A 72089-nucleotide genomic window follows, 5' to 3' on the forward strand; every position below is an offset into this window, starting at 1 on the left:
TATTAAGAAAATTGTAGCGTATTCTCAAAAAACACCTTTAAAAAATAAATGATACCTTGATTTTCCAAGTCAAAATTAATGTCGTTTCCTGATTTCAATAGCAAGAGAACCGTAACTCAAAATCCTGCAACGAGTTCAGATTATGTATTGACGAAAATTTGGACCAAAATTTTATTGAAGAAGACACAAATATTAAAACGATATTCAGCGGTGCATGGGGATTGGAACTCACGTCCTTCGCATTATTAGCACGACGCTCTAACAATCTGGTTCGATGAGTCTCCATTTTGGGAAAATATGCATTGAAGTAATGCTTAATAAAAACAAAATAAATCGGTTTTTCTGGAAAAATAACTAAAATGTGAATAGGATTGTTTCCTTCAGTCAAAAGTAACTACTTTTAGTCACTGAAATTGATAGAATAAGCAAAATAAAAATAACATGGAGCGAGAAAAACTCATTTTCCCAACGCTTAATTTTTAATTATTTTTTTAAAAATCTCATATTTTGAAAATAAGGCGTGGTCTTTATGATTTCACAAATGATGTACTTTGGCGCATCTGTCTACCGCGTTTGAACGTTGTGATAATCAAGAAGCGATTTAAATATTGCACTCGACACTTACTATCAACCATATCGTTGCCCGTACACGTTAGTAAAGATGCAAATGAAAGATTGCGCACTGCGAATGGCAACAGTGAATGACATTTCATCATTTGTGATGTCATGCGCAGAAACGTAACCAATGAAATTGCACCATTTAAAGTAATTGTTAAAAATATTAAACTTAGTCAATTTATTAAAAAAAATGATTAAATCATTTGTTTTTAAGCATGCTCTTGCAGAAAAAAATACTTTTTAAATTTCGGAATGGACCCCATTGAAGCTATCACTACTCCGGGAAAAATTACGACGATTCATCATTTGTGATGTCATTGGCAGAAGCATAAACATTGAAAGCGCGCCGATCAAGATATTTTTTTTAAAAATATTGAACTTAGTCAAATTATTTAAAAAATGGTCAGATGGTCCTATGTTTTTAAACATGCTCTTTCAAAAAAAAAAAAAAAACTTTTAAAATTTTGGAACCGCCTCCATTCTATTTTTATTTTTTGCCGAAAGCGGTGAAAAAAAAAATCTTCAAAATTAGCCTCTTTCAGAAGTTTGATAATGTACTAAGGGAGTTATGGCGTTGTCACAAAATACAACTTTAATAAAAAATATATATGGTAGGATCAACTGCAGCAATAAACAATCTTATTTTGTACCATTTTTTCCCTTACAGTTTCATAAAAAAGGCTATCAACATTCTCCAGTTGAAAAAAAAAATATCTAAATATATTTATTTATGATCAATGTAGCAAAATACCGAATACCGAAAAACATTCAAAATTGCTTTCGCATGTGTTTCAATTTACATAACAGTGCAAGCTCCTAAGATCAATATCGAATTTTGATATTATCTAAGCTAAGGAATATCCCCAATCCGTGTTATGAAAAAAATTCAATTCTATTCGATTAATTTCATTTTATGGTCCGGCTCGAACGTATTATTATTTACGAACTTATTTCTTTTCTCCTTACATGTTTAGAAACTTTGTAAAACGCAATATTTATTCAAAGGGCAAGGCTAAACTAATAACGAAAAGTGTATTGTTGTAACACGAAGCATACCTCATTTCTAGAAACTAGGCAGGATTAGTTCTATTTAAAAAAAATGTAACTGATGCCAAATTAATGGAACTCATCGAGAGAGTTGGTATTCCGTTATTGCTGGCGGTTCGAATTTTAGTTTTTAGAATTAAACAAGGTTTGAACTGCTGCCATATTTATGCACAAGTTTGGGTAATTATATTTGCCTTCGATCTAAATTAAATGAAAAAAAAATGATTACTTTTAGCAAAGAAAAAGGAATTGAGTCCTCGAAAAAGTTGGAACTTAATCACGACATTTTGCAATTTTAATGGGAATATTTATATTTTAACTCGAAAATATAATCCAGTGTTTTTTACAATATTATCAATAATAGTAACATTAATTTTTAATAGTTGGTTATGATACCCACCTGAGATGGAGTGGTTCGTAGTTTTTGCCAATTGATTGTTTGTTTTTTTCGCTTTGAACTCGCAAACGACCTATATTTGTTCCCATCACCAGAAGAATTTTTAGAAACTTAAAATTAAAAAAAATAAGAATAATTTAAAAATAAAAAAAAGCCGCGACTTCAAAATGGCCTTGAAATGCTTTTTCGTTTTCTTCTACATTTTTTACCTTCGTTATAACTAAACAAGGGAGCCGATATTGAAAACATGAAGGACCATCTAGCTGTAATAAAAATTGCTAAAAACGAGACAGCCTAAATTCCCTTTTAATGCACTTTCTTAAAAATATGAATCAAATTATATTTATAAGGTATTTTTATGTCTCTCTGCTCAATTACCCTTGATAACCAAGTATTCGGTCAAAATGAACTTCACATGTGAAAAAAAGATAACCTCAGAAATTTTTCGCAGATATTTTTCTTTTTTGATATAAGTTTTTTTAATGAAGCTAAAACATTTAATGAACTTAATAAAATAATTTGGATTTACCTGTTAATTATTTCGAAGCAATTATTTTTATCGATGGAAAACTTACAAGAAGTGCTAGTCGAAGCCTGAGCCAAACATATTGTCGGTATTGTAGCAGGAAATCGTAAATTTAGAAAAAATAGAATGTTTAAATTTCGTGGAAAATTTTTGTTCGGGAGAAGACAAACACTTCTAATGAAACAACATTCAGAAATGACAGTTTAGTAACATTTTCATTAAGTCTTTTGAGTTTTCTTCGAAGCTGTGTGAAAAAAAAAAATTGCAGTTACTTATTTGGAACATTCACCCTGCGATATGATGCAAACAAAGTTTTGGCGAATAGTGAAGTAGGATTGAGGAATTCCTAATATACTTTTTTTCCACTTTGCGGTTCACCTATTATGTAACCCCAAACAAAGATATTCCTAGAGTTTTGTTCAGAGTGCAAAAATACTCCTTCACATGTTTAGAGAAGTAAAATATGAAAAAAGTATGAATTTCACTATTTTTTTTTCGTACAATGAGCCGGAAGATGGGAAGGACGGAGAAGGTGTGCCCCAAGTGTATTTTGAGTTTTAAAATTTTGCATTTAAAAAAGATAACATTTCACACAAATACAGTATTATTTTGAAAAGTTCAAACTCCACGATGCTGCATTTAATTTTTGTTCAAGATACAAAGCACGAAAATACGATTGACTTAACTTTCGAGACTTATTTTCAATTTTCATTGCGTAAAATATGCTTGTTGCGGGGTTAAAATATCTCTGCATCTAAACACGGAGTTTTAAAATAAAATCTTTTCAAACCTTGAATAGATACTGAAATTTTAAATATTCAAGTATCCAGTTCCACTAAATTTTTTTTTTTAAAAACATCAAACAAACTACTAAGATGGTCTGTAAAAATACACTTTTAGAAACTATTCATTGAGTAGGAAGGAGAGCAGCTAAATATATTTACTGAAATATAAATGCTCAGTAATGTATTACGAAATAATCATATTTCAACGCTGCGTGTAGAAAGCTTTAGTATAGTAGTATATGTATTCATCTGTGTTATAATTTTAAAGTTATGGTAATATTATTCGTTTGCTTAGATGTCTAGTTCACGCTTTATGAATGACTCTGTCTGGAATGATATTAAGGACTATTTTATGGGCGAAAAGCATAGAAGAGTGAGAAAATCTTATTTGCACATCATGTACAGAATAAAAAATGTTAGTTTAAAAATATTTATCAAAATAGGAAAACTTAAAGAAATTTATTCTTTCTTGTAAAACTTCAGACTTATGCATTAGGGCCATTCCACGGAAAACGACTTTCTTTGTCTCGCATGTGACGCTTCACGTATTTCATTAAAAACAATACTTTAAAATATTAATGAACAAATGTTTTCTGCTTAACAAATTACAAACTTACAGTGGGTTAAGTTATTAGAGACACTTCTCAAACTCTCGTATTTTCTAGTTTAGGCCCACTTTTTGAAGAAATAAAACATGAACCACATTTTGTAAAAATTCCAAATTGCTGCTGATATCATTATTATTGTTTTTTAGAAGCGGCAACACCAGTTTGCGTCATTTTACATATATGTGAGGTTATTCCTATCTTAGTCTCTAATGTGTAAAAAAAAGCCGTTATCGTCAGCCTATATTAAGTATTCTAGTTTTGGTGACTGCTTTAATTAATACTTAAGTAACACTTATTTATAAAGCAACGTTGCTACAGTATGCGATTGAATTTCAATATTTGGTTTACATTATTGCTTGATACTGTCCCAACTGTTTTTTTTAAAGAGTGAGCAAGGCTTTTAGACGCGTCCCGTAGAAACTATAGGGACACAAAAGCATTGCTACTCCCCTCCTTACATTTCTATCTATTGAAAGTTTAACAGGTGTTTCTAAGCCAGTAGTTGCACGTTCGATGGTTCGATCGAAAGATTCAATTGACCAATACAATAAATAAAAAGGTAGACCGGGGCACGTTTACGCGGATTTTTTTCAATGAATTTTTTAATTTTTATGTTTTAACTAAAGAAATTTTATAAACTGCGGTTTTATGAAGCAGTTAATGGAGTCGAAATCTGTATATTTATTAGTTGCTCAGTTTGTGTTTTTAACCGTTAAAAAAATATTTTTAAGTCCAAGACGGTTGCGTAAACTTGCCCCGGATACGGGGAACGTTTACGTATTTTTATTTTGACACCTAACGTGGTTCTGTTAGTGTTTTGAACATAAATGTTTTACCATCTCTAAAATAAAGCAAATTTATTACAGACTGAATAGAGTATAAAATTGAAGCTGAAGGGTATGAAGGCAGCACTATATGATTGTAAGCTATACGATACAAATGTGTAACTTAATTGAGAATAAATGATAATTTTTAAAACTAAATAGCCAGAAAATACCAATAATGTTTGATACTGTTTAGGGCGAAAAAAGTGTCAGGGGCACGTTTAAGTATCACACAGTAAGAACGTGCGTATAAAGGTGCTCAGACGTCAACGCGTAAACTTGCCCCATCGCCAAGTTTGGATTTATTTTTAACGTGCAAAAAAATTTAATAACATTTCAGTTTACACAAATACAAATCTCAAAAATGAATAAATTCTGCTAATTTTATATATATATATATATATATATATATATATATATATATATATATATATATATATATATATATATATATATATACAGTAAAACCTGTAAAGTTGACCACCTTTGTAAGTTGACCACCTGTCTATGTTGACCGCTTTTGTCAGGAACGGAATTTATCCTATCTTATATAATGAAGGAAAACCTCTGTAACTTGACCACCTCTCTATCTTGACCACCTGTCTATCTTGACCACTAATGTACACCAAATTTGGTTTGGAGTAGTGTAAAAAACCCTTTGTAAGTTGACCACTTGGTTTATTTTTTAAAACTTAATGTAGCAAATTATTTTATTTTATGTTACTTCTTTTATAGCTAGCTTTCCAAGAATATTTTTGATGCCAGACCAGCATTTTACCAACTTAATAAAACAGCAGCATGACTAAACCTCCTTATGAGTTTAACCACATGGGAAAACTACTAAAAGAACCCTTTTATTCTCTGAACTTGTTTTTCTTTTCTTCTATTTGAGATTGCCTTTTCTGTGCCTATTTGAGATTGTACTCTCTGTTCAATGAAAACATGTGTCAGTAGAAAAGTACAAAGTATTTTTTTTCCAGTTGCAATATTTTGTGGCAACACTGGAATTGTGCTAAAGAGTAAAGTTACTTTCATTCTTGCATTGCAGTATTTCTGGTGCAAGGGATTAAGAGATAGGACATTTTCATTTTCAACTGCCTTTTTGAACTATGAGACTTCATCATGTTTTTCTTTGTATTATAGTTTTGGCTTCAAAAAGAAAGTTAGTTAAACTTGAAATTGATAAAAAGTATGAAATATTAAAATTAATTGAAATGGGAAAAATCCAGAGAAAATTAGCTGACACATATAGAAATTCTAAAACTAGTGTCTAATAAGTGCGCAAAACTTCAATAAGGAGTTATTTTGTTGAACAATAGATCATCATGGTTATAAATGTATATGAGAAAAAAATAAAGCAAAAAATTTGTTTTTTTATTATTATTAGCTATGAATTTTTAGGAACTATTAATATCAAATACGTAACTTTTCATAAACAATATATATTTTTTTGATCAATTTACTGAAATTTTAAATTTGCATGACACATTATACGTCATTTGGGGAAAATAATCTCTAAAAATATTTGAATAACATTTTAAATTTTGTTTTAAAGTAATGTTAAACAATGAAAGTGAGTTGAACAGAAAGAGTAAATGTCTATTAGTCAAAAAATGAATACATGGTGCAAGAAATGCCAAAAAATGTGCCCCCTTTATAAGTTGACCACCTCTCTAAGTTGACCACCAAAGTACTGCACCGCAAGTGGTCAACTTACACTGGTTTCACTGTATATATATATATATATATATATATATATATATATATATATATAGTTTTTTTCTTAATTAAGTATTATTTATTCAGAATAAGTTTCAAAACGTTCAACACAAAATGTACTCAACTTGGTAGAAAACACACTATTCTTTCTGCATGCTGAACCGAAGCTCGACTAATGTTTAAGAAACTTGTGAAAATATTTGCTAGGAAGCAGCATCAAAATCTGGTATGACTGTTGGCTCTCCAGTCATAACTCATTTTGAAACAAGGACACTGCGTAAACGTGCCCCATGTGTAAACGTGCCCCGGTCTACTCTACAATAATTTGATGACTCTTGGGGTGGTGAGTATTTGGAATGGAATTCCCTTGGGTGGCATTAGGAAAAAAACTTTCTATCAGTAGAACAGAGTTATTAAGAAAACATCTTCCCTTGATAACGCCTCGTTTAGCTATAGAAACAAGGAGGGGGAAAAACAGAGCGAAATGCTTTTATGAATTCGTGAAGAGTAATGCAATGGCATAATGTTTTCATCACATCGTACCTTTTTCTTAAACAACTTTTGCTTTACATCGCTTCAAAACCCTTTTTAACCAACCCTGGACACTAATGAACCGTCTCGCCGATTAAGGCAAAGAGTCTGTGGATTTGTATGAAAAAGCTACAAATAATAATAATAATAATAATAATAATAAAAGGTGCACATCGTCTGATTAATAGGTAAATGAAACCATAGTGCAAGCAATAAATGATGGTCATTTGAGTGAATGCGATTTTTCTTATAATTAAATCGAAATGATGACAATGTGAAGCTATTAGAAAAAAAAAAAAAAAAAAAAAAAACATGCTGTTTTGCTAAAGATATGCAGTCTTACGGACTTGTTAAGAGTTATTAAATCCTTGTCGCCATTGGCGTTAAATTATCATTACCAAAATTACAATTTTTAGTTTATATTCGAGGAGTTGTCAAAATAAGAACACTCCAACTGAGCACACGCTAATTACCCTTCCCTCTTACCCCAAAAAGAGGTAAGCATTATCAAAGTCACAGATTATTTTATCGCAGTCATACTTTACACATTCACACTCACACATCATGTAACCAGGTACAGAGGGTGGCCAAATTATTATACTCGAGCAAACTTTGCTGTATTTTTTTATGTTTTTTTTTTTATCGTTGTTTCATAGTTTTATTGTTTGAACACATGAAATGAACATTTAAAATATGAATTAAATACAGTAGCTCCCAAAAGTGTTCGTACACCTATGACTTTCAATGAAATAGGACTATCTATTGGTTAGAATTAATATTTTGGAACAGGAATTTAATTATAAGATCTATGATCAATTTTCAACAAAACTACATGATTAAAAAAAAAAAAAAAAAACTAAAACTTATTTTTTTTTAAATTAAAAATCAAAAAGTGCAGGAAATTTTATCTCACAAAAGTCTTCGTACACTTTAAAAAATGTCTGTATATTATTGAATAATTTAACTTATTATTAAGTTATTATTTAGTAGAATATCATGCAGTATCAACAACACCTTTTAAACGTCTGGGAATAGATTTCATTCTTTTTTCTTCCTTATTTTGGCGTAATTTCCGAGTAAGTGTTCAACCACACTCCGAGTCTTACTGTTTCTAGCTCTATTTTCGTTTCAAAGCCGTATTTTCGTGATCTAGCCTCCAGATATCTCTAAATATGTTACATTAAGTTCAAATCGAGATTGAAGGGGTATTTTCTAAACTTTAGGACAATTTTTGAGACACTAGACGCAAACGTTGAAAAGCGTGTGCTTTTTATCGTTATTTTGATTTTAAAAATATTGTTTCCGATAACCAAATTTTCGGCTAAGAGTTTGAAATTCGCTTTTAAAATATTAAAATGAACAACATGATTCATTATTTCAACAAAAAATTCCAAACTACCAAGTCCTGGTGCTGATATGCACCCTCACACAAGAACACCTTCACCGTCCTGATTAACTGCTCCAACTAAGTTCTTAAGATTAAATTCCTAATTTTTTCTTCCATTTACATTTATACAACAATTTAACCAAAAATGTTGAATTCATTTCTATCTGTAAGTAAGACGTAATTCCAAAATATTTTGAGCTTATTTATCATTGATTTTGCGACGAAAAGCGAAAGCTTTCTGTTTTTCTCACGGCCAAGAAAATTTCTGCGGGAAGAAGTCCCATTTAACTTAGCTAATCTTGGCGAACAATTTTAGGTGAAAATTGAGTGTAAAAATTTTTATTTAACTCTGTAAAAACTTTTACAGCAATCAAATATGTATTTTTTATAAATTTTTTAACTGTAAATCTTCGATCAAGCTTTGTCAACATCGCCGGTTGACCTTTTCTTACTTTGTTTTCGGTTCGATTATTTTCTTTAAAGCATTTTATCAAGCACTTTACTGTAGAATGGAATGAATTAACTAAGACATTTCAAACCAATTTACCGCTAATGTGAGGAGCAAATTCAAATTTCGAATGGTGTTTCTGGTTTTTTACGAATACCAGCCATTTTAAAGTAATAAGCACAATATTAAGGAATAAATAAACAAAAAATTAAAGCCAATTGACTTTTAAGGGTCAACACAATGCAAAAATAATAAAAAAACGACATATGATAAATTTTAAACGTGAATTTATTCGAAAATATTTGAGTGTACAATGATTTTTGTGGCGTATTATTTCTATGTCTCTTCATTTTTTGACCCATTTCGAAAAGAAGATTCGTCAATATTTTGAAAAAACTACAGGGTTTTATTTAGAATGACATAGGAATGATGTGAAAAAATATTGGACTTCATATTCGAATTCAGTTTTGCGTTATTTCGATTATACTAAAAAATTTTAAAGTGTACGAACACTTTTGGGAGCCATTGTATATGAAACGTAAAGCACCCTCTGATCGATACTATTTATAGCTAAACATATAACTCTTAAAAAAATAGTAATTCCGCCTTTTGCTGCTATCACGGCTTGGATTCGCTGTGGCATGCTTTCACTGTATGATATGGCTACTTGACTTACCTAGTATTATATAAAAGCATTAATTTTTCTCTGAAAATCACACTCACAATATGAAGCTTGTAACTTGAAATTTTAACATTGACGTCTATCACATTCAAAAAAAAAATAAATAAAAAAAGAAAAAAAAAGGTAAAGTCTTGCCAGAATAAAATTTTAACTTAAAAACAATAAATAAAATGTGTTCAAATAATAAAACTATGTAACATCAATAAAAAAACAAAGATACAGAAAAGTTTGAGCATAATAATTTATGCCTCTCTCTGTAATTAGTTCATGTATTTCTATAATTACCTTGTCAACACAAATCATATTCTAAATATTTGTTCTTGATCTATGCAATAATTTGATGACTCTTGGGTGGGTATTTGCAATGGAATTACGTGCCTCGTCAGCACAAAGCACATTCTATTTCTTCTTCAATTGATAGTCATTTGCGAGAATGCGATTTTTGATGATTAAATTAAAATGTCAATGTGAAGCTAATTTGGAAAATACATGCCATTTTGCTTAATTTATTCAGTACCACTGACTCGCCTAGTGATATTTAATTGCTATTGCCGTAAGCGTTAAATGACCATTAACAAACAAGCAATTTCAGTTCATATTCGAAGCAAATATTCCAACGTACATAATGGGGTCGTTTTCGAAATGTTAAAAGTATTTTTTTCCGAAAGAGCATGCTTAAAAGCATAGGGTTTGATAGTTTTTAAAATAATTTGACAAAATTTAACATGTTTTAGCAATTATTTAAATAGGTGCGCAGATTCAATTTCATTTTTTACGCTTCTGCGCTGACATCACAAGTGGTGAATCATCGCAAGTGGGGGCCATTTATTGATGCCATTAGCGTAGAGCGCAATACTTAATTCACTTCTGTACTCGCATGTACCGGTAACAATATGGTTGATAACTAGTGTAGAGGACAATATTTAATTCGCTTCTGAATTATCGTATCGAGGAAACGCGGTAAACAGCAAGTGTGCCAGTGGAGTGCACGCCAAAGTTCATTACTTGTGACGTCATAAAGACCACGCCTTATTTGAAAAACAAGACATTTAAATAAATTGTTAAAAACTAAAGATTTTCCTCGCTGTATTTTTTTTTTTTTTTTTTGCTCATTCTCTCAAGTTTAATGACTAAAACTAATATTTTTTACTGATGGAAACAATCACATTATTCCAAAAATAACGCTAACTTATATCGACTCCCATTTTTTAGGCAGATTGATAAAGGTGGTAAGGTTCGATACAGCTAAGCGTCATCTCACGGACGCATGATCACCGCGTTATTTTTCCAAGTTCAAGAAATCAATCAAGTAATTTTTAATTTATTCTTTGAGCACAAATTGCATTGATATATTCTACAGTTAGTTCGTTTTAGTTTACGTAAAAAATAACTTGATAGACGGATTTTTACCGAGGAAAAAAAAAAGAAGCATGTGTTAAAAGACAAAATGGCATTTCTTGTTGTTATTCTTCAAGCCTTTTATCATCCATTAGAAGTATAGAAAACCTGTGACAACAGTCTCCAAAGAATTTGGTCTTAACAAGTTCTCCTTTGTTCCATCCCTTTTCAAAGAACATAAGAGATATTGATTACGGGAAAGATGAAAAGATCTAGACATTCGGAATATGTGTTTCCGCAAAACAAGAAATATGTCAAAAAGGTTTTACTTTTAATGTGAACTTTGTTTGAAATACAGAACAACTCTGGTATAGAAATTTTAAACTTTTATTGAGAAAGATTTTATTTTCTAATCTCAAACTTTCAGAGAAGATGTTCAACTTTTTTCTTTTCAATTCCTCGCTCTTCAAATTCGTTGATAATGAAGAAATATATCTTGTTTTATGCTGCAGTAGGTACAAATGTACAAAGTTATTGTTTGGTAGACAAGAAAATAAGATTATTTTATGATTTGAACTGGAACAAATACAAAATATTACGTTATTTTTTACACTTTTTTTTTGACAGCAAAGCAGAAGTGAAATAAGAATTGAAAAAAACAAGGGCGCTTACATAGAGGGGCAAGAGGGGGCGCAAGCCCCTTCTTAAAAATTGGAACTTCCTTGCCTTAAGTATTTTTTTCTTTGCAAAAATGTAAAAACATTTTTTCTCCAGCCATTAATTAATAAATTATTTAAAATGTCAAATTTTTAAATAACTCTAATCAGTACTGAAATCGGTTTCCATGGGGAAAATATCCTGCTAAACCATGTTGAAAATATCTGAGCCCCCCCCCCCCTTAAAGTTTCGCATATGGGTGCCCTTGGAAAAAAAATATATTTGTACTTAAAAAGTAAAATGAGATTCATCTCAATGTTTTATAGCACCAAATTTACAGGTTAGTAGAGATACGTGTTTCGGTGTTTCAAAGAACACCCTTTTTAATGCAATGAAACGTGAAATTTTGGATGAAACGTCATCCGATTGGAAAGGTGGTGGCACAGGAGAAAGTCAAAATGGTGAAAATTGAAGAGTAACAAAACAAACGAAACAAAATAAAATCTAGAGCCGAAATTTATTACTTAATTCCACGAAAAACGAGCTGATGTGTGCATCACATGACTTCCTTTTACTCCAATTTCATGTCATTTTTTCATTATTGGTAGTTTTAATGTGATTCAATAGTTTACTATCTAAATATCAACAACAGTGACCAAATTGAAACCAGATTAATTTTTTTTAACTGCCAAATTTGTCGCCAAGTTGGCGACAAAACTTGGCGACCAAAAGACTGGCGATACATTGTCAAGTGTTCGCCAAATTATAACACTACTTGAGTTTACATCGAAATTAACAATGATTTCCCTCCAAAAAGGGGCAAAGACCGCCTTTGGAGCATCCGAATGCAACCAAAAAAGGAGGTGCACAACAAGACCCCACTAGGAATCTATGTACCAAATTTCAACTTTCTAGGACATTCCGTTCTTGAGTTATGCGACATACATACACACATACATACGTACATACAGACGTCACGAGAAAACTCGTTGTAATTAACTCAGGGATTGTCAAAATGGATATTTCGGGTGTATGTACGTTCCTAGGCATATATCCACGTGTGGTCGGGTTGAAAAAAAAAACAACATTCAATCGGGAGTGAGTAAAATGGAAATTAAGACCGAAAATTGAGTGAAAGTTTTTTCGCGAATACAATACTTCCTCTTTTGTAAAAGGAAGTAAAAGCAGTTAGGTAATAAATTTTCCAAAAAATCCGAGATAAACAATAAATATTGTGATATAAATGAAAATACTTCTGGAGATATTAGCTAAAAATTTAGTGTCGTAGTAAAAATTATAAACAAAAATCGGACAAACCTAACCTGGCAGCATTGTAAAGGTTACGCAGATCCTAATCACAGCATTGCGCTGCTTCCGGGTTAGGCTTGCCCCAACTATAGAAACTTAATTTTCTTTTTCAAATCACCTCGTCAAATTGCTAAATGCATCAATTAATATAACATTTTTACATTTATCAAGAGTTTCGTTTTCGTTAACAGTAAAGAAGAAGTGTTTATATTTTCTCAAAAATCAAATATCAATATATATCGTTCAATAACATTTCAGACGGGAGTATTCGCGTTCTCGATTTAAGAGGACTCGTGGTAAGTGCCGTGCCCAGGGGTGCCCCGAACTTAAATTTTTGGGAGGTTTGAAATTTTCAATTTGCCGAACGGAACTCTAAATTTCGCAGAATGATCATAATTTTGCCGAATCGTCAAACAAAATTTACCGGATAAGGATATTTTTGGAAGGTCGCAGTGACCTCCTATCGGTGAGCCTCTGGCCACGCCTCCGTTTTTTACGCATGATAGCAACAATACTTTCCACATTTTTATTTATTAGCAGAAAAGACAGCATATGAAAGATTTCCAGTTCTAAGAATGGAAATAATACCTACACGTTGGAATCAAACCCACGATTTACTCCACGGCACACAGTCAAGCCCGAACACGTGGCCACAAAGACCCCTGTGTAATAAAAATAAATCTTGTTCCTGGATGCACAGTGAAACAGCTAATTTTCTGTTAAAATTTTTTCGGGAAATTGCAACGAATATATGCATGCTACACCATGCAATAAGCGGTCCAGACTACAGCACGATCAGGGCTCAGGAATGTTAACAGACAAAAAAAGGAATTCTGCGCATGCGCTGAGCAAGTTAGCAACTATTCGGGTGAGGCTGTTTCCGCGGCTAAGTTTGAACAGCGCTCAAGCGCGGACACCGCTTAAAACAAGAAAAGAGCGTAGGACGATCCCAAAATTTAAAATTATTATTTTAATTTAAATAAAATATTTTCCTGTTACATGGTGTTGTAACTTTTTTTTAAGTTAGAAAATAGTATGGTTTGAAACACATTTGTTACATTTCAGGAAAAAGCAAATATATTTTATTTAGTTTATAAAAAATCAAAATGCAGCATGCATACCTTTATAAAATTCATCCAAAAAAGGAATTTAGTTTCATGAATGGTAATTTAAAAATGAAAAGTATTTTTGTCACATTTCAAATTTACAATTCCATTTCGTTCTCTTCAAATCTCAGCGTGTTGTAATAAATATATATCCTTATAAATATAACAGCATATGATCGAGTAACGCGCATGTTTCAACAATGAAACTCGTGCCACGGCATGATAATTTGATAATGTGTGTTGGTAATGGTTGACATGGAGGGAAAGGCTTTATTGTGACAAGGCTGAACTCGATCCGGTAACTTAACTGTTATACTGTTAAAACTGTCATTTCAAGGGGGTAAATAAACGAAAAAATGATCAGCAATGAACGCTATCTACTGGAGTTGAGGGTTAAACAACTGGAATTGGGGTTAAAATTTCAATTGCCAAAATATCAGCAAACAGGCAATTGCTTCGTTAAAATGTAGATGAAGAGAAGCAATTTTCAACCGTCATACCTTGACGTGCGACTTTCTAGTATATGTATATATTTTTTTTACAAAACATTGTTAGCTCTACTAACCTTCAACCTCTCACGTTTCACATTTGTCAAGCTACAGCAGCTGTAAATGCTATTGAAGTATTTATTTAATTGATATATTTAAGTAAATATGACTGTAAGGACCTAGGGCCGTATGAAACTTGATTAACTTTTTTCTTAAATGTTTTTCTTCTAGTCAACCTTTATTGTCTAAAATCAGCACCTCAGTTCGACCATCTTGTGTAACTGGCAGTTAGAAACCAACGGTCATAAAAAAATAAGTAGTTCAGGACAGACGTGGATACGATGTATATTTTGGATGTTTTGAGGAAAAATTAAAAAAAAAAAAATCAAACAAAATTTTCTTCTTTCGAAACTTCACATACACAACAGTAACGCAAAAATACTGCTGTGTCAAAATCAACTATTCTACAACGATATTCCGCTCAAATTTTCGTCACGTTAATTAACACCCTAAATCCACCTGAAGACGGTGACGTCATTTCACCAACGTGACAAGACGTGATTTAACATCCCCTAAATATGGCACTGCTTTCCTAAGAACCCAATAACTTTGCAGCTTATAAATTAGTGGAAAAGATAGGAAGGACATGGCTTAATACATATTTAATGCAATGTCAACAACTCCTTATTTGCGTCTTTTATCACCTAAGACAAGCATCGAACCATGTTACATTGACCAAAGGAAACACACACGCAACTGAGTTGTCATTTCACTCTAATATTTCGTTTTCAGATTAAGCTAAATTTTCGATATCTTGAACCAGTTCCGTTCCAAACTAATCCAGTTCAACGAGATTTTATGACACTCTTATCAGCAAATTTTAAGATAATGCAGTTTCTGCTGCTCAAATGCCAGCCTCATCTATACATAAATTATATCTGCTGTCATCCTTTCATAAACTACTTGTTAATATAACACGCGTACATACGTTTCTGATTTTATTTACAGGCTGTTGCTAAAGCTGCATAGATTTCTGTTTTCGTAGGCGAAATGCTTATTCACGCAGGTTTTTTAAACAAATTACTTCTTTTTTTTTTTTGCTCTTTTAAGCCTTTTTAAGCATTTTTTTAAAAATTCATCAAATTTAGTACAGCATACGAGCTTTAAAGTGCAAAAATATAAACACGACACTTGGAAACTTGAGTATAAAATGCATTTTTAAAAATCTACATGAGTAACGTTTCTAACTCTCGTTTAAAAAAAAAAAGAAAAGGGAAAAAAAAAGAAGAAATAGAGAAAAAGAAAAAAAAAGATCATCGCAAAAACTATTGCTTGCAACAAAAGAAAAATCTTTTTTTTCTTTAAAAAAAGAGTTTTTTCAAATATATAAAATCATAAATATCATACTTACAGCATCAAGTAGGACTCATATTTATGTTCGTTTTGGACAATTCGAACAAATGTTGTAAACATTTAATGTAATTGCTTTTTCTTTATGAAATGAAGTAAAGCGCATTTTTCTTTTTGTGTAAGAATACTTGTACGTACAATAGACTATTAGAAGTACTGTGAAAACTACAGGTAGTTATCAAAATAATGGAAACGCTTTGTGGCATGTGTGTTGGGAATCGCTACTCTGCCATAAATGTTCGGTTGATAAAAGTGCCTTTTGACTCTAATCACTCACACTGGTGAATCCAGATGGTTATTGAGTTCTCTGGTCATTTTTGCTGACTTTGTTCGCTTTTTAGACATCACAATCCTCTTCAAAACCGTCGGTTTCTTTTACTAAGCTTCTCTTTCCGTCCATTGTTTTGCTTTGCCGAGCTTTTCTTACCGCGCTGCGTGTATGCTGTCATGACTTTAGATACTGTACCTCTAGAAACACCAAAAAGTTGAGATGTTTCAGTTACACTTGCTTCAGTTAGACGCGCTCCAACAATTTGGCCTCTTAAAATTTGAGAGGTCCGATATTTCACGCGCTTGAAAAAAAAATTCAAGACGTCCAGAACTTCAGTTCATCCGCCATATACTACCAGAATATGTACATTGCTATATATATATATATATATATATATATATATATATATATATATATATATATATATATATATATATATATATAGATATATATATATATATATATATATATAATCATAAAATATACATTCTGATCCTCAATAGTAACTTAGAAGATAAGTTCAATCTATTTTACCCACAAAACTTACAATTAGACAAAGCCAATGATGACATACATTCCGCTAATTTTTTGGACATTTCTTTCAAAATTGATAAATCTGGGCTTATCACCGATGTCTACGATAAAAGAGATTACTTCAAATTTTTTCATTAATAGTATATACCACATTGGTATAGCAATCTACATAAAAAAGTTTTTATAAATATAATAATTGGACAATTAAGCAGATTTTCTAGGATTTGTAATAACAACGTTCATTTCAGCAAACAATGTTTTAAATTTGATGCAAATTTATACTACTACAATTTTTATCCTGCCAATTTTACCTTCTTTTACTTTAATTTATTCAAGAAATCTTTTATAAAAAATCGAAAACTATAGTCTCTGCCCAAATAACTGCGAATGGCAACAGGTCCACTGTAGGCATGAATGATGGGATACGCTTAAAACCTTATGCAAGGGAGGCGTTTCTTGGATGCTGAGCCTTCGGTCAACTGTCGGAAATGGAATGAAACTGGATTTGGTTTAAATGGATGACTGATTTCTTGGAGTTTTAGTTCTTCTATCGGATTGGGTAAGTTGACTGCTTTCTTTTTTTGCAGGTCAGAGCTTGGGGGTAGGACTTGCACATGTCAGCATTTAAAATAACTCGTCAATTTTTATAAAAAGTTAATACTTAATAAATTTATCACGTTCAATCTGGCAAGTTAATACTTAATATGATAAGAATGCAAATGCACTATGACATATACGTTGCCGACCTCTATAGAAACCTGTGCAAATTAATATATTATGCCAACTGCTCCAGCTCTTTGATAACGTAGCAGTTACTGCCCATTCTAAAATTCTAAAGTTCATATTGTTCAACTTCGCATAGTTTTTCAATTTATACTGTTATTATTCTTATATGTTTCTTGTTGTTTTTGTTTCATACACTTGCTAGTGTGCCACTTACGAGTGAGACTTTAAATGATTTTATATATATATATATATATATATATATATATATATATATATAAACATATATCTAGTTTTATTCTTTATTACGAACGAAGCACATTCAAAAATGTCACTTTTATTCACAGGTGTTTCCATTATTTTGATAACTACCTGTAAGTGATAATTACGTAGAATACCCAAAATGAGTTTTACCTATCGAATGCAACACCTATTCCAAATTGCACTTATTAACTGCATTGCCTAAAACATTTGCATTAAAGCGCCTGTTCATTTCAAATGAGTTATTGCAACAGTTATCTATTTAACCAAAGGAAAATATTCTTACAGCTTAAATTTGGTAAAATTAATTGAATACGCAGTTGAAAAGAAACTTAGATTAAAAAAAAATCATTAAATGATATCAATTTTGATTCGACTCAAACTAGGCTAACCTATTTGCTTAACTAATTCAGTTTTCTTTTATGAAAAAAAAAATAGAAGTACTAATAAATTAATAACCGAAATGACCTTTTTAAAACAACTTTTATATACGAGGTAGTGAGAAGCACAGGGATGTAAGTGCCAAAACTAAAAACTTCTAGATAAGTAGCACAAATGTTATCAGAACCCTTCTTTGTTATGGAGAAAGATATGGTAGTACTAGTAGCTCTGGCAAGTGCTGCTATACAGCAAGATTTATGGAAAAAAACCAATGAAAGCCCACCAAGGATCTGAACTTTAAACGCGTTATATATATACACAGGGTGGTTATCATTAAAGTTACCCTGTTTAGACCCCTCTAGTGACCGTTCTACACATCGGATTTCGATGAAACTTGGAATATAGATTATATAGACAATGGGGAGCAGGATTATGCAATAAAAAAATAGTTCAAAATCGACGATAGGGGACGCTCTACACACGTAAAACATTCAGCAACAACAGCCGATGCATTATTTCATCACGATGACTTTGGAAAAGAAAGAGCGAGCCTTACTGATCATGGTCTTCTATCAGAAGGATAGTAATCACACTGCCGCACTGCGTGAATATCAAGGTTGAAAAGCATACGGAAAGGGCCCATGTCAAGGCAATCCTTGAAAAAGATCGGGTCTATGGTGAAAGCAAACGGACGGTGAATGAAGTAAAGGATAGCATTAAGGTGCCATGTTCATGCCATTGATAGGGAAACCCTTCGTGCAACTGTGACTTACGAAAGATGGAATGCACATTGACCCAATCCTGCAAATAAAATTGATTTTGTGACACAGTCCCCGTTTTATTTGAAACATGCAACCTTTTCTTCCCTGGTGGTAGTTTTTTGAACTAATTTTTTTATTGCATAATCCTGCTCCCCAGAGTCTATATAATGTATATTCCAAGTTTCATCGAAATCCGATGAGTAGAACGGTCACTAGAGGGGTCTAAACAGGGTAACTTTAATTATATATATATATATATATATATATATATATATATATATATATATATATATATATATATATATATATATAAACAATCTAAATAAAATTGAATATGCAAAAGCAAGAACATAAAAATGAAAAAAGGTGAACCAGGGACCGACATTTTCTCATGGGGATGACCTTCCCCTTTGCTAAACAGAAAGGGTCATGTGAACTTAGGGACCGGTCCTCCCCTTGAGAAAGTGGCGGTCCCTGGTTCACCTTTTTTCATTTTTATGTTCTTGCTTTTTGCATCTTCAATTTTATTTAGATTGTTTATTCATGAATATGTTTGTACTGTTTTTTTCTAGCAGATTTGCGCTGGCATTATAGTCCAGTCAATAGGTAGAAAAAAACGGGCTTGCCTTACAAAAAATGGGGTCAAAGATTTTATTTTTTAAATTTGTATATACTAGTGCCAATATGAAAAAACCAAGTTATCCAACACGAAAGACCTCGGGAGAACTTTTGGGGGCCGAAAACCCCCCAAAATTTGTGACTTTTTGTAGTATTTTCAAAATATCTCAAAAATGGTTAAAATTACAAAAAAAACTTCGAATGCAAATGTTAAAGAGGATTAAATTTCCTTCAACTTTTGTCATTACAACATTTTTGTAGCATGAAAAGCAAGCGAGTTACAGCTTCTTGAAAGTCACACTTTTTCTGAACCCCTTCAGCGAAGTGCGTGAAAGCGCATCGGATAACGGAGGAAAAAAGGAGAAACCCCGGCAGTCTGATCTTGGAAATCATTTGTCTTTCACAGCTGAAGGTAAATGCCTCCGTTCCCTTTAATTTAAACAAAACACCCCCATTCCATCCCCCCCTTTTTTTTTCTCCAAATGAGATGAATCGACTCAATAGCTACTCATGTTGGTCACTTCAGGGTTTGAGCGAGAGTATGTTTTATCAGTTTGTGTGTTCTGAATTACAATTTTTTTCCTAGAAATGATTACGCCTGACCAAGGTGTGTTTTTTTTTTTTTTTTTAATCATTATTATTTGCGAAATCAGTTTGCATGAATGCGAAATAAAGATTGTGAAGGAGAAGGGAACAGAAAATCTTCAAAGATGCAGCGCAAAACGGCAAAATGAAGAACATCAGCGTTTTTTGAAGTTCTTAAAAGAAGTGACAATTCACACTGCCTGTCACAAATGCTATATCAATGAGCAATTAATCTCTTCCCTTGAAGAAATGGTTGAACTTAACATGTTAATTAAATTCCTTAAGAAAGATTTCTGGCAAATTATAACAAAAAGAATTGTCTTATTCTACTCCTTGAGACATATTTCGAAGAGTGTGGCATTGATGTCAGGCAGACTCAAGATGATGCCGACTCACTCACTTACTGCTCTTTCAAAGGCAAAAGAAATTGAAAAGGTTGTTATAGTGAGCGAGAGGACTGGTGACAGCTTTAGGATAGCCTTTCAGCAACTTGTTCTTTTTAAAACCTGGAAGAGGGAATGCTTGTGATTTGTTTTTTTCCCCACTAAATCTTTTAAGTTTGACCCCAGCAATATTCTTTTCATCCATGCGTCTAGTGGGTGTGATACGACTTCGGCAATCTTTGGCCAAGGCAAAATTAAGTTGTACAAAATAGTCAAAAAAAAAAAAAAAAAAAAACTCCTGAAATTAAGGAACCTATTGAAGTATTTATGGACCCAATCTGTCATCATGATGCCTTCCTTAGCTGCAGCTGGAGAAAACATTTTGAAAATATTATACACAGGTGACGTAAAGTATTTGAACCTATCTTTGGATACTTTGCAATTTAATCTTTTTATAAAACTAGTATACAGGGCTAAGATAAATCTTGCAGGGCTACCTCCAACGTGCGGGGAGGGGGGCATGCTGGACTTTATCACTCATATCGGTTCTACCACCAAATTCAAAGTTGGTTGGGCAGCATAATTGATCCAGAGAAATGGGGTTGGGAACGCAGGACGCAAGGTCTAATGCATGTTGACACGAAAAGAGATTCAGTTACTCAGAATCTTTTGAAGATTGTACCTTGTACCTGCAAGAAAAATTGTACTGGAGCCTGTTCTTGTCACAAGGCAGGTTTAAAATGCTCCAGCACGTGCAAACACTGCAGTGGCACAAACTGTGAAAATGTTGCAGAAATTTCATCTTTGGATGAGACTGCTGAAGAAGATAATTTGTTCCAGGAGCTTTTGGAATAACCGCAACAAGGAGATGAACAATTAAAGGACCACAGCTTCTTTCTACCCCCTACAGATTCTGAACTGGGAGAACCTGGACCTTCAAAACGGCTTCGAAGAAGATAAACAGCGTATTTTGTTGTTATTTCTCTATTTGCTTTAAGGTCGAATGAATCTCTCTGTAATTTAGATGTATGTATTAATCTTCTACAGTTGGATTTTCATTTTGTAAGGCAATTCTTTTGGGTTTTTCATGCCTCAAAAAGTCAGTTTCTGCAGAATTTTTCTCAAAGTGTTCATTACGTATTACTATTGTACCTTTATTTATTCATTTTTATGTCTATTGTTTGCTTATTATCACCCTAATATTTATTCATTCACATTTATATTCGGATATTGCATTTTCGCTTGTAATAGAATAGATGGTACGAATTATGTGCTTTAAATGAATGAGAATATTTTGTAATTCAATTACAAACTGCAATATAAATCATATGTTATTGGAGTCTGACTGAAGACTACCTCTGTCAGACTAGAAATATTAGTTCGTGAGCGGTGGGGGAGGGTTTATTATTATTATTGTATCAGAGCATAGGCTGCATGACTGTGTTGATTGTTTGCTTATTAGCTGCCTAATATTCATTCCTTCACATTAATATTTAAAAATCGCATCTTTGTTTGCAATAATTAGACTAGAATGTACGAATTATATCCCTCAAATGAATGTATATATTGTGTAATCCAGTTACAAACAACAATATATCATCTATTATTGGAGTCTGATGAAGACTACCTCTGTCAGATCAGAAAAGTTAGTTCGTGAGCAGTGGGGAAGGTTTTTTTAAAAATTATTATTGCATCGTCGTATGTGCTTTAAATGAATGCGTATATATGTATTTCAGTTTCATAATACATCGTTTGTTTTTGGAGTCTAGTGGGAACTAATCTGTCAGCCAGAATTGCCACTGTGTCCAGCGGGGGGGAGGGGGGAGGTGAGCAAGAAACTCAAACTACTCTAACTGTCGATAAACTCTCTGAAACTAAAGTTTCTATTGAAGTTCTAATAATTATGACGCCTTGCTTTCAGTGTGAAAGCTTTTTTTTTTCGGAGTGGAGGAAAACTGCCTATTTTCAAAGAGCTATAGCAAGCTTGTTATTTGTGCTACAAAAAAGTTGTAAATGCAAAAGTTGTAGGAAATTTTATGTTCTTTAAACTTTACATTTAAAACTTTTTTCTAAGTTGAACCATTTCGGAGATATTTTGGAAAAAACAAAAAAAGTCATGAATTTTTGTGGTTTTTCGGCCCCCAAAAGTTCTCCCGGGGTCTTTCGTGTTGGATAACTTGGTTTTTCCATGTCGGCACCAATATGTAAAATGTATCTATTGACTGGACTAAAAAAGTCCCTTATATATATACATATATATATTCCCCTTTGCTTCTCACTACCTCATACAAGAACGGATTTTTTTTTTTTTTTTAAACAAATTAAACTTAACAAAAACATAAATGTTATATAAAATCTTTTCCTAATGATTTAAATTTATGATGTTCGGCTGAATTTTTGAATTTTCTAGGGGCAATTGTGCTTCATACCAAATACATTATTAAAACGTTATTTTTAAATATAAATTCTGGCAGATTATTACATTAAAAAGTGTGTTATCTTACCGTATTGCTGCAACAATGTTAAAAAGCTCTTTTCTTCTTTCTAAAAGTTACATAGCTTTATTTCTTGTAAACTTTTATAAATTAATATAGTTTCTAAATTTTCTAAAATTTACTCGGAGTATATTCCGTTGAATGTTAAATTCTACCAGAATTAAGGTCATATCTTTAAGGCAAATCAAAAGTAATTTTCCAGAGTCATTTTATAGCTTCTGAATTTGCAGCGAAATCACGATTTGGTAATAAAAATTTAATGCATTAGAATTGGTTATCTTTTTCATTTGGATGTTGAAATTTTGAGTCGTGGTTATACCTCCTGAGGCATTTAAACGAAATTATTGAGAAGGCTAAATTGATTGAAATGAAGGAGAAGCCATCTCGAATAAAGAGATTTTAGATTGTTCCTAATAAAAAAGTTAATTTCAACAAAATTAGTTTTAGTTTGATAAATGTTAATAATTAAATTTTTTTTCTACCTTTAATCTTAAACACAAGGGCGAATTGTGTTTAAATAGTTCTAAATGTAGGTAGAAAGTGATTTAAAATTATATAAGTTTTGAAACGCAGCTATTGAATTGAAATACATGTTAAAATTTACAAAAACAGAACAAAATTTACAAAAACAGAAAGGAAAACCAATATACGTCAAATTTGGGTAATTCATAACTCCAATACTTTTCATTCTTTTTCACGCATTATGTTGTAGTCGGAAAATATGGGGCAAAGTGGCGGGTGTAGTTCGGTGGTAGGGGTGTAGTTCAGACATAGTTTCTTTTTTCAGAATAAACAATTCTGATATATTTGTTACGTAGTGTAGTTTTGTTTCGAAAATTACAATGTATTTTTGGATAAAACCTGATCCGAAACATTTTAAATTTTTGGCAGTAAATTTGTATCTTCAGAAAAAGTGGATTTCTTTCCCTTTTTATCACGAATCAAAATGAAAAATATATATTTCTAATGATAGATTTTGTATTTGAATATTATCGAATAAATGACTAAATAGAAGAATAAATGAATTGATACTGACACAATACACTAATAAATAAATAAACATGTAAACTAGCACATGAGAAAAATAAATTAGTGTATGAATAAGAAGATAAGTAAAGGATTGAATAAAGGGAACTATTGTATAAAGGACTACAAATGAATTAATTAACAAATGAATACGAAAGTGATTAAATGAATAAATAAATAAGTTGAGCTATTTCACTTTGCTCTATCTACTTCGCACATTATGCACTTGACTAATTGTACGCATATCATTTAAAAAAAGCTTAGTATTAGGTAAATAAATACTGCACCAAATATTAGTAAATCTCTATTAGTATTTTAAACGTTAAAGAGAAAAAAAAATGCAATTTCATTATAACAAAAATAACTTTTGACTTAAAAAAAAAGAAAGATTATCAATTTTTAAAAAAATCTGCTGTTATAGGCTTTTATCTTCAGATTTAACTTTCTCCTGACTGGAATAGACTACACTTGTTACTACACAGTTAAAATGATGGGTGGTGCTAAAAACAGAAAGTATTTCATTACTTCACTTTGCCCCGGTTTCTCACTTAGCCCGCCCTCCCCCTATATTTTGAAACGTATTCACAAAATCAAATAATGCATTTTCTACCACAACATCACATGCAAGAGTTTGCAATAAAATAATTGACTGAAAAATAGGAAAACTTCTCAAAATCTCTAAACTCTAATTCAAAAGACGAATATTTTACAGAAAATTAAGGGAAGCTTTTGCCAAAATCTTTGATTATGTAAAAGTAAGAAAAGCTGTAGTCCCAACTCGAAAGACGCATCGGTAAATAATAACTGTAAAAAAAAAGAAAATATATCTTTCAGGTTTTAAAGATCTCCAATTAGTTGGACTGGCAGTTTAAAGAAAAATAAGAAAAGTTTTAAACTGAATTTTAAATTTATAATTGAAATGACCCATGATTTATTTTTCAAAAGGATATTCTCCATGCGCAAGTATTATTTAAAGGTCACAATCTATTTAAAAAAAAAAAAAAACTAATCTACGTTTATGTTCTATAAAGTATATGCTATAAAGTATAAGTGTGTGTCGAAACACTTATACTATATAGCATTATAAGCAACAATTTAATTTAAATATCTACTCTGATTTAAAAACAAAAATAAAAGACAAAAACAAGAGAAAAAAAAGAAAAGAAAACTCGAAAATTTGTAGGGGAAAATACTATAGATTAAGCAAATAGTGTTTTCACTCTTCATCTATATATGAATTTATTTTTATTTATTTCAAATATTTATATATTTTTATAATATATTATTATATTTATATATATTTTTATTTATATTCAAATATAAATAAAAACCTTTCAGAAAAAAAATGATATCCAAGTGCCATCAACTTTATCGTAACTACAAAATCCCACATGACAAGCCCAATTAATCATAATAGTTTACGAATAAATGAAACTGAGAGACCTCCTTCTGAGAAAGTTTCTTCAAATGCCAATAACCCTACAGAAGGAATTATATAGTAGAATACAAATTTAATAGTTTTGCTGTAGACAGTTCAAACATAAGTTTTATTGTTTTGACATTATGACAACTTATTACTCAATAAAACACCAGTACTATCTGACTGATGAACTTAATTTTCCAAAAGTATCATTGAATAGTTTATGTCACAGCTACTGATTCCGTACATCTTCTGCTTTAACTCTTGTACACTGCTCGACATTGGAAATGCAACACCAAGAAGGAGTGTTCAGAAATTTATGCAAACTTTAGAGTAAACGTACATCACTGAGTTATGTAAATGGTGTAAAATGCGCAGCTCTCCGACGCACGTGAAGTAAGATATAAGGGAAGGAACTTGCAGAATGGGCAATATTCGTGTCGTTATTTCTGATTGGAGAATTATCGAAGAAGTTTTGTTTTTGTTTTGGAGGATGCGTGTAACACGAGAGAATGCCAGGCCGACGTCAACGAAGGCACTTCCAGCAGATAGACGATTTTACGAGGGGTATGGTGATCGGACTGAGAAGGGGAGGTTGGTCCGTACGTCAAATCGCAGCTGATATCCACATAGATGCGAGCACGGTGCATCGGCTGTGCCGAAGATGGTTGGAACAACGAAATGTGGTAAGATTGAGGGGTGCAGGGGCAGTTAGAGTGACGTCAGAACGCGTGGATCGACGCATCCACCGAAAAACTGTAGCAGACTCAAAAGTCACTTGTTCCTCGATTCTGCAGCAGGTGCAAGATACCCTAAATGTTCTCGTGTCAACCAGAATCATTTCCCGTCATTTGGTCGCACGTGGTCTGCAATCACGGCGTCCGCTAAGAAGACTGCCATTAACCCCACAACATACACAGCAACGTTTAGTATGGTGCCGGACTAGAGCGACGTGGATGACAGAATGGAGAAATGTCGTGTTCTCATATGAATCCCGCTTCTGTTTATCCAGTGATAGTCACCGCATGCGTGTGTGGCGTCGACGTGGAGACTGATCTAATCCGGCAGTAACTGTGGAACGTCCCACCGCACGACAACTTGGCATAATGGTTTGAGGCGCAATTGCGTACAATTCCATATCACCTCTAGTTCGTATTCAGGGCACTATGACAGGCCAACGATACTTGGATAATGTGCTGCGGCCGGTGGCAATCCCTTACCTTCAAGGGCTACCTAATGCAATTTTTCAGCAGGATACCTCCCGACCACACAGTGCTCGCATCTGCCAACATGCTCTCCAAGGCACACAGATGCTTCCCTGGCCACCATACTCTCCTGACCTGTCACCAATCAAACATGTGTGGGATGTGATTGGACACCGTTTGCAGACTCTGTCCCTACCTCCTTCAGAAGACGAACTGCGGCAAATGGTTGAAAGAGAATGGAGAACCATCCGCACCCTTATTGACTTTATGCCTAGACGTGTTTCTTCGTGTATCGCTGTTCGCGGTAGTCCTACAACCTACATCCTACTTAGTCGACGCCGTTCTCGCTCTGTATTCTGCCCATCATTTTGAATTTGAGATCATTTATTATTCCTTGCTGTCCCTGTCTTTTTTCCAAATTTCATCACTTTCCAACCACTCCTTCTTGGTGTTGCATTGTCAATGTCGAGCAGTGTATTTCCCCCCTTTCAAGGATTCTCTCTATTCGCTGTCTACATCACACAAATAAACGTTATGATTATTTCATTGATTTTTATCAGATTAACTTTCCAGTAGCTACAGTTCTGTTCTAGCGTGTGATACTGCATTGTCTTCTGCCTACAAAGTGGTGACTGGTATAACAGGCGTTTCTGGTACAGCATGTGTAAAAACTGTTACCAAGTATGTGAACTAAAATTATATTACGGGAAAAACAAAATGTATAAAAAACTATTTTTTAGACAAGACTTCAGTCTAAAACTATAAAACAACCCTCATATATATATGAGTCGCTCAGAAGCCAATGTGGTTAAGTCCAAAACACAAAAATTGAGAAAATTAATGTTTTTTGATACATTAGTTTTTAAAATTCTTGGTTTATTAATTTAATTAGAAAAGTGTATAAAATCTTTTTTCGAGGTGTAAACTCTGCAAAAAATCAAGATATGTTCAGGATGTGTAAATAAAAACGTAAGTATTTATTAAAATAATGACAGCATCTTAAAAATTTTTGGACTTATACCTTTTGGCAGCTGAAAAAGATAAGAAATTTATGTAAAAATAATAAAATAGCATTTATTGTCGTAAGTTTTATGTTTATTCATCACAACAAACACCATCTTCTTCCAAGTTATTTAAATGTAAATCTTGATCTTCATGTGTTGTCCTTAATGTCCTGTAAAAGTCGTGTTTAATTGGAGGTATATACTTTAATAAACATATGATGTGTTTTTTGTTTCTCTTGAAATTGTTCTGCCATTAGGATATAATATAGGTTGAGTTATATTTGTTAAATTTACTGGCCTATCTATTTCTTTTTTTAATCAATTACATGAAAGGTATCATCCTCGTCAAAATTATGTTTGAACTTAAGACTGCTTGGGTTTGACCTTTCCAATTTTATCCATCTCATATTAAGCCAATTGACTGTTAGTCCACTTGTTGATTATTTTTTTTTTCTGTTGGTAACAGCTTCTTCCAATGGTTTTGTGGAAAGAAATTCTTGTTGATTCATTTCGACAACTCTGAAAGGGTTCTATTTTGTATCTTTTTCTATTTTGTATTACATGATGGCAGTCACTAGGTTATAAATAATGCGGATTTTTTTTGCATAAGCTTCTACAACTGCAAAATCAGTATCATTGGGCAAATAACTGTGCCCACTTAATAAAAAATTAAGCTCAATTGATTCAGCTTTTATATCTTCACTGTGAACCAATTTCAGTAAACTTAACAGTTTTTACATTTCAATTCTGTCCCGAACATGAATCTGAGTACATTATGTTTTGAAAATCCTTTGCGTACAATTTAATGTGTTTAGTTAAACACGATGACACTTCTTGTGAACCCCGCAATGCTTGGGTTATAGGCCAAACATACGTGTAGCCCTCGTTAGCCTTTAAATCCTGGCAACCAAGATTGTATACATATAAGTTTCTCTTGTAATAAGCCACTGATGTGGATAGTTTCAGAAATGGTAATGCTTTTTCTAAATCAAAACTAAACACGTATATTTCGTCTCAAGCTCTTAGTCGATCATTAGCCATACTATTACGGGCAATTTCTGCATTTCGCAAGTGTTCGTCATGTTCAACTTCAGCTGCATTTTTTTCTTCATCTATTGTAGATTGTTTTTTTATTACCAAATAATCAGATTTTGCACAAGTATCTTTTGAAGATTGCTTAAAATGTAAGTCAAATTTTGTGGAAAATATATGGTAATAAAATTTTTCCTTTACTTGTACAATTTGCTCTTCATTACATTGTTTGACATACAGGTTATACATTTTTGCAATAGAAAGATCTGAATTTAAGTATCTGCGTCTGGGATTATGACTTCTTGCTCTATGAATTTCTTGTTTTTCAGTGTTGCCAACAAATATCGAAAGAAGAAGAATTTAATTTTTATATCAAAGTTTATGTAAAAAAATATTGATAAAAGGTGGACTTATTCACAATGGCTTCTGAAATTGTTATACAATATATTCAGAAGCTATTAAAAAAAGGGCTGTCTAACCTAGAAAAATGTAACCAACAAATAAATCCTTTAATAACTAAGAAGATTATTATTTATTTCATCAAAATTTCCAAAAATCAGAAAATATCAAAAAATGGACTTAACCGCATTGGCTTCTGAGCGGCTCATATATAATAGCGATTGATTGAGTAACGCTGGCGTCATCAATAATGAAACTTGCGACACGGGATGATAATTTAATAATATTTTTGGTAATATTTGACCTGCTGGGAAATGCTTTATTTTGAAAGGCTGAACTGAATCCGGTAACTCAACTGTTTTACAGGTAAAACTGTCATTTAAGGAGAATGAAGAAACGAAATATGGTCAACAATGACCGCTACCTACTGGAGTTGAGGGTTAATCCACTGGAGTTAGAGTTAAAATTCAAGTATTAAAATATTACCAAACAGGCAATTACTTCGATAAAATGTAAAAGAAAAGAAGCAATTTTCACCCGTCATGCCTTGACTAGCGATTTTCTAGTGTGAAAATGGAGGATGGAAGTTTATTGAGCCTCCAATGACATGCATAGTTGTACAATGAAATATTGTTGACTTGACTTCTAGGGAGAAAAGGAAGAAAAAAAAAAGGGGGGGGGGGCTCTAATTGTGTACATACTTATACATAACATAGAACATACAAATGTATATCAAAAAGTAAGTGAAGTATAGAAAGCGCTTGAGAAGATAAAAAAGATGAAATAATAAATATAGTGGTCGCCTAAAATTTACCATGAAGAAATAGGCATTCAGATTTTCTGAAGTTTTAAAAAATTTTAATGGTATTTACAATCTACTTTTCTTTCATTTTTTTTTTAAAATGATAACTGCAATGTTTGAAGTGTTATGTCAACAGCTTGATGAAAAAATATATTCTTCTGACACTTCAATAGTAGATAAGCAATAGAGATATTTTCTGAAAATCGCGAAAACGGACGAAACTGTTAATGCAATCTCTGATAAAGAAAAAAAAATCTTTCATTCAATATATTCCCTAAGAAAATCTAAAGCTAAACAAATAAAATATTGAGTTGTTACCTGGAAAATGCTATTTTGCGAAGATTCATAGCAATATACAAGAATCGATTGCTTACAATTTTAGGAATGACAACCTTTATGAAGTATAAAGTAAAATATTGATGCCGATCAAAATAAGATATCAGAATATCGCGTTGCGGTTAGATAAACTGGAAAGGGCAAATATTGAACTGGTATAAAGAAGGTATTAGTATGCCGAAGAATTGCCAAAGCTTTGAATCGTTTGCTATAACAGGCTCGAGGAACTCTTCCCTTCTTTTCCAACCAAATTAGAAGATAATTTATCGATCATAGATACTATTTAGTATAGGAATGATTTCTTGGTAATCTTAAGAAGGAATAGTAAGGGAAAAGATTTCTATTAGTTCGTTTTGGATCACTTCTGCCGTGGCAAAACGAATGCCAGACCATTTGTGCTTTAAATTTTTGTCAATCGAGATGAATTATCATTACCATTTTATTTTTAGCAGTAACTCTTGAACATGGAAGAAATTCATTGACTAAAAAGTCTATAAATGACTCACTTGACACAGATACATAAGATAAGGAAATCAGAATGTAAAATGAAAAATTGAAACAAACTAAAATGTAAAAAGGTAAAATGTGAAAAAGGTAAATTTAAAAATATGAAATATAGAAATATAAATTGGAAAATGATGAAATTTAAAAATGTATAACATAAAAAGGTAAAAAGTAAAACTGTAAAAACTATATTTGTTTAACGTAAAAACATAAAATGTAAAAATATAAAACGGTAAGGCCTAGAAAGATGAAATTTGGTATACAGGTACAGTTTCTGCCGAAGATGTGCACCTCGGGCTTCGATTTTTGATATTTTAATTAGAAAAAAAGTTATTTAATGTTTTATGTGTTTTTTTCCACTTTTTAGTACTTTTTACCTCACAGAACCCGAACCAATCGCACCACACAAATATTTTTTGTACTATACTGTTGGAAATTTAATTTTAAATACGATGAATGAAAAATTTTTGAAGATTGAGCATTTTTTATATTTTTTATGAATTTTTAAAAAACCCTTCAATTTGCATTTTTTCCCGGGTTTTATATTTTTCTAATATCATCCTGCGAGAAGTATCACAGCCTCATTTCTAAAATTTAAGTTGGTAATAGTAAAAAGATTTCGCCCTCTTCAGAAGGAAAAAGTTCTTAAAAATACGCAATAGTTTTTTTTTTACAATTTTTTTTAATGCTGAACACATCATGTCTTTCTACGCATCGGTCGAAAAAAGCGTTCTTCAATCTTTTATGCCTCTGACGTCACTACTTGGATTTCGATTCGATATTTACGACGGAATCTTAATCGGAAACAATGTTAATTTCTTTTTTACTATATAGCTTACTTCTACATTTTATGACGTGATGACCACGTGTTTTTCCGGCAGCGCTTGCTTTTTTTCTTTCCTTTTTTTTTTTTTTTGTTTAATGGAGGGATTGCATTTATTTATTTTTCCATTCCCTCCCCCAAACTGGACCTTTTGCTGTATCTATATAACGTTACATTTCATAGATGTGCGCATTTAATTCAATAAAAACAGCGAGATATTTTTTTTCTTTGTCACTTACTTTACTTCGTTACTTTTTGCACACTACGGGAAATTTAACTTTTTTTGCTCTATTTAAATAAAAAAAGCGGTTTTTTGAGTGATCTTTGTTTTTATTAGGATAGATAGATATGGGTAAATAGATATGGGTAAGAAAACTTAGAGATAGATCGTAAAGGTAGATAGCCGCCGAAGGCGGCATTAGGTAGATACAGAGATTGAGATTTAGTGGACAAAAATTTTTTTTTCGAATTAATACTTATATAAATAAAAAAAGATTGTTAATTACTGTCAGAGATAGATCTTATAGATAGATAAACAAATATAGAGGTCGATACAGTAAATGGACAGCAAAGAAAGAGACATGCCCGTCATTTATGGGACTTCAACGAGGTGTCAATGCCCCCCCCCTCACACACACACACACACACACACCATGACTTCGAAAAAACAATGCTTTCACATAAAAGTGGAACTGCTTTTTGTTATTTTTCGACAAAATTTGCATGAAGAGTACGCCGTTTGTGTCTCCCCTCCCCCTCCTTTAATAATATTCCAAACGACGGAACTGGAGATAGATCTAGAAAATATTTTATTCAAACTACTACTGATATAGATAGATGTAGATTGATTGACACCGCCACGAAGTTTATTTAAGCAGCCGCCGAAGGCGGCAACATTGGCGTAAAACGACGAATGATAATATTGATAATATAGAGAAAAACATTGATTAATACCGTCGCTAAATTGTCCAAGCAGCCGCCGAAGGCGCAACCCTGACGCAAAAAGGCGAATGGCGTAAAAAGGCGGACCAGCTGGTCGCCGCAGGCGGCTAGTATGTTATAAATGAATAACAAAAAAAGAAAAAGCTGAGGAGATCGAAGCTGCTACAGGGACTGTATTCTATGAGCTGGAATTTATTCTTTTTTACTTCTAAAACATTCAAGGCGTTTCACTCAAAACTATTTTTCAAAGTCTGTGTTCACTCCGATTTTAAAATCAAAGGACCAATTCATTTTAAATTTAGTAATCACAATCTGCATATAAAAAACCACCCCCCTACCTTGAGTTAAACTTTTTTAAAAAATTTTAATGTTTTTTTATAAACAAAATAGAGGAATTTTTCGTTAAAAATAGCACCTTTAACTTCAAAAGGCCGCCAAACAAGAACGCCCATATAGGCGGGCAAGGGGTCTCAAGCTCCCCCTTAGAAATGAGTACTTCCTTGCTTTTAGTTCTTTTTTCTTTGCAGAAATGCTTAAAAATTTCTTTTCCAGCCATTAATGAATAAGTTATTAAAAATATCATGTTTTAATATCCCTAATCTGTACTGAAATCGGTTTCCATGGGGAAATATTCGGCTAAACAATGGGAAAAGTTTTTGAGCCACCCCCCCCCCTCCCTCACTTAAAATTTTGCATATGGGCGCCCTTGCCGTCAAAAAAAAAAAAAAAATCAGATCGGAGAAAGTATAGGGGGAGGCTTAATTAGTACTTTGATTAAATTTAAATAGAATCTGAAATCGAATAGAATTTGATTTGAGGTAAATGTCAGCTGAGATACAGTAATTACAACAAATCATCTTTTTCCAAAAGTGCTCTGGGAAACGCTCTGTCACCGGTTTGTCTATGAATATTTTTCGATCAAAAGTTTACAGACTATTCTTAAAACCATTCGTAATAATGCACGAAAGGTTTTAATAAATTTAATAAAACCATTTTCTAAAAACAAATTCGTGAAAAAAGCCAAATTTTCGTTGCTAAAAACCCTACCTCTCCCTTAAGTTACTGACAAAACCTGGAGATTTTTTTCTGTGACTGAGATGGAAAAAAGAAACAATAGTTAAGTGTAATAGAACCCAAATTCAAAATAATAGAATATCAAAACTGTTTGAATAAAACTGGTCCTTGAATCGGGGAGAAGTGAACGCATGGAAATTAAAATGTTTAAAACACGTTATTCATGAATGGGTAAATCAATTTCAACAACTTTGCAGATATTATTTTAACAACGTGTTGGTGATCAACACATTGGAAAATTATATTGACTTTTTTAATATGTCAAATAAATTACAATAATTCAATATGAATTTTAAAAAAGTAGCGAAAATATATGCATACCTGCTAACCGATATTTTGTCTTAAGTATGAAGCTTGGCTTCCGGATAACTTTACGCCTTTTTTAAAGACTTTTATTGCTCAAAATGGGTCGTCAATTGATAAATAGGGAAAAAACGAAGTTACGTATTGTATCACTGCTTAAAGTTAGAAAAAAAAAAGCAATCCAACGCGATTCAAATAAACATTTTACAATCATAACATTTTACATTACATACATTGTATGTAAGATTTCAAAGGAATATAAAAGGACTAACCAACTAAAAAGTAACCAAACTAAATGAGGTAGAAAAATTGTAACAACTGGCAGAGATGAACCCAAATTAAAGTGAATCGTCCAAAATAACAGTTGAAAAATGTTTCTTACGTCCTTAAATGTTGGAAAGAATCTAGTTATCGTGTCCAAGTCAACTACACTTGACATTTGCATAAACTACATCAAATTAAGAATCTTCTGAGTGCGAAACAATATTAAGCCTAAACTGTCATCTTATAAAAGTATTTTAATTTAATTCAATTCAAACCTATTCTAATCCTAAATTTACTATTTGTTCTAATAGTAGGGGAATGTGGGACAAAGTGAAATGGTTCAGATGACTAAGGTTTTTCGAAATAAACAAACTAGAAATTTGTTTTGAAAATTATAGTACGTAAAGAAAGAACATTATATTTTATAATAAAACTTGTGTTGAAACAGTATTTTTTATTTTTGGTAGAAAATTTGAGTCTTCAAAAAAATGTGGAAAAATTTCACTTTTTTATTCATGGGGCAAAGGGAAGAATAAAATGTTTTTCGAATAAAACATTTACTATTCGATGATAAAACATACACTCATGTTTGTGAAAATTGCAACAACATGAAGGACTCATTGGAAATGAATAAAATTTATTACACATATTACTCATAGCGATACAAAATAATGGATCAAAATTATTGATCAATGAAATGAAAATGACAGACGTAAATTAATATCGAATGTAGCTACCCCACGCAGCTACGAGAGCCTGTACACGTTTTGGCATCGAATCATACAGGTGCTGAATATCACGATTGGGAATAGTTTCACACATGGCTTTAATCTGAAGCCAAAGTTTATCCGTAACCACTGCCGGACGAGACACATGGGCAAGTCTCCGACCAAAGCAATCTGAGACATAACCCAATGGGCGTCATATCCGGAGAAGGGGCAGACCAAGGAAGTAGCGTAACCTGTAGCACACCGAAGGACATTTGAAAGTTACGTGCGACAAATGGATGTGCATTTTCCTGATGAAACACTGCAACAAGAATGCTCTGAAGAAAGGGTAGTACCTCCAACGCCACAGCGTCACTGAAGCAGCGTTTGCTGTTTAGGTTACCCGTAATTCACCGAGTAGATGGGATTGCCCTTGATATTCAATAGCGCTCCAAACCATGACGGCTGGCGTTATGTCGGTATGACGTCGGATTACACACTCTGAGAAATAACGTTTTCGTGTGTAACGTCTGACGCGTATACGTCCATCGTTACAGTGCAGATTAAATCTGGACTCATCCGAGAAGACGATCTGTTGCTATTCCGCATACCATTGGGGTTGCTGGTGGGCCCATTGAAGCCGTGAGCAACGATGGTTATGGATAAAGGAAACCCTCTATGGGAGAATCTTTGCTTGCAGGACCTGGCGCAGCAGACGTCGACGAACTGTGGACGCAGCAAATGTGACACCTGTAGTCATACTCCAACGTTGTGCTAGTATACTAGAGGACGGTATACGATCCATCACAGCTAAGCGGGTGAGGTGTCAAAAATCCCGTGGCGTAGTTCAGTTGTGTGGGCTAGTTCAATTCCCTCGGCTAATTTCATTGTCCTCTGTCCATCAATTACAAATACGCATTACAGTTGAGTTGAGGCACTGATTTCTCTATACGTAAGTTCACCCTCACACATGCAGATCATGCGGACCCATTCGAACGTTCGTATGACGCCCTGCGTTTTTGACGTGGAATATTGAGTACTAGAGAAACATCTACCATCGGCAGATAATCATACAATGATTCCAAAAAACCTTTACAACCGTTTATATACAGCGTGTACGGCGCAGTTCAGAGGGCGTAACTCGGTCCACGCATGCGCGATGTCCCTGTAATTCTAATCATTTGCATATCTTATCCTGTTATACATTTCCTGTGAATTTCAGTTCATTTGCACAATTCCTCCTTGGTGTTGCAGTTTTAACAAACATGAGTATATTTTTGATCAAAAAATTCCGTAAATAAAAGGTTGAATGAAGAAATGAAAAGATGAAACAATAAACGAATAATTAATGAATAAATCAATTAATGTAAGAAAATTAATGAGCAAGTAAAAGAATGAATGAATAAGAAAATAAGTGAATGAATGAATAAATAAGTAAATTAGGAAATGTAGAAATGTAAATGACTTAATAAATGAAAATGTAAGTGATTTATATTTAATGTTTGAGTGAGTAAATGAAACAAACTATTTCAATTTGCCCCATCCACTTCGCCCCGTATGTACCGGACTAATTGTACAATTTATTTAAAATACATATGAGCTCGATATTATCTAAATTTTTACTTCATTGGATATTAGGAGGTCTCAATTAATATTTAAATTATTATCAATAAGATTTTTATTATTTTATAGTAACAAAAATAATTTTTTGCTTGCAGCAAAGCATTACAATATGAGTATCATTTTATAAAATTTGCCTGTATTACCTAATGCTTTAATCTTCGGCAGTATTTTTTTCCTAACTGGAATAGAGTATATACGGTACTATGTTGTTAAAATAATACCAGATAGGTGGAGCTAAAGGAAGAGTAAATATTTCACCATTTAACTTCGCCCAACTTTTTCACTTTGTCCCATGATGACCTATCTACATCAAAAATCGTAATCCCATTTGTTTCATAAACTTCATCAAATTCTAAGTTGAAATTCAATTGATGTTACAATAGTTTTAAGGCAACTGGTCTGCTTTAATAGTAAATCCTTGAAGTCTAAATAGTTTAATATCACACTGAGCCCAAGTTCTTTCAAAATTAGAAACATTATTAAGGATTGACAAGAATATTTAAAGAAGTATACTAATAGGCCAGTGCCAATAATGTTTGAGACCAAAAAAATTTAGAACAGGATAAAACCAGTTAGAAAGGTAAGAAAATCTAATAACATTAATAGGAAAAATAAATTACGGGCGAGCTGAGTTCGGGAAGGGGGGTGTAGGGGGTTTAAGGGGGGGGGGAACGGTTTATCACGATTTCCGGAAAAACTAAGAGTCCTATCGAAAAAAACTAAATTGCAAAGTTGTTAGTAATAAAAAGATCTACAACTTTTGCATTTGCACTTTTTTTCTATAACCTCAAAATATATGCGAAAAATTCAGAAAACCGACTTTTTGTTTTTTTATTTTTATCTCCCACAAAAAATTTTTTTTTCACTACATTTAATGAAAAGTTACCTTATTATGTCCCAAATACACTGTAATTTTTTGGATTTAAAATATTTAATTTTTCTCCTTATTTTGGTTCAGTAGTAAAAAAGCATCAGAATTTTCAATCAAAAATTCTCACGTCAAAATATCTGATTTTTTAAAAAAATCGGAGCAAGTTTTTTTCGTTGGAATCTCTACTTTTTGATGGTATAAAAAACAATACACAATACTATGGAAACTTTTCGCAAAAAATGAAAACAATAAAAAAAACTCGAATTTGAAAAAAAAAAAATCATCACTATGTAAAATTTTAAGCTATTTATTAAATTAACAGCAAACACAATAATTAACAGCAAACACAATTGGAAAACTGATTATTTTTCATAATATTCAAGGTTACACAGTTCGAAATTGCGGAAATTACTCATTTATCCCATCCTACAGTGTAGCTTGCTATTCGTAACTCCAAAAAACTATAGGGGACACTGCAGTCACCGTCTAATGGTGGATGAGAAGGATATAAAACAAACGCATGCTGTAGCTTGATTTTTAATTATTTTAATATATTTTTATTTTCAGTTTGTGTCAATGTAACATGAAAAATTTCATTTTTCGAGTAATTAAAGTGTACATTTTAATAAGGAGCTTAAAATTTTTACATAGTTATGACTTTTTTTTTTTTTTCAAATACGAGTTTTTTTATTTTCTTCATTTTTTGCGAAAAATTTCTATAGTATGGTATATTGTTTTTTGTACCATCAAAAAGTAGAGATTCCAACGAAAAAAACTTGCTCCGATTTTTTAAAAAAATCAGATATTTTGATGTGAGATTTTTTGATTGAAAATTCTGATGATTTTTTACTACTGAATCAAAATAAGGAGAAAAAATAAATATTTTAAATCCAAAAAATTACAGTGTATTTGGGACATAATAAGGTAACTTTTCATTAAATTTAGTGGAAAAAAAAATTTTTTTGTGGGAGATAAAAATAAAAAACCAAAAAGTCGGTTTTTTGAATTTTTCGCATATATTTTGAGGTTATAGAAAAAAAGTGAAAATGCAAAAGTTGTAGATCTTTTTATTACCAACAACTTTGCAGTTTAGTTTTTTTCGATAAGACTCTTAGTTTTTCCGGAAATCGTGATAAACCGTTTTCCCCCCCTTAAACCCCCCTACACCCCCCTTCCCGAACTCAGCTCACCCGTAATTTATTTTTCCTATTAATGTTATTAGATTTTCTTACCTTTCTAACTGGTTTTATCCTGTTCTAAATTTTTTCGACTTTTTACCATTTTCAAAGCTATTGGCACTGGTCTATAAGCCTAAACTACATAAATCATTTTAAACATTTAATGTAGCTAAGTATAATTATTTTTATAATTATTTTTTTTCTTTCCACAGCGATGCTTCTGCCTAACGAAATACCAATGCTAATTTCTTTATCTTTATCGCTCCAAATTTTCTACTACTCCTTTCCGTCGGCTTTTATACTCTTCTAATCAGAAGTCCTTTTATCTAAACCTCTAAGGAAAAGCAAACCGAAAGCTTTCTGCGAGAGTTCTAATGCAAAAGAGTAAAGGAAAAAAAAATTGTTAATTAAGAAAATCCATTCACACCAGATATATTGTGGCTGCTATTTAACGATACATATATTTGAAGACTTGAAAAAGTTTTTTTTTTAGTTAAAGAGTGATGTTTTAGGTTTAAAAATGAAAAGAGGTATTTTATAAGCATTAGCTCGATTTTTTTTATATTTGAGATTTTTTTTTAATAAAGACAAAACTTAGTTTGAAAGTCGGTAATTAAGTCAAGAGGAAAGCGCACGCAACTATAAAATTTTATGAGAAAAAAAACTAAATATCATGCAATATTGCTCAGTAAAAATAGAATATTTAACCTTCCTATGCATTTATTTAACAGTGTGAAACTTGTTTTTCAAAATCATTCTAAGAAATAAAAGAGGAAGACAGATTCGATAGGAGGAAAAAAAACTATTTATCTACAATAACCATTGAAAATTCCGTATGCCTTCAAAGACGCTTGAATTTGAAAAGCACCAAGTAAACACATTATATACTTTTCCCGTGATTTATTTTTCTGCTCAGAGTACTTATGCAAAAGCTATCAAATTGAGTGACTTCTAGGAATTTCCACATTAAAAAATTACACAGGATAGAATGATGAAACACCATACAAAGCAACACGTTGAAGAATAAGCAGCTTGTATAACAAAGTAAAAATTGATAAACCGAGGTGGCCGCCTGGCTATTTTGCGAAATGAGTGGTACAAGTTTCAGCCGGTTGGTTTTTTAACTCTTCCAATGAGAGCAGCTAAATTGGTACAGGTAATTGTACCATTTGAAAAGAAAAATAGCTCCAAAATATCCATGACACACACACCCACACGCACGCGTGGATGTGTGCGTAAGACTAGAAAAAAAAAAAAAAAAAAACTGGCTGAAACTTACAGCGTTAATTTTACAAAATAGTCTGGTGGTCACTTAGGTTTATCAATTTTTACTTTGTTATACATGCTGCCTATTCTTCAGCGTGTTGCTTTGTATGGTGTTTCCTCGTTCTATCATGCGTATTTTTTTAATCTGGAAATTCCTAGAAGTTACTTAATTTGATAGCTGTTGCTTAAGTTCTCTGAACAGAAAAAAAAAAAATCACGGAAAATTATCTAATACGCTTACTTCACATTTTTAAAATTCAAGCGTCCGTTAAAAGTTTGCGGAAATTTTTTGAAGTTGTACATAAATAGCTTTTGGCTTTTTTTTCGCTACCTACACATGAAGCTTTTTTTATTTTTTTTTTCACTAAGTACACATTAAAACCTTTTTTTTTTTTCTTTCAGGTTACACGCAAACGTGTGTGTGTACATGTTATTGTACCGTTTCAAAAGAAAAATAGCTCCAAAGTATCCATGATACACTCATAGAAAAACACACACGTGTGTGTACTTATTGACTATGTTGTAAATAATACGAGGGGTAAGTCATAAAACAAGCCACACACACACACAAAAAAGATGGTGATAATAAATTGAGAAATTTTTTTTTCTACAAAACAAATCTCCTCGATACAAATATCCAATAACGTTTATACACTTATCCCATCACTTTATCAGAGCCCCAATTTCATCGGCATAACATTATTTAGGTTGCTGTGTTATTCATAGTAGGACTTTATGTTGAACTTCATCTGCAAATTTTTTACTTTCAAAATGTTGCTTCTGTAGAACTAACGCATAGACAGCATCCGCCTCACAGCTCAGACTTGTTCCCAAGCGATTTCTATTTGTTTGGTTTTACTCAATAACTTTCCCTCGCATATATACTCGTACTTTAGAATAGGGTGCTAATCATGGGCTAGGGAAATGCTGAGGCAAAGCTCTCAGGTCACATGGTTCAACTTTGGCGAATGGGACACATGCTCTACTTGAAACGAGTGGGAGAAGCCTGATTCCTTCCAATACTTTACTTTGAAATATATCACTTGACTTGGGATCCCTGCTTCAAGATTTGAGGGCTTCACTCTCTCCCCTATTTTTTCCTTCTCAATGAATATTAACTATGTAGCAAATGGTTCTAATTCTATGTAATGAAGGGGTTACTGTTACAGAGAAGTATTAATACACTTTTTTCTGTTTCCTTTACCTCTATAGAGTAAGTCCGGCGATCTTGCCCCGTCTGATAAATTGCCCCAGTAACTGTATTTCACGATTGCAACAACAGAGTGCGCCTGTGTTAACTTTTTCTAGGGGATTTTTGTATACACGCATATACTAAAGCCATTTTCAGCGATTTTTTAAAGGTCATTACAGCTTCAGAGCAAAGTGAAAGGTAATAGTGACATTTTTTTTTTTACGCTTGATCTAAGATTTTACTTTTAAGAACTTTTGTTTAATTAACTAGCGTACAAACATTATTTTCAATTATCGGTTTATACAGTAAAAGAGTATCATAAAGAAGGCTGTTACTATTAAATGGAGCCATATTGGCTTGATGTTTGAACAAGAGGTGGTGGGGCAATTGACCTTGCCTAAAAGGTAATATGCCCCACCTGAATGAAGACCTGAATGACGTCGACTGTAGATTGGATAAAATGTATAGACTGCTTAGGATGGTTGCCTGAAACATGCACAATATATAATCAGAGATGTAATGGCTGTGGCAAGATTGAAAAGCAAAAGTTTTTAAAAACCACAAGTAATGTGCTTATTATGTAAACTATTTTAACTTATATTTGCAGTTTAGAATTAAATTGATTTTTCATTTAGTTGCCCAAATTATAATTTGTATTTATTTCAACTAATTTAGTCAATTAATACACTTTCTTACTAATAGCAGCAAGTTTTGCAATGCTGGTCAAGGGGGGCATTTTACCAGCATGGTGTAGTGCGGCGAATTGTCTGACTGTCAAGGTAATATGCCCCAAAGCTGTAGTTTTGTTTTTCTGAAAATAAAACTTTTATTCGTAGTTTTTGGCCACGATAAATTTTACACAGCAATTTCAATAAGAATTATTTTCAATAATTTGGATTTCAATAATAAGAATTTAAAGCGTTTAAAACTGATGTTACTGCGACCCATGAATATGGTGCAACCATTAAGTGTTATCAGAGTGAATTTTATGATCCATTTGGTATATACAAGGAAGTGGTGGAAGGTTATGAACAGCAACCATGGCGTCTGCCGGTATTTCATGTTCATTTGAATTTAATTAGGTTTTAGACCTAGAAATTAAACCTTTTGCACATTTTGAAGAGAAAAGGGGAATTACGTCCATTACTCATCGTTTCCTCATCCTATCTGTTACTTTGTATCATCATAATTGTCGGTGTCTGTTACTGAGGGTCGGACATTTTTTCGAAATTGAGCAAATAAAAATAGATCTTACTAATTCAAAGAATCCAGAAGCAGCCAAACGTTAGATGGGAACTTGTAGCATGAGAGCAAATAGTTTTAAAAGTCTAAATGCATTAAAAGGCTGAGAAAATTGAGTTAACCTAAGATTGATGTCTTAAGCATGTCTGTTACTGGTGCCCTTACCCTACAACCTTAATTCATTTTCCTTCCCGAAATCCATGAACGAAATCGTTAATTCCCATCTTGAAATGTACAGGGCAAATGTAAATAACCACTGACAAGTTTCCCATGTTATTGAACGAAACTTTTGATGTACGAGTAACTATTCCTTCAAAATGGAGAATTTTTTTAATGAAAATTTAAAAAACTGTTTGCATAAAAATGTAATCATCAATCCTGTTTGAAGAGCAATTAAATATTCATTTTAAACTTTCCTAACAAATAAATCTTCATTTAAACCTCCTTTTTCATTCAATTTATGTGCCGTTTACTGCTTTGCGAAAAACTAAACAAAATTACCGATATTCCTTTACAGTGATTAAATACGTTATTTATCGAAAGACGTCGTTTCGGGTTTAAACGAATGTTTCTCTAGGGTGGGTGGGTGAAGTAAAATACTTTTTAAACATGGTTTATTAGATAAAAATAAATGATTTTATGAGGAAGGAACATTCATTTACTCTCTTACAAAGAAGAATATCAAAATAAAAATCAGTGTTTGTTCAAATTGCTTTTCCTCCTCATAAATTTCTCATCTGTAAAACGTTTATGTTCTAAATAAAAACGTTTAAGATTTATTGTACCTATTTTCTAAATATATTTCAGATGAGTTGGCAGAAATTGCATTTCGATGGAAAATGAGATTTAATGTGTTTTAAATTTGATATGCTTTTATATGAAAAGCAATGTTTGAATTTGTCACCAGTTTTCATACAAGGATCATTTGCGTCTGAATGTTTGAAAGAGTGTTTAAAAATAGTTAAGCTTTTATTTTTCGAATTTTTTACTACTACAGTGCTAATGGAAAAGGTTTAACATAAAAAATAGTAAAGAGCTTTATGTCTTTTAATGCTCTTTAAAACATTCAAAAGAAAATTCATCTCGTTCAATCTGTTCTTGTTTGAATAAAAGTGAGAAATTCAAAATTAGAAAGCATATAGACGTTAAAAAATTTCTATAACATCGTAAAGAATATTGCATTCACGAATAATTCTCAAAAATTTCAGCCTCAATTTCCATTTTAGTTCTCATCGGATAAGTTTTGACTAGTTTTATCGCGCCGTCTGTACGAAAAAATCATGCATATTGGTAAATAAAAGTACAGGCAACTAAAAATCGTATTGATATTTGCAACCCCCAAGTCGATTTTGATGCGTTTTTGAGACGTCTATATGTATTAATGTGCGTATGATCGTGCGGGCAACCAAAAAGTCCTAAAAGTCCTATTCGTAATCCTCAAGCTCATTTTGACGATTTTTTTTTTTTTTTGAAGGGAGGATGTCATATGAGATTTTGTATGTGGTAAACCGTGTATACTCAAAGCATATCATTTCTGAAAGCAACAATATTTTATATATATATATATATATATATATATATATATATATATAAAATAATAATAAAAGTGAAAAATATTGAAAAGACCACACCAAGAGCCCATAGATGCGCATCGCAGCAAAACTAAAAAGCCAAGTAAATATAAAATTAAGCAAACAGAATTACAAATATTAAACAAATTATAAATAACAAATGATGATAAAAAGGAAAAATGCAAACAGCTATTAAGTAGGAATAGAAAAAGAGTGAATCCAGAGCTCATCAGCCGTGGAGGATTCATTAATTATGGTCAAAAGACCAAAATTTTAACTATAAACTAGAAGAGAATGCTTAAGCTCCAGTACATGTAATATAGAGTAACAATGGGCAAACGCACCACTTGTTAAGCTAAAAACAATAAACTAGAGCTCAAACCTAAAACTAAAAGCAGGGGGTTTCGCCTCGACTAATTAGGAAAACAAGTTCCGATAATTAGCCTTCCACGGGACAGTACCTGCCAATAACAAAATTGTCTTACCTTGAAATCCAAGTAAACATATCCAGTCCGTTGTTCAGCATGATAAAAGAGCCTATCCATTCGTCAACAAAACATTAAAAATATAAAAACCATGTCCAAAAAACAGTCCAAAGACGTACCAGGTCGCCTGTTTCGCACGTGTAAAAATTTTATCCACTACGGTGATTCATAAAAAAATGGTTTGTCACGGTTGTATCATACATTTACACAGTTAAACAGTTTCAAAAGAAGCGAAATGTTCATAGAAGGCTATACTTAAGCAGATGTTTTCAACTAGATTTTTAGGGAAGTTATTAATAAGAAACAATAATGCCAAAGTATGTATTATAATTCGCAACTCCAACGAACTATAGGGGGCACTGAAGTCACTGTCTAATGGCGGAATTGAAAACTACAACAAACGCACATGGTAACGAAGAAAATGATAAAAGTGTTGTGATTTTTGTTCGTACGTATGATTTTTTCGCTTTATTCTTTTAAAATTAATTTTCAAAGTCTTGTGGATATTCTGGCCCACGTAGAAAGAAATGAGAATTCAAGAAGCATTACTAAACGTCAAAGATTCATGCAAACTACGTAGTTCGTAGTTCTAAGCAGCTATTTCCACGATGTTGAATTCGATATTTATCAATTCTTGATAAAACTAAATAATAATTGTGGCCTGACAAGAACAACAATTAATGCTAGAAAATTCAATGTGACATTACAAATTGTTATCGAAAGAAGATGATACTTTTTTGCCTTGCTTGGCTAGCGCTTATTTTTTTTTTCCATTTGTAGTTGAGTTATTTCTCTCGAATTCCCGAATCGGTTCATTTAAAAATTTTCTGTTTCGATTTTTCTAATTTCTGAGTTACGATTTAATTGTGTCATGTTATGCAAATCATCAACAAAATTCTCACGGATATATGGTGGTAGTTTTCTTTTCAGTTGATTGACCATTATTTCCTTTCACTTATCGAATTCTGTGATCTTACTACCATTTTATTCCACTCATGATAAAAATTAAAAATGGTTTAACTAAAAACGCGAAATCTCGCCAAGGCTACTTTGCTCGCACAATACTAAAAATTAATAACCCTAAACAAATTTGGCGAAACCTTTCAGCTGAGAATAAAAGGAATAAAGTAAATTCTTTCTCGGTTATTCATTTTGTTCTACGATAATATATTCAAGAAAATATTTTGCATACTGTCCATTCCAACTAAATGCTGCTGTAAAATATGGTAAGTTTAATTAATTTAAGATTAAAAAAACCCCCATATTCTTTCAAATTCATACAAAACAATAAAAAATTTTACCTGGTATAACGTTATCCAATTTTGTTAATCCAGAGTTTTCTTGTTTACGCTTCCACCATTTAATACTTTTTTGAAAGAAATAAGGAAAACTAACATTATTTTGAGAAGCTCGAGAATACTACTAAGGGACGAATTAATTTCTGTTGTTGAAGGCGTTCTTAGACATGTTGAATGCGTTACTCAGAACAAACTGACCGCGTTTACGTCAACAGACACACGTGATGCGCAACGTGGCAATGTTTTAGGTGCAGACGCAGTTTTATAAATCACCGCAAGGTAGCGTATTCGAGCGCTGGAGTTCCGAATACATACTTTGGCATTATTGTTTCGCAAGCTATCAGAATTAAAAGAATTTGCAACACCATTTCTGCATTTAAGCAAGAAATTTCAGTACTCAAAAACTTACTTTTTCATAATAACTTCCCTAAAAATCTAGTTGAAAACATCTGCTTAAGTATAGCCTTCGATGAACATTTCGCTTCTTTTGAAACTGTTTAACTGTGTAAATGTATGATACAACCGTGACAAACCATTTTTTTATGAATCACCGTAGTGGATAAAATTTTTACACGTGCGAAACAGGCGACCTGGTACGTCTTTGGACTGTTTTTTTGACATGGTTTTTATATTTTTAATGTTTTGTTGACCAATGGATAGGCTTTTTTATCATGCTGAACAACGGACTGGATATGTTTACTTGGATTTCAAGGTAAGACAATTTTGTTATTGGCAGGTACTGTCCCGTGGAAGGCTAATTATCGGAACTTGTTTTCCTAATTAGTCGAGGCGAAACCCCCTGCTTTTAGTTTTAGGTTTGAGCTCTAGTTTATTGTTTTTAGCTTAACAAGTGGTGCGTTTGCCCATTGTTACTCTATATTACATGTACTGGAGCTTAAGCATTCTCTTCTAGTTTATAGTTAAAATTTTGGTCTTTTGACCATAATTAATGAATCCTCCACGGCTGATGAGCTCTGGATTCACTCTTTTTCTATTCCTACTTAATAGCTGTTTGCATTTTTCCTTTTTATCATCATTTGTTATTTATAATTTGTTTAATATTTGTAATTCTGTTTGCTTAATTTTATATATATATATATATATATATAAATTCATCGATTTCTTGAAAAATCACCGGGTGATTTTTCGAAACATATCAAGTTGAAAGACAGTTTAAGTTATTCATTGACATCACATCCTAACAAATTTTTAAAGAGAGGGAAAAATAACAAGGAAATCGAAATCAGAAAAATCGGTATTTCATAAGCATATAAATAAACGGTCCTAAATATTTTACCATGTTTTTACATACTTTGCTTTTCTGTATCCTTTCTAGGGAAGGATAGGGGACAAAATATACAAATAGGGGACAAAACAAAAGGTTAAACAGGGGTTACCAAATTTTCTAAGTCGTAGCACCCATCAAACAATTTAATTTTTTTCACGACACCCTAATCATATGTATTATCTATTATATATGTGATCTATATTAATCCAAGATATTAATATTTATTTATCTACTTGCATATAAATTGAGCTGTATCTAAGAGTGTAGAGATAAGTATCTAGCTAAACATATGTTTATATATTTGTATTATTTTATTTATAGAACCAGAAATTATGCAGAAACAAGGTTTTCACTTATTAATAGTTTTATAGAAAGTTGGCTTTTTAATTAAATTACGGGTTTTTTTTTTGTTAATGTAAAATATAAGAAACCCAGTGAGACTATTTGTCTACGATAAATAACGAAGGACGGATCCAGAAAGTGCTCAAGGAGGGGGGCGATTGATTTCAGATACCCATCCTTAAAAAAAAAAAAAACCCAAACCTTCACTTCCTAAAATCATGGAAAATCACCTCAAATGTTTTTTTTTTTTTTGGAACTTCCATCTCAAAAACTCCTGAGGAGTCTACTGAACCCGACCCCTTACATTAACATCATCAAGGGTATCCTGTATTTGCCCTTTTTTTTTCATTTTTTCTGATTTCTCAATTTAAAAAACTTCCTAGTGGAGAGCCCCCGAACTCCATCTAACAGTATCTAAGATCGCCGAAATTTGAGTTTTTGGAACTTCGAAACAGTTTCGATCCCCATCACTAAAGTGTTAAGGGATGCGTTACAACTGCGTTTAAGTCAAAGATTCTGAAAAAATTCCAAGAGAGTTTTTCGTACATTATTGAAGATCGCCTAAAAGTACGTTTTTGAAACTTCAGTATCAAAGAGATGCCGAGGGAGAGTTCTTACATCTCTGCTTAAGGAGGAGGCGATCACCCCCACCGCCCCTTCCTTGCATCCGTCCTTGTAAATAACCACTAACTGTTTTGTTAACAACAGAGCTTTGATATTGTGGATACTTCACGACATCCCTTGCTTATCCATACGGCCCCCTAATGAGTCACGGCAACCATTTTAGGAGCTCCTGAATTTAAAAAAATTGAGTTTCATCAGTTTTTTTTACATTTACAGGGGACATATTTCCCGGTAAAAATCAGCAAATAACTAAAAATTAAATTTTTTCCATCTTTAATAAAAAATTGCATTAGTTTAAAAAAAATAATAATAGCAACTTACCAAAAGCATAATACTTTAGCGTTTTCAAAATATAGATAACGTAACTTTTAAAAAAAAAGCTTAATACATGCTTTCAGTATTATCCACCAACATTGAACACTCACACAAAAAACAAATGATCTACAAAAATTTATATAAATGTTTACTTTCCCTTTTCTCTTGAGAAAGCGTTATGAGTCATAAAAATAAATTATCAAATTAAACATTGCTATTTTCCCTCCTGAATTAAACAAAATATCTTTCTTTTTATTTTATACAAAGAATACATTGTTCGATTATTATAAACATCACAGCACACAACTGTTATGAAAATGAGAGAAAATTGAAAATGTATTCTTCTAGAGATTAACGAATGTTTGAACATGTGTTTTGGGAATAAATTAATGTATTTTCTTAGAATTATGTGAAAACAGTTATTCTGGAAAAAAAAGGTGGATCTTTATCTCTCCTTTGATTTAATTAAAAATAAATTTTCAGCATAAAGGTACATTTTTTGAGTTTTTTTTTTTTTTTTGCTTTTTTAAAGGCGCTCAAAGGAAAACTATAATCTAGTGATTTGTAGGTTTTAATTAAGGTTTAGCTTTTCTTCACATTTTTGCCTGAAGTTTAAGAAAACCAAAAACTAATATTTCATTTTCTTTGTATTGAAAGTCACCTTTCAGTACAAAAAAACAATTTATTGAAATCAGTTCAGCTCTTTAGGAGTTGTGATGATATTGACAAATTTGATTAGAGACTTACAAATATACAGAGACACAGGTACCACGTTGATACTATAAACTCCTTGCCTTAAATGACGAGTTAAATGAAACAGAAAAAAAAATCAATTCTAAAGACTATTTCTACAAGCTTGGCTCACACTAAAAAATGTGAAATAAAATAATTATATAATTTCTTGGTAACAATGCTCAAGAACGGCAGTAATCTTAATGTCTTTATGATTCGGTCGATTCTAAAGCTGTCAAACAAATTTAAATTAAAATTGAGTTCATAAATAAATGTAGGGGTACAGTAAAAGCTATTCATACTTAGCTGCATACCGCCTACTTCTTCTGTCAGTTCTGTTATTTAAATTTTATTGTCTCCGCTAAAATTGAGCTAAATATAAAAATCTTTGGATTAAATGTAATTATGAAATGTTGTAACCGAGAAATCATAGAAAAGTTTAGATCAAGTCCATCAAAGAAATAGTCTTTATATTTTTTAAAAAAAGAAAGAAAAAAATTCTGTACTTCATTAAAAAAAAAAAAAATCAATTTAACTTAGTTGCGGTGAAACTTGAAATTTAGAACTTACAAGTGTTATCGGTTTATTTATCTTTATTTGAAAAAGAAAAAAAAAAGTTTTTACTTTTGTAGTAATGTGAATTGCACTATTGCGCATAAAGAGAGAAAGGCATATTAATCTGCTCTAAATATTGAAGGATTATGTCCTCAAATTGAAACCAATTTTGAAAAAGTTGTTTGTGAAAAAATGCTTTTAAAAACCTATTTTAAGCTAATGGCTTGAATCATGGCCCCACAGGATAGCGCTGACGCTTAACGGGCCTTGACGATTTCTGACTTTTCTGTATTAAACCAATGCAACTATGACCCGCTCATGCATCCACCAATCAATGTCAACGTTTCAAAACTCGATTATTTTTGATTGGACGTGGCCCATTTTGACTGCAAGACACGCTGATGGGAACTCCTGAATCCACCAATCAATGGCAAAGTTAAGGAAACAAGGATTTCTTGTAGCGCCCTCTTTGTTGCCATGAGTTTCAGCGATTGTCACGGCCTATAAGAAATAAGTGGGTCCATGCTTGAATCAAAGATAGCTTGGAAAACCTGTCCTATTTGAAAAAGTTTCATATAACCAAAACACATAAATTTATGAAGCACACATTGTGACAGGGAAGAAACTTAAGAAATAGTGCAGTCGAACTCGCTTATATGAGCACAAAGGGACCATGAGCACTTGGTTATTTACTCGTTATAACCGAGTGCTCGTAAAAAAATGCGTTTGTGAAACAAATCATAAAAGCTCATCAGAGTTGCTTTTTTTTTAAACTCTCTTCAATCACTGTACAGTACCAAAGAAGTTAGTTATTTTGCTTTGGGCTGTCTGAATGTCTCGTGTTATTGTTTTTCAGGAATACACATATACACACATGAATTTTTAATATTACTTTACTCCACAAATTAACGAGCTGTGCATCACATGACTTCCTTTTACTCCAATTTAATAACATTTCCCCATTATTGGCAATTTTAATGTGATTCAATTGTTTACTCTCTAAATATCACCAACAATGGCCAAATTGAAACCAAATTTAAAAAAGAAGAAATCCGCCAAATTTGTCGCCAACTTGGCGACCAAAAGACTGGCGATTTATCGTCAGGTGTCCGACAAATTATAACACCACTTGAGTTTACATCGAAATCAACCATGATTTCCCTCCAAAAAGGGGCAATAGACCCCCTTAGGAACATCCGAATGCAACAGAAAGGGAAGGTGCACAACTAGACCACACTAGGAGTCTACGTACCAAATTTCAACTTTCTAGGACGTACCGTTTTTGAGTTATACCAGATACCATACACACATACGCACATACATACGTACATACAGAAGTCAAGAGAAAATTCGTTGCAATTAACTCGGGAGTCGTCAAAATGAATATTTCGGGTGTCAGTTCGTTCTTAGGCGTATATTCACGTGTTGTCGTGTCAAAAAAAAAAAAAAAAAAACTCAACATTCATTCGGGGTCGAGAAAAATGGAAATTAAGGCCGATTTTTGAGTGAAAATTTTTTCGCCAATACAATACTTCCTTTTTTGTAAAAGGAAATAAAAAAGTGCTGTCATCTCTCGTTCATAGGATTTATGAATGTTTAAACTCTGATGTACTTTGGAAAGTCAAAGAAAATGTACCAAAAAAGGGTACGCTGAGCTGGACGTGAATAGAAATGTTATGAATCGCAAAAATATTGCTGGCTTTTAGCGGGGTTCGTTCGTTAAAAGCGAGTTATGATCTTATAGACTTAACATTACACCAACCAAGTATTTCTGGTACCCTCGCTAAATCAGGTTCTCGTTAAATCAGGGCTCGTTGTAAGCATGCTCGACTGTATTTAAAAACCTCACATTGTAAGACAGTAGAACATTAAAAAGTCAAGAGCTGTACGTAAGTGCACTTCGAAATAAATAGCTCGACATCTTAACACTTTTCAATTTAAATAAATACAGTTTCTTTCCCTTGCGTCAGATAAGAGATAAACGAAAATTCACCTTTGTCAATAATCGATAGTTGAGCCAAAAGAAAGTTGAAAGCTTTCTTTTCTAGCGTTAAACAGATCTAAACCGCAAACAACTTTCTGAATGTATCCCGTTCGCCTCGAAAAATGTTTATTTACAGATTATTGGTGCGATTCCTTTGATGAAATGAAAGAGGCGGCACATCCTTTGCTTTTCTCAAAAAGCAGGGAAAAACTTTGCGGTTTTATTCCCAGAAATGTCCAGCTGGGTAGAAAAAGAAGTTTCTTTTGAGAATCCAGAGGACAAGCCTGACCGAAAATAAATACGTTTTTCTGTTTTCTAGAAGACGATTGTTTGCTGGTTTGAAGAGATTTTTCCAGAAGGACTCAAAAGAAATGATACTCGGAGAGCGATTTTTTCTCTCTTTCTAATCTTTGGTGATCTCACAAATACAATAGAATCCTTTTATTGTAAGTTCTTCAGATCTTTTGTAGCAAATACGTTTTACTGTTATGGAAAAATCAATAAATATCTGAATCCACTTATCATTACTTTTCTTCGGCCTATGTTTTCGTTCAAATACGGTTTTAAATGTTACTCACCTTGTGATGCATTGGTTTTTGTACGAAACTATTGTTTATAAAGCAAAAAATATTAGTTGAGTTAAAAGAAGACTAATGTTTTTATCAAGATCTAACTTTGACTATGCTTATGTTTGTGCAATTTTCTTGATTTTTTGGGGCTACAAAGAAATTTTTAATCATTTGTTTTTGAGATGAAATGTTTAAATTTAGACCCTAGGCAAAAATGACAAAATATTTCTGATTGTTCAAATAATACTATTAAAAACAAATTATTTACCTTTGTACTTTAAGACAAAAAAACTAATTTCAAAGAATCTTCTTTATTTTCAAACAAGCAGGTTTAAAAATATATATATTTTAATATACACCATAAATTTAAGTTTTTAATTTCCAAAAGATCAAAAACATATTTTTTGCGCATACTTACGGCAAGAGTTTTACGTCTGGTTTGTACAAAGCGAATTCGTCTTCTAGATTAGGATTTATGCAAGTTTCAAATTTCCCCGTAAATAATTTTGAGCCATTCTAAACTAAAAATTAATAAATAATAATAATTAAAAAAACATCTTGAATTCAAATTATACTTTTCGCAACTACGAGTTGAAAAAAAAATGTCGACGATCAAGAAGTTGTAACGCACTTGCTAGTCATGCTACAAACATTTTTTTTTTTTTAATTTTTAAAAATGTAGAAAATTTAATCTTCTTTAGTATCACTAAATATAAGTTTTGCTAATTTCAACCGTTTCTGAGATAGATTGAAAAAAAAATGGGCAAATAGGAATAAATGTTTAGTTTTTCGGCCCCCAAAACCTCTTCCGGGGCAGTTTATGTTGGGTGTTGTTTTTTTTTTTTTTTTTTTGTCATATTGGCATTAATCTGTTCAAACTAAAAATCTAAACGTCTTCTACCTCAACTTTTGCAAGAAACAATGTATTTACAGACTGAAGAAATCCTCAATAATATAATTTATGTAATAATGTGTATTTTACGCGTTGTGTTCATTTGACCCGTGTACAAAGCGTGACAAAATTAACTCTCAATACACGTTTGGATCATTCTTTCTCTTTCTAAGCGAAAACATTTCGACGAAAATTGCAGACGTTTTGGCAGCCAAAACATTCAGTAATAAGTAGTTTCCTGCATTGGGAAATTTTAGCTTCAGAAGAACATAAAGAAGTCTAGTTTCATTCATTTATGTTAGCCAACCCACTGATTTTAAACGGTTGAATAAACATAACGTAACATAAATAGATCCTTATTTGCAATGTAAGTTGCAAACAAGTTCTGGTTTTTAAAAAGGTAATGCCATAAAGTTATTTTTCTTTTGTCTTGCATAGCTTGTAACGACTAAACATTTAAATGCAATTGTTCTGCGAGTAAATTTACACTTTAGCGTCTTATTTATTCAAGTATGCATTTACTACTGAAGTAAATATTTACTTTTCCTGCTTTTATGTGTTTTAAATCAAAACTTGTTTCGAAAGAACAGTATCAAAGGTGTTCCTTCTAATATTTAATTGTATTACTAGTATTTTTTGTTACTGGGCATTAAATTATCCAACGCAATCTTAAAATATTGTGTGAGCGCGTGTATGAGCAGAGTTATGATAGCAGTAATTTAAAATCACTGCGATGGCTTCTTGCTCAATCCTTTTGTAAACATGAGGAATTTTAACGCATATATTTGCACGTTATTCCTGAATTTGTCAGCTTCGGAATTTGATTTTATCTATCCGAACATGAGGAAGCATTATGTATCAAATGTGAAGCATCAACTCTCTAAAAAGTTTTTTTTTTATATTTAAAAAAAAAAAAAAAACAGATTTATGCCTGTCAAGGGCATGACCACGTGGCCACATATAATTTTTTTTTAATTACAAACTTTTTTTCAGCAGTTTTTGTTTAATGAGTGCAAGACGTTATAAACATAGTGTAAATTAAGCAATGACAATGTATTGTGTGTGACACGATATTTATGTATAACTTTTTTTTGTGAAAAAATCCGTTTTAATAGCTAGGGAGGTGTTTGCCTTTGCTCGTTTTTGCTCACATAAATGTTTTTTGCGAATACTTTTTCCAACTGTGAGATGGAGGGGTTGCTCGACAACTCCATTCCATTTAAGAAATACGCTCTAGCTCTAAGCGATGAGCCTGTGTTGATCCAAAATTATTCAAAAATAAAAATTTCATTTTCACGAGTTTTTTTACACAGATAGAAGAAACTTGACATGACAAACAATGTAATGTCATGACATGATGTGATGTCCAGACAAGTGATGTGATGTCAAGTCAATGTGATGTCAAAACAAATGATGTCAGGGGATGCATAAAATGTTGAACTAAATAATAAGCTTTATTGCAGAGGTATATTTCATTCAATTTAAGTTTTCACAAAGGTGGAGCATAATATATTTTGGATTGCAAGAAAGTTAAACATATTTGCTACGAAAAACATATTGCAACATTTATTGCTCTTCCCCCCCTCTCTCTTTTGCACTATTTATTGCAAAAACTCCTTGATATAGCAGTTTGAAAAAAAATAAAAACTGATTAGTCTGAAAGGTTTAGACATCGATTTTGTTAGGCTTGCTTATGAATGAGATACTTCTAAAACTTTAAAAAACAAATAAATAACAGTTAAATAAATAAACTAAACGCACGCACACACACAATTTACTTTATAATCAATAATTGAGTACTTAAAATTCACTAATATTGTTTATACGGAGCATTATGAGTCCTTATTGGAGCAGTTTCGTTTGCTCTTTCATAAAAAACTACAAACCCATAAGAAGTTTTTTTCTTTAAAAGTTTACTTCTATTAGAGTCATAAATGGAAAAAGACGCAGCAAGATTCCTGAACAAAGAGCCCATAACTTTTCCCATCGCTGAAAAAGAGTTGGAAATGAATCCTACTGTACGAATCGATCATGACCAGGAGAATATCCAGATGAAACCGAACCGTCGCAAATATTTTATTTGTGGCTTATGTGGTGAATGTTTGAGATGAGAGGCAACAAGGCGCAAAAGAACCGGCCGGTGACGGAAGCAGACTAAAACTTTTCAATATTTCTTTACAAAGACGATCCGGGTGGAAAGGGGAAAAAAAAGGGAATATTTTTCGATGGAAAAATTTTGCGGGACAAAAGATCAGAACTGCTCTAACCTTTCCACTTTGGCAGCCCTTTTACGATTTCATTGTATTGTTAGCGAATGTGTATGTATTTTGTACAATACAGTCGACTCTCGCTACAACGCGATCCGACTTACGCGAAAGGGCTATAACGCGAGTTTTTCACGAGTAAAGAATTTTAGAGCTAACGTGAATTCCTCGTTGACAACACGATTTTTTTCTTGAAGGAATTATCGGCTTCGTTATTGGCTACTAAATATTGATTTCGTGAATGTTATTACATCCCTTTAGCATCACTGACAGCAGCGAAAGTTCTCATACCAAACGAGTCTACGTATCGCGTTAGTGCATTAAAATAACCACTCAGCATCTTTCATTTATTTATTTATTTTCTCATTCTAATTATGAAAGTTGATGAAATAGAATGACGCCTTCGTGCGCTGTTTCATCTTAATTTTGAAGATGGGAAGAAAAAGAAAGTTCCTGCCAAAAAAAAACAAAGGTTAAGATTCTCGATATGCTGGAACACTACTAAACGTCGACGGCAGCACGAATAAGTATTAGCGAATCTTTCATACGTACAATTAAAAGTCAAAACAACAGAACTTAGACTTCAGAACTTAGTTTCAACATTGAATTGCAGAGTATCTAAGCAAAGTAAATATGTACGTATTATGAAAATGGAAGTTGCTCTTGTACTGTAGATTAAAGAGTTTAGGAAGAGAGACTGTTGTCATAAATGGAATCGTTATAAAGACAAGGTGAAGCAACCGTATTTAAAAACGTATTGAAAAAGAAAGGAGCAGAAATCATCACCATCTTTATTTTTCAACTCATGAACATTATTATTCATACTGTATCTACTGTTTAGTACTATTGTAGTGCAGCATTTTATTATTACTACATACTGTGCGTGTCGTGTTGTTTTATTTTATGTCTTTCCCTCCCATTGATCATTCATTTTGTGTAACTTAAAGTATTTTACGTGAAACAAAACGGCTTTTTTTATTTTTTAAAAACAGTAAAAGTTCAGTTCTTTATGTGAGAAACTGTAATGTATAGTTGAGGAATACTTTAAAGCAGTTTAAGGGGTGTTTAACAGTGTCTAAAAGAATTTGGTATGTTTCTAAAAAATTGTATACGTACATTTCTCTACAACGCGAAATTTCGACTTACGCGAGGAGTCTTGGAACGCATTCCTCGCGTAAGTCGGGACTCGACTGTACTAATTACATTTCTGCTACAACATATTTTTAAATTATAGTGGTGTGCTATATTACTAGAACCATTCAGAAGCTTATTTTATATTGATAAAAATAATAACTTGACTTTTTAAATGGTGATTATTTTTTTAATTAAAAATTGAGAACCGAGGGAAATAAAACTGACCGCATTTAATGGAGAAATTTCATTTAAATATGCTGGGGGAGAGATGAAAATTTTTCTGACAAATTAAAGTTTTCGCATTCAAAAACTGCCGCCAAGTTTAAAAATAATGATTTTTAAAATTACTTCTTATTTTTTTATTTTATTCCAGTAACTTTGCATAACTTTCAGTCTTAATTCTTCGATATTTATTCGTACTAAATATCATATAAAATGAACACTAATAAATTGTAATATATAAGAACATATGCCATATAGCATTCATATGAAAAATCTAAGCTGTAAGAAATTCGTGGAGTTGTAATGTAAAATAGAATGTATTATTAAAAATAGGAATATGAAAAAAAGAATCTCATTTTAAAGCGAATAAAGTAGAAAAGAAATACATAATGAAATAAAAATTCGTTTAAATGTCTTAAGTTTCATAAATCTATAATTTAATCTAATTTAAGGAATAATCATTTGATGGAGTGCTGTATCTAAGCGTAAAAATTTAAATAGTAAACCTAATGTATACAAAAATAAGTAAAAGCACAAAAGATGTCCAAACCTAAAAGAAGTTTTCAAAGGAAAAACTCACTGAACTTTTACATGCGAAAAATGCAGGTTATAATATTTATCACTATGGATTATGTAACTTGCTTTATACGAGTAACAAAGCAAATATAAAGTGCAAACACGAGATAACAGTGACGTGCAATTAACTAAATGAAAATATATTAAATTTTATTGCTTACAAAAAACGTTTGACGTCCGCTTTCTATAATGACAGCAGCTACTGTTTGACCATCAATTAGATGGTTAAGACAAACATCCGTTTTACAGACGAAAATCGACGCATCTATTAGTTTTGCAGGGATGTCAGCTTTTGCAGATGTATGTTAACCTATGAATTAAGCACAGTCACATTCAAATGAGCGGAACACGCATACATCAAATGTTTACTTTTCCTCCTCATGCAGATAGACTCGTCTTAACTGGACGTTTGCCAATGGGGTTGTTTCCTTCAGTCAAAAGTAGTACTTTTTGTCACTAAAATTGATAGAATAGGCAAAAAAAAAAAAAAAAAAAAAAAAACAACATGGACCCAGAAATTACTTTTATTTTCCCAACAGTTATTTTTAATTATTTTTTTTAAATGTCCGATTTTTCATACAAGGCGTGGTCTTGATGACATCACAAATGATGCTCTTCGGCGCATCTTTCTACCGCGTTTCCGCGTTATGATAATCAAGAAGCGAATGAAATGTTGCGCTGTATGCTTGCTATCAACCATATCGTTGCCAATACATGTGAAGTAAAGATGCGAATTAAATATTTTGTTCTGTGAATGGCAACACTGAATGGCATTTCATCATTTGTGATGTCATCGGCAAGAAATGTAAACAATGAAAGTGCGACGATATAAGTAACATTTTAAAAATATTAAACTTAAACGAATTATTTAAAAAATGGTCAGATCCTATGTTTTTAAGCATGCTCTTTTAGAAAAAAAAAATACTTTTAAGATTTTGGAAACGACCCCATTAAATATAACCCGTGGTCAAACTGTTTTCTGTGTGACTTGCTATCTGCGCATCACTTCATCTCCTCCAATAGTCGAAAATGTTAAGAAAAAATAAAACCCCTCGCATGAAAAAAAAAAAAAAAAAACTGAGTACAAACTCTCTCAAAGCTGCATTACATCATTGATACCGCAACCATTCATAATAGTAATGGACTTTAATCAGAATATGCAGTTACTATTTTGTTAGTACAAACATGTGTTTTTTTAACACAATTATTAAGCGATAAATATAGTATAATTTGTATTCAAGCCAACTTCAATATTATAATAAATCAGCGTATGCCAGATCTGAATTCGTCTCTGGGGAAAAATTTATGCTGAGGGCTGTTGAGGAATTTTAGTCTGCAGTAAAATTGATGAAATATTCCTCAGACCTTATCTGCTTAGGAAGGTCGTGTCGTCAGATGATGTAATCTAATATTCTTACGACAGATATTCAAGATATTGATCAGCGTTCCTCTAACGATAATGCTGTAATTTGGAATTGCGTCGCGTTTCATACTAGTTCAGGATTTTTTTACCCAATCATAGAAATAATTCATTTATTTCTCTAACACGTAGCCGCGAAATTGTTAAAAAGGCTCTCGAAGTATGATGAGTTTTTTCATAAAAGAATCTTTGTGCATGTTATTACAATTGAGGCAGTGAGAAGCGAAGGGATGTAAGTGGATTGTTTTAAGTTTCGAGTAAATCGCGTTTAATGTTCAGATACTAGGTGGGCTTTCATTAAAACTTTAAATCATGCTGTACAGCAGCACCTACTAGGACTACTAGCGCTATTTCCTGCCCCAAAGCCGAGGTGAGGGTCTCCTATTTAGGTACAGGTTATCTCCAATCTTTTAATTTTGTCACATCCTTTTGCTTCTTACTGCCTCAACTATACTATTACGTGAATATGGAAAGCAGCCGAGAATTGAAATTTATACCTTAAGGTAGGCGAACACCTTAATTTACGAATAAAATCGATTTTGAGATTGAAAAATTTAGAGAGCCCCAGTGTTTTTCTTTCTAAATCCGCAATTATTTTTTTAAACCGGTGAATTATTGAGAAAACTAGAAGAAATTTACTATACTCAATTGCACTGCGTTTAACTGAAATTTACTTTTTCTTTCTTGATTTTCTCAAAACCATGTTTTCAAGTTTTTGTATTACGCGAACAGCTCTAGCGAAAAAAGTATTAACTCTAAAGATTTGAAACTTTGCAAACATGGTAATTGAACACATTACTGTGATATAAACCTCAAAAAGTAAATGGGCATACAATATATAATGATCAATTAAACTTAAACTACAAAAAAACACGTTTTTCGGGGGAAATTTTCAAATATTTACCCATAAAACCTGTTTTCAGTTAACTATTTCGTAACTGGAAGGTCATATCCCTCTCTGGTATCTTACGAAGAGATCGAAACAAAAAGTTTTAAAAATAATGAAAAAGTGAATGCACTGGAAGTGTTAAGGGAATTGTAGTTTTTTGCTAAAAATGTGGTTTTATTAAAAAAATCCTATCGATTTTTTTTTTCAAAAAATATTCAACATTTGTTATTTTTGTCATATATTATAATCGTATTAAGTTTTAGAAAGGTGCATTGAATATTGAAGAAAAAAATATTTAAAGTGTTCGCCTACCAATTATCAAAAACATAACTGAACTATACCGCCGTGAGTCGGTAAAAAGAAACAACTGTAAATTATTCAATTTTATTAATTTTTTTTTTTTTTGAATTTTTGTGATCTGTTGTACGTTAGCTTTAGTATACAAGCTTGCTTAATTCGATTCTGCTGAAAAAACAGGGGCTCGAAAAAAAAAAGTTTAATTGCAACATCTCCCTATTGTTAGTACTGAATCTAACACACAGTTCTTCTAATATCTTGAAACCTCATTTCTGCAGATACTTCCGTTTACCTGCCCACGATAGTACAAGGGATAACAGTTTCATTTCTCAAATTAAGGAATATTATTCTGACAAATCATTTTGCTGAAGCACTTCATATAACTACTTAAGCATTCAATTGAGTGATACATCGCTTAAACCTTATCAAAATACTTTATGCAGATTCATGTTCAAAACCTGGGCTAAAAAGGGGAGGTAATTCGGAAGAAGCCCTTAATCAGACAGGTATAGTCAACAAAATAGTTTTATTGAAAATGAAAATTGACGAAACTTTATTATTATTCAGAAATAAATTTCTTTAAGACATAGTTAGCATAAATTTTAATCGAATAAAAAGTTATTTGACATTAAATAAGATGAATCGGTTTTCTTATTATTTTCTCCGAGAGAGTTGACTAACTTTTGTTAGATCGATAATGCGACGACAGATTTTGTCGGCTACCATCAATCAAAATTATTGATATGTTTCGAAAATTTCTTTTGTGTTTTTCTTTAAATGAGAGAACTCTTTTTTATCTCATTCACCGTAGAGATTTCCTGGCAGCAACAAAATAACAACCCTTTGCCAAGTTTACTTAGTTATAGCTTTGTTTATTCAGTGCGCAGACTACGAGGGCAAACAAAATTAATTTAAGGAATTTTTAAGAGTCTAGTGGAAGGGTTGAGTTGTTGATGATAAAACTTTTAAAGCTATGAATATTTTTCTGGTGTATAGCATAAATAAATGCATCGGAAAATATTTTCTTTTTTTTTCAAATTATACTTCTTTTGGTGCAACGAGAGGGAACTTCAGAAATTTCATCAGGAAACAGAATTGACGCTTGGAGAGGCCTAATGCATAAGGGGTGTTTCCTTTATTTGCTTGCCCTTTCTTTTAGTCACAGGAACTGAAAGTAGAACATTTTGCAGAAAAAAACAATACCACTGAAAAAGTCTTTTTTTTTTTTTTAACAATTGTGCCTGAGTTAATGAACATATCTATTTCGAACGCATTTGGAAATCAACCAACGGAAAAAGTGGATGCTAAATACAGTTGGCTCTATGTTTAACGACGCTCTATTTAACGACGTTCTCTATTTAACGACGGCTTTTCACGGTCCCCGTTGGCCCACTACAGTGTTAAAAGCATTCTATTTAAGGACGATTTCTATTTAAGGACGATGTTTTGTGGTCCCTTAAAAGTCGTTAAACAGAGAGTCAACTGTACCTTTGATATATTAAAATACTATATTTTTTCGATAAGATAAAAATGCATTTTGTGATCATTAATGAAGCAATAACTTTTATGTGCATGAAAAATAATGATATAGAAAAAAAAAGCGTAAAAGAAAATTTACAGAATCATTCAATAAACAACTCTAGAATTTAAAACAAATTTAAAGTCGCTTTTTAAAAAGACTTAAAAACGTATGCATAATGTTCAATATTTGCAGTTCTGTTGATGTTTGCTATGCACTTTTGTTTTGTTGGTTCTATTTTTGACCAATGCAATCTTTATGAAAAAATAAATAAAAAGTATATTTCATGTGAGAAAAATATATCGAGTGTTAAAAAAGGGGCTTTTTTTCCTCTCGATTACACACATTTTTTTATTTATTAAAAAAAATATCTTTTGACAGTTCATTCACGTTTCTTATCTCACTTCATTTGAATGTTAAGTGAAAATTGAAATTTTCATTATAAAATTTGTTGTTTCTTATTTGACGAAACTGCGATTAATTACTTTTCTGAATTTTTATGAGTTGTTTTGTAGCAGCAGCAAGTCTTTGTTTCATTATCAAGAAGGCGCAAATTAAATCCCATGATATTGTAAGTTCTAACTACAAAAATACTCAGGGTAAATTAATTTCGAGCAAAAAATATTCAAGTAAAAATCACTCATTCGGGATTGTATATTGTCAACTAAAAGTGGCTTTTCATTGAGATTGTGAGAATTTCTCATTTATTTTTGAGCTTATCTTTCACGTCTTCTGCCATGGATTACGTAAATTATTTATTTTATTATTTTACCTCCACATCTTCAATTAAAATTTTACAATATACTTTTTTTGCATTGATATTTGTTTTTGAGTTCTTTTTTTTAATCAGCTGCTGCATAAAAAAATATTGTGTCTTGTGATAGAATTTACAGTTTATTTTAAAACCATTAGACTTCGGCTTCTTTATTTAACAAATAGGGTAGAATGATAAGACTAGGGTAGATTCTATAAGACTTGCATTTTGCCACATGAAAGAAAAAACAGCTTAATTCGTAAGTAAAGAAATGTGGGGTAAAGTGAAATAGTGGGGAAGAGTTGTTGTTGTCGTGTCTAATGACGCGCAAAGTGCGAAAGGTTTAGATGCCTCCAAAAGTCTTGATAACAAGATCTGCTAATTCTGGAGTCTGATGGCGGTGTTGAAGAGTGAAAAAGTCAAAATGTTTTTACAGTTTGCAGCGCCATCTGTTAGGCAATGTTTCACTTATGATCTTAAACACCCAGCACATTCCAGTCAAAAATTTAATGCTTATGCTAATTGTTTAATTTCAAGGCATGTGGTAATGCGACAGTTTTCAGAATTTAATCCCAATATTTTAAAAGTTTGCAGTTATCAAAACTAATTTTTACTAAAAAAAAACGATAAACTGTTTGTAAAAAAGACATATGTGAAACAGTTGATTTATTTTACTTATTTATTAATTTGTTAATTATTTAAGTATTAATTCATTAATTAATTCACATACACTTTGCTTAGTTAATTTATTTACGTTTTCATTTATTAATTATTTCATATAATTTTTTTCTTTATTAATTTGCTTATTCATTTCTCTTTTAGTTCATTATACATTCCTTTATTTATTAATTTACTTACGTACTCACTTCTCATTTAGTTCAAATACATTCCTTTATTTATTAACTTACTTACGTATTCATTTATTAATTAATTCATATAAATTCTGTCACTTATTAACTTACGTATCCATTTATTCGCTTAGCTTTTTATTCATTCCCCAATTTCATTCGCTCATTCACTTTTTCCTCATTAATTATTTAGTTAATAGTTGTATTATGCATTCTTTTATTCTGTCATATTTTCAATAATCTTTGTCCCTATTTCCCTACTTATTACTTTTTTTCAGTGGAAGAACTTTTTTGCTTTTTATTTGGGGGAAAGGGGGCTGAATTTGAAAATGCAACAACCGAATGAATGAACATGTATAACCAGTGGCCCTGAACTCTCCAGAATTGTGCGGAAGAAAGTTATTAGTGCCAATTTATAGCCGAGAAAAACTTTTGAAACCTTATTTTTTATTAAAAAAAACCCCATTGGAGTGGAATAACTCACTGATCGCTCTACCCCGATTCAATTTTTAATAAATCAACAACAAGAAGCTTTTAGTGAAGATAATGGACGCTTGACGTTTATTTGCAATCAAGCATTTGCTTACCGCTGGTTTAAAAATATTTCATTTTGCAATGAACTGCATAAAAACGAACATAAGTTACATTACACAAGTCTGTTAGCACAATTTTTTTTTTACTTCATAATTTCAGTAACTCACAATAAAATTTAAAACATGAAACGAATTTTCTTGTTTCTGAAAATGGATAACGCTAGGCCCACTAACTCGTTGCCTATGGTAAAGAAAATGTAGCACGAACTAATAAATTAATTTTAAGACACAATTAATAAAATTGTATAACAATTGTATAATTGTATAACAATTAATCTATTGGAAAGAGTTCAAAGGTGGGCTACAAGGCTAATAAATGGACTTTCCGACTTAGATTATGATTCCAGACTTAAAAGGCTAAAAATGTACAGTCTTGAGCAAAGAAGAGACCGAGGGGACATGATTCAGTTGTTTAAATTTATTAAAATAAAAGATGTTACGGGGCTGAAGTTTAGCACTGAAAACAGGACAAGAGGTCATTATTTTAAGCTATTTAAATATCAGGCTAACATGGATATTAGGAAAAATTATTATTATAGCAGGGTAGTGGAACCTTGGAACAGCTTATCGGATGAGGTGGTAATGAGGAAGGGAGTAGATAGTTTTAAGAGGGTTATCATTGATCTTCACTGGGGATTGTAAATTGACTAGGACCAGTCTAGCTGGGCCCAGAGCCTGTTGCTGGTCGTCACTTTTGTATTTGTATAAAATGGTCTCAAATATCCAAGGCTAAACACGAAGTTTTTTCATTACAATCTGTAGCGGGTTGAAGGAGCGATGGGAATTTTATCGGAGTATTGGTCTTGATTTTGACACAGCCCACTGTGTGCGTCAAAAGAGGCTACTGCACGTTTAATCTGGCGCAACTTTCTCACCTCTAGTTGCAAGAGGGTTCCTAAGTATGAAATCTTCCCTAATGGGATGGGTCTAAAACATGGTGATTGTTATAATATAGACAACAAAACTAGTGATTAGTGTCAACAGAGCGAGACATAAAATGTAATTAGAAGAATTTAATAATCGAATATTCGAAAAATCTCTTCGAGGCGCTCTTCCCTATGCTAAAGGGTGTCCCAAAATTAACGCAAGATTTGAATTTGACACCATTTTTTCCATAAATTGTTGGCAGCCATGAAAAAAGAACAATTAGACAGTTGAGAGTTTAGGGTTAGTAAAAATGGGGTGTTATTGTACCATACAGAGAGAGTGAAACATTTCAATTACTGCATAAGGCATTTCCTAGTCGCGTACTCTCTCATTTCGGTCATCAGAATTGGCACCCTAGATCGTGTGATTTATCATTTTTAAATTTCTTCTTATGAGGTTATTTGAATTCAAAGGTCTATGTCAACAAGCCCACAACCACCCGTGCATTACCTTGTTGCGATACCGAGCGCCAATAACAGTAACTGCTTGACCAGCCTCAACTTTCATTATTTTTGAAACAATAGGTAAGTTTTCTATTTTTCAATTTTATTTTTATATGATAGAGTAACATGTATGAACATCATAGGTGAAAAAAATTTTGCGATACGATAAGTAGTTTTTTTCAAATTAATTTTTAAAGTTCAAGCGCTTGTGACGTCAAATGGCATAGGAAGTGACGTCATGCGCTCTTCCGGTAGGGGAGAAGCCGAAGGTCACGCATTCGACTTCGAAGACGAAACGTAAAAGGCTTATCTCCTCGCATTTAACTCCTCGCGTTTCTGGAACATTAAACCTATCATCCTCTCGGAAATATTCGAATATCATCATTGATGTTACATGAGGAAGATTATTTAGATTGTGCTTTAACGAATCCAGTCTCCATAGTGTGTTCAAAAGGATTATTGAATTTCTAAAAAATAAAAATATCAGCGCGCTCAAAATGTTCCTAGCGAAAACAAGGGATCTTCTGCGGAAGGCTGCCCATTCGCGCCCTGTGACGTAGGCTCGTGACGTTTCAGAAGCGCGCACTTTTGCGGGTGGATTTTTAAAAATTCATTAAAAATCAACCACGGTGTTTTAAAATTCGGCGATGGTGAATTTTTTAGTTTTGAGCGTCAATTAACAATATCCAATAGCCAAAATATGAACATTTAATAGTTTGCAACTTCCCTATTGTTCAATAATGAAAGTGCGTTATTGTATCGTATAACGCTCCATTTTTGATTACCCTAAACTCTCAGCTGTCAAATTGTTCTTTTTTCAGGGTCGCCAACCATTTATTGCAAAAATGGCGGCAAATTCAAATCCTGCGTTAATTTTGGGACACCCTTTACAATCTAATTTTGTGCTAAATTTCATGAAAATTGGTCGACCGGTCTAAACGCTATGCGCGTAACAGTCATCCAGAAATAAAGACATACAGACTTCAGCTTTATTATTAGTAAAGAAAATCATTAGATCCTTTGCACAATTCTGGTCTGTGGTAACGAAAAAAAGAAGGAAGAAACCAAGCAAAAAAAAAACCCTATACCCACATTATCATTCTAAACAGATATTTCGAATAGAAGACCTGCGACTTGAAAATTACGTAAAATTTAATCAGCTGTTAAGCGATACAATGTACCATAACACTGTAAAACTTGTTTCATGTAAATGGCGAAACTTTGCAAATTTGTTCCCTTCTATACTTAAATTGCCTAACACATCCAAACGCCCTTTCTTAGCTTAAAATTCAAATTCAACGTAATAAACTTTGTGCGGAAAGTTTTACTCATCGCGTTTATTTTCATGGGGTATTTAATATGCTTTAATATTCTACAAGCTAATTTATCGCAATGCTGGTGATAAGATTTTAAGCAGAAAATGTTATCTTAATACAGTGATAAACAGTGAAATTTTAACAATTTCACACGGCGACTAAAAACGCACGGTGAAGATAATCCTTTAGTAAAATTAAAAAATACAGGTTGATTTTAGTTAAAGTAACGATTTCAAAACTTTCTAATTCAAAAACTACAGACTAGAACTATTATATGTTTCAACGGAATAATCGGAAAGCCTAGGTTTTGTTTGCTGAAGGAAAAGACGCCCCAAAAATTTTCCAATAGGTGGCGCACATTTCGATTAACAGTATGAGATGCGATTAATAGCACAATTGATTGTAAGGGTTCTCGGGGGGGGGGGGGGGGGTAAGTACACTAACACATGACACAGACATATCCACCGATCTATGGAACATGCCGTTTTACTCTTCCAACTACAAACAGAAAAAGGTAGAGATGGTATGGATACTATTCATCTGACGGTCTTTGAAGGTACAGTACCCTCAGTACGACATTAAGGGTACTGCAGCAGATGAAAATTTGGTCTATTTACACATGCATTTTTGCGGCTTATAAACTCTTCTTTCTATTTAAAAAAGAGGTCTTTTGGTCTTTTCAATGTCTTAAACTTTGAAACGCTGTAAAAAAATGATGAATGTTTCATTTGGTACGAAATATTCTTTTTAGAATCGTATTTTCAAGACTTTAAGCCTCTCGGCTCCTCGTCAGAAACACAGTGAAAACGTCCATTATCTTTTTTATTTCCCCCCTTTCTCAGAATTCGTTATGCAGTCATAAGTCTGTATAAGCCCTAGGCATGTTTATATAAATCAAGTCCAGTTGTTAGGGGCCATTCATTAATTACGTAAGGATAATTTTGGCAATTTTGGACCCCCTCCCCCCCCAAGTAAAAATAAATAAGATTTTAAACCCCCCCCCCCATCTAACGTAAGATTCCATTTCGTTTCTCAAAGGAAAAAACTACTTTATCCATCCATCCCAATTTTCGATGCCATATTCCACATTTTTAGATGTTATTTACTCATTAATATAGAAAACCAATAATATTGCCCAATTTTGCATTAAAAAATCAGCTTTAGGGCCCACGCTCAATTACCCACACTTTTTTGGTGCACCAGCCGTCTATGCATTAACGTGAAGCTTTTTCAAACACATTCTGGACTAGACTCCTGTTTTTATGAGCATCTAATTTACATCTGCTCACACTTGTACGATATTATCCCTATAACTCCTTTAACAATTTTATTTCTAGGGGAAGGATAAGCCTATACATATAGCAAATTGTTGCTTCCCAGTTACTAACAGAAAACAGTCTTTTGACTGTTTGCGTGACGTATCATTGCACCGCTGAAGTTTTAACCAGGCTTCTTGAGGCGGAACATTTTTTTATAGCTCTACACTGTTAAAAAAATCCATGAAATTTTACGGCAAAATTTACTGGCATCCATGCTGTCAGTAACTTTTACCATAAAATCTTATTTTTACTGTAAAATTTTATAGTAGAATAAACGAGAGTTAAAAAATACATAATGCGAACAGCAGCTTCGATCTTGAGACCGTCGGACTGGCAGGCGGCTTTGCTGCTCACTATACGAGTTGAGACATCGAATGAGGGAAAATACGATGTTATCTGTTTCGCACTGTAAGTCATCAATTGGCGCTGCAATCATTTCTTTCGGTGCAATTTACTACAATTTTTTTCTGTACTGTAAACACTCCATTTACAGAATATTTACCATAAAAGTTTCCTGAATTTTTAACAGTGTAGCTCACTTAATAAAATGTAAGCATTATTTCGATTTTCATCACAGCAAAGAAGACATTTCATTTTATTTAACGAAAAATCTGTAATGAATGCAGCTTTAACTAAAGTAAAAGGTAAATTCTTCGCAATTGTTTTTAACTTTTAAATTTAAATTAAAGCAATACAATATATTATAAATTTACCAATGAAAATGGTGCTTTTAAAACAAAAGACTTGTGTCACTTTGTTTCGCAAATTGCTTTGTAAGTTTTCTTGGCAAAAATCTTTTTTCGCTTGACAGCATTTGCAACATAACCATAAAAATGTCTGAAAATCAAAAAAGACTTCCAGAGTCTACTCTAAAAAGCTTTTGTAACATAAAAAAGGCACTTTTTGACGTAATTGCATTCGTCTAATGCGCGGACTTACGTAAGAAGTAACGATAAAATTGAAAGCAACTGCCCTAACAATTTCCAAAAATTAGCTTAAAACACAATTAGCAGCAGAGTGCCAATCATTTAGCTACTTGTAGCTACTGTGAAGCGGAGAAAATTTGCAAATAAAAGCTTTCCATTTAAATCGTTTGTCACCTTAAGTGTTACTAATGTGATTAACTTCTAAAAGGGGAAACGTTCATGCGCATTCATAATGAATAAGTAAACTTTAATACGCATTAATGAAGAGATAGGATTATACTGAAAAGAAAGTGAAATGTGACGGTTTTATTTGAAATAAAATTAAAGAAAATAGTATACGCTTTAAGGGTCACATTACCTTCAAAATATATTTTTTAAAATTTAAGCAAAGTATGTTATTCTTTGAAATCTTAACATGCATACTTTTTTGCAATTAATAATTTATTCTCAAAATTTTAAAGTATTGCCTATTTTTTAACAATTAAAAAATTAGTTCAGCAGCAGTTATTTATTTATTTATTTATTTTGCAAAACGATCAAAATACTCGTCTTTAAAATTCTGTGCATTCATTTGCTTACATATTTATTAGAAAATTTTCTGGGATTAATTATGTAAAAAAATCGCAATTTTGTTTAAAAAAATTTCGTTTTTTTTAAAGTAAAATACGCTCTAAACATTTAAGTAATTTATAAAATCTTTAATAGATGGACAGTTTTGTTAAATATATTATCCGCACTGCAAAAAGTATTATTTTAAAGCTGTATCTTAAATAGAAAAAAAATCATTAGGGAATCCAATAGTATGAAAACACAAAAAAATTATCATCGAGAAAAAACAAGTTTTTTTTTTTTTTGCACATAGCGAGCATGGCCTAAAACTACTCATAACTTCTTAAATATTCGAACTAAAGTTTTGAAACTTTTACCCCTGTTTGGAGTAATATAAGTATTTAGCTTTGAAATAAGCAATAAATGTTTTTTGACCGTTTGATCATTTTCATATCACATATTGATATCACATAATGCTAAATATTACTCAATACTTTGTTTTTATTTGGGACATGATTTTTTTTTAAATTTGAAACATGATACTTTGTGTTTTCAACCGTTTGAAGCATCAATGTATGGTTTCAATAAAAATTTTATGTACAGCAAAATTTACACAAAAAAAAATTCTTTGTGATCGTAAACAAAATTTGAATTAGATGTTGCCATCCTTATATATTATTTCTGTAGCCTGTTTTTGGTTTCTACGCCAAATTTCCCTCAATTCTTGATCGATTTCCTTTGATTTACGGCTTATTTTATAGCTTATGGTGCTGGCTACTGACGAAAAATAGACCCAAGGTCTGAAAATTGTTTCTTTTAGCCGAAAAACCTGTTTTAAAGAACCAGAATAAGGTTTTCGGTCAAACTTATAACTTTAATTTGCGCTATGACCGACAGAGCTGAGTAGCTTGATCGGCAGAGCGTTCTCTTCGTAACCAGGAGATTACGTGTTCGGGCCCACGCCCGAACAATCTGCAACAAAAAAATTAGAGAAATATCGCGCATTACATGAACACTGAATTAAATGAATAACAACTATGATGGAATAGAATAAATGAGAAGGAAATGCTCCTTGCTGATCTGAAAACATTCTGTGATTTTGTGCTAAATTACTTCGAAATTGCACGCGTTTTTTTTTTTTTTTTTTTTTTTTTTTTTTGAAGCTTTGGCTCTGGAAAGAAAATTAAAGCATAATGTAAGCGAAAATATAAGTAACAGATTTAAGATTTCAGACTACAATAGAATTGTTTTTTGTTCAGAAAAAAAATAATAAATCGTATATTGAAATATATATTCTTCTAATGAGTTTTTGACTCTTTGTACAAATAAATAAAATACTACCTCAATTTGAAGGGTAAAATATATATTTTTTCTTCTTTTTGCTAAAAAACAAATAGCTTATCACATTTTTACTACATTCGAAAGCATAGTTCAATTTATTTTGTATTTTAACCGTGCTGTTAAATGATGAACACGTGCTGCCATCTAAGTTATAACGGTTTAAGCAGCCTGCGATAACAAATTGTAAAAATTTTCAAAAATAAAAACATTTTTCTTCAATATCTTATCTTATATATTAATCCCCTCTCATTTTAAAACTTATCAGGCTGGCCAATGACGAAAAAAAGACTTACGGTCGAAAATTCAAGTTTTCGAAATCGCCTCTTGCTGTTTCAAAACCTTGATGCTGCCTGTAGTTCTTATGCATTTTTTAAAGCAAAGTTCTAATGCAGTTTTCCATTTTTTACGTCGCTTTCGGCAAAAAAAAAAAAAAAATAGCCTGTGTGTGTGTTTATATTTTAATGAAGCTTAACAGCACTGGACTTAGTTGTTCGGTTTAATTGATAAGTTTTTTTCGGTAGAGCGTTCGGCTATAAACTATCTGAACTTCGGGCAAGCTTGGGCTGTCCGACATAATATCAAATTTATATTAGTATTACGCATTACATGTGCTCATAACATACACACCTAATAAAATAAATGCAGTGGGAATGCTACTTGGTGTTTCGACTCCTTTATGCAGGCTACAGTTATCATTCGGATAAGTTGATTGTTAATCGAACTGTGTTCTTTGACTACATCCAGACCACTCAACATAATGTAAGCATAAAAAAGTATTAGATTTACCTAAAGAAATCCTTTTTGTGCAGAAAAACATTTTTATTGTATGCTAAAATGTAGATGTTTCTAATAGCAGTGTTCGACCTTTTGTACAAATGAAAAAATACTACGCCCGATTAAAACTACGAGTTTCACTCAGTAAACCTTTAATTTTTTATTCGCGCGAATACGATATAAAGCATTAAAAGTATTATCAACTTCATTAGCAAGAAATTATTTTCTACTCCTCTGCTTTCTGCTGAAAAAAAAAAATACATTTTGTCTTACGTTCGAAAAATTACACTTAAGAACGGACTCAGTTCAACTGGTTTTGGTTTTGAATTTTAAGTGTTCGATTAAAAGAGAAACATGTGAGGGCATTTAAGCCGTAACGGTTAAAGCAACCTTCTATGTGAAATAGTTCAATATTCAAAGATAAAAACACTTATTTTCAATCAAATTTATTACTTCTCTAGAATGTTTGTTTCAATCGCTACGTGAGATCTTCGTCATTCTTTAATCAACTTCCATGCTTTGCGAATAATTTTAAATCGTATCATGCTGGTTAATGACAAAACACAGATGCATGATCTTATTATTATCATTTTTTTTGGCAAAAAGCTTTTTTGCTGTTTTTACTACGCATTCCTTCAATGAATAGCTTTCGAAAAGGAAGGCGCAATTGCTAGGTTTGTTGGGGTGTCGGGCTGTTAGTGAGAATGGCGCCAATTCGAATCCGTGCCAATAAATATCTCTTTAATATTTCTTTTTTTCCCGTCAGATGCTCACATGGGTAGGACTGTATTTGCCACAACCTGTCTTTTTACATGCACAATTATTGCTTTTTCACGAGTCACTACTCAGCCACACTTTTAATTGTATTTATGTTTGAATTGAAAATCTGTACGACCAAAAGGTGAGCGATGATCAAATTATCACACCGTTGTATTTAACGAGGTTTTGTTACTGATGTCTTTAAATTACATGCCTTCTCTTCTGCGCTTACTTTTTTTTCGGTTCTTCTTCATAATGTTCTTTCTTTGAAATTCTTAAAGAGCGAAATACCTTATGAAACGATTCGAAGCACAGTGCGGAGTTCCGCACGGGTCGACTAGTTACCTATGATTTGAGTTAGGGCTAACTGGGGTAAATGAAAGCATGGGATAAATGAAAACCAAATGCATTACCAAGCTTGTGGTAATTTTGAAAGATAAACTGTTAGTGAGCGACGACT

The sequence above is a fragment of the Uloborus diversus genome, chromosome 5, assembly GCF_026930045.1.
Source record: "Uloborus diversus isolate 005 chromosome 5, Udiv.v.3.1, whole genome shotgun sequence".
Taxonomy (NCBI): Eukaryota; Metazoa; Arthropoda; class Arachnida; order Araneae; family Uloboridae; genus Uloborus; species Uloborus diversus.